The sequence below is a fragment of the Hyperolius riggenbachi genome, chromosome 1, assembly GCF_040937935.1.
Source record: "Hyperolius riggenbachi isolate aHypRig1 chromosome 1, aHypRig1.pri, whole genome shotgun sequence".
Lineage (NCBI taxonomy): Eukaryota > Metazoa > Chordata > Amphibia > Anura > Hyperoliidae > Hyperolius > Hyperolius riggenbachi.
The window spans coordinates 270,692,391-270,764,479 of record NC_090646.1 but is presented as its reverse complement, the minus strand read 5'-3'; positions in this window follow the sequence as shown (position 1 = coordinate 270,764,479).

Here is a 72,089-nt window from a genome sequence, read left to right as displayed (position 1 = left end):
CAAGATGGGTTTGGCACAGAAAGACAACAAACACATTTCCTGATACCCAGAAATCAGTTCTATCACTCACATGATTTATAATTTTCTGGCTATCAGGAATCAATAGAGAGACCCCTTTATCCGGCATGCGTAGAGCCAATTCATTAGACTAGACGTGTATAGTCTCATTTAATACAGAGTCGCATGCTGCTTATGAATATGGTCTCGGATTTGCGTTGCACCCATCTGGGGAGGAATTAAACAAATTATTAATAATTGGTACATTCCTTGCTCCAAGTCTGTGGGTGGTAACTTGCCTGCTAGGAGGTAACCCTGCCTCAAACACACCTACTTTCCAGGTAGTGACCGCCCCAAAACTCTGGTCAGTAAAAAGCGTTTGCAAGGAACTCCTCCCAGTTCTCCAAATTCCATCGACTAAGGAACGTCTATGCCGGCGCTAAGGAGAGCCAGCGCCTGCAGTATACAAAGGACTTTTAAACTGAATGCCTACTTTAAACTGGACTATTTTCTTCATCCTTCAAATGGACTGCTCAGCTAAGTAAGAACTTTCTGATTTTATTCCTTTTTATTTTTAAGCTCTGTGTTTTATATGTTAATAGGTGTATATAACTGTATGTAATGCATTTGTGTTATTAAACGTTTAAAAATCGTTTAGCGGTTATGACCTGTTGCTGAACATACACAATCGTACCTATTCTCCTGAACTCGCTACCCTGTGTTTAATAGAAGTGTACATTTATAACCCGTATGCGAGAACCCGGCCCAGACATAACGATCTGACCCAGATTCTTGCATACTGCTAAGGGTTAATATAGCGTTCTCCAAGTCCTAGTATAATTACAGTAGCGGGCTGTGTAACTCGCTTGGTGGCAGATCTTTGAATTGTATGTGTGTGGAGTGATTCGGTTGGTATCAGAACGCTCCCTTCGCGAGTCAGTCCATCAAATTGCGAATGCGGGTTACCCTTCGTGATGAACAAATGACCGTGTAAGAGGATTTCTGACGCTGATCGATTTACCCCATCCGCAGACCGGCCTAGCGGTCTGTGACATTTGTTTGGCAGCTTTTTGGGATTTGTGTATGTTCAGAACATCAACGGCAACGTTATTTGATTAACCTGCCAGAACAGATCAAAAATCTGTGGTCGATAACCGGTGCATTACCATTTATATAGACTAAACGTGTAGCACAGAGTTCCCCCCCAATCTCTTTTGCTATCCTATCTTTTATTTGGCAAAAATGGCTGCCGCAAGATACAAGAAAATGTCAGTGGCAGACCTAGAAAACTTGTGTGAGGAAAAAGGCATTGTGACTTATAGAAAAAAGAAATCGCAATTGATCGAGGACTTGTTGCGACTGAATACCCAGCCGGAGCAGATGCTGGGAGAGCACACTCCTGGTTCAGACGGTGCTGTAACTGGGGCAGAGGAAAGTGAGCGGTTGGAGCAAAGCAACCCACTTCCAGACCCAGAGGAAAACGGTACCGCATCTGAACCGGTCGCTGTAACTGCTGAGGAGCATGGTGGCCGGCAGGAGCCCGCCCATGCCAACCTGTTCTGTGTTCCTGATGCTGGAATGCAACCTGGATTACAAAGGCTGTTGGAGACAAATCCTGAGCTGTACATGCAGATTGTCAGAGAAAATGCTGACCGTGCAGAACGCCAGCGCCAGGCGGAAATGGAAGCCTCAGAACGCCAGGCGGAACGGGAAGCGGACCGTGCAGAGCGCCGGTGGCTTGCTGAGAAAGAGGCGGCAGAGAGAGAATCCGCCCGCCGACACGACTTTGAAATGGCCAAACTGCGAGCGCAAGGCCAAAATCCCTCGCAAAGTGCTCCGGAACCCCGGCCCACAGCAGGCCCGTTTGGGACTCCAAAATTTAAGTTCCCAGAAATGGAGAAGGGAACCGACCCGGACACTTATTTACACTCATTTGAAAAGACTTGCCGTCAGCATCATCTGCCCCAGGAGCAGTGGGCGAGATATCTAACACCCAACTTGCGGGACAAAGCGCTTGAGGCGTTTGTGGACTTACCCGCTGAGAAAGACAATGACTATGAGGCGATAAAAGCTGCAATTATCGCCAAATACCAGTTGACCCCAGAGGTCTATCGCAAAAAGTTTCGCTCCCTGCAGAAAGGCCCCACCGACTCTTACACCGACCTGGAGAGTCGCCTGCTGACTGTGTTCAGGCAGTGGTCACGGGGCCTCAAAAAAGACTCTCACCAAGGTCTGGAGGACCTCATCGTGCAGGAGCAGTTGCTGAACTGCTGCACTCCAGATGTCCGGCAGTTTGTCTTGGAGCGGAAGCCTGAATCCGCCAAAGCTGCCGCAGAACTTGCAGACACTTTTGTGGCCACCCGTGTGCCGGACAGCCGCAAACCTCCAGCCCAGAGCTGGAGAGGGGGGAGACCTATGCAACCCAGCTCTCCTCCCCCTGCTAACCGTGGGAATCGGGTCCCACAGCCACAGAGGCCGGATGCTGCGCCTGCTACTCATCCGCCTGATGCCACATATGTTCCGAAGTGTTACCACTGTGGACAGCGAGGACACCTCAAGTCTGCCTGCCCCGAGGTGAGGACGCCGTCTCCAGAGCCTAGCGCAGAAGTGGCTAGCGCATCCTCTACTGCACACGCCTACCTCGTCATGGGAGCAGCAAATCCTCGACTTTCCGGAAATCATCAAGTCGTGGAAGTTAACGACCAGATCGCTGTTGGTTTCCGTGACACAGGCGCAGAGCTTACCTTGGTTCGCTCTCATCTTGTAGCCAGGGAGAATTTCCTGCCTAATGAGCGTGTCACACTTTTGGGAGTTGGTGGCGCACACGCACGCATCGCCAAAGCTCGTGTTGTTCTCGATTGGGGAAGGGGCCGCCAGTCAAAAGTTGTGGGGGTGACAGATGACATCCCAGTGCCTGTGCTGTTGGGCACCGATCTTGGCACCCTACGATCCTTTTACGAACCTGTGATCAACACCCCGGATTGCCAGTCTGGACCCACTCAGGTACTGTACAAGCTTGGGGTGGGACAGAGGGAGGCAGCCAGGGTAATGGTACCTAGCCCTCCTAGGGAAGGAGGCCAGGAAGCGGTACCTGCTTCTAATGGACAGCTGTCTAGTCATGGTTTGTCTGACTCTAAACCTGTCACTGTTGTTCCAGATACCTGTGTACATGTGAAAAATGAACGTAACTGTGATGTTAATGTTGTACCAGATGTTGCTAATAGCGTTCATGCTGAATCTCACAGTGCTAAAAATGATGTATGTTTAAATGTGACAGTCTCTAATCTAAGAGGTAACAGTCTTGTTTTGCCTGGGTCATATCCGTCCAGGGCAGTGGAAGCAGGCCAGGTGTCAGAGCAGGCAGCTGGGGGCCTAGACCTCCCCTCCTGCTATGACAGCCAGAGTGCTCCACCATTGCCTGCTGTTAACAAACAGCTGGTGGAGACAGGCCATGCCTTCCCTGTCTCACCCTTGCATGTCTTCCCCTTGCAGAAGCAACCCAGTGCAAAACTGCCCAGAGGTCCACCCTCTATCCTTCCTGGAGAAGGGGCAAGCCTCGCCACCCAGGTGAAGGCTGATTCGTTTTTTAAAATGTACTCTAATGTCCACCTAGGTTGTGCTGACCAAAATGTTGTGCCAAGGTGTAGTCAGTTAGAGCAGGGGTATGCTACGCTGCTTCCAGATTCGCAGGCTGACACCCGAGAGTCAGGAAGTGACCCGGATGTCAGCCAACGACTCTCTCCCTTACAGGAAGCGCTATGCAAACCCAGCCAGGCCTTTAGAGGTAAGCCTGTTGGTGTGCCTCGCACCGTCCGCAAAGCGGACACTGGAACACACCGGACCATGAGGCCTTATGCTTCTGGTGAGTTGTCTAACGGGCAGTCAGATAAGAAGTCGAGAACCCGTTCAGTAGCTAAGCGCCGCGTAGAGCGGGTCATGCAGACCCACTCTGTGCGTCCGTCTGGTAGGGGAGAGATGTGACGGATATTGCGAAAGTCGTGCGCGTAAACGCCAACGATTTTTGCAATAGTCGTGCGCAGTCCCTGTCAGTCTTGGGTAAATGCACAATAGATGTCAATTTCCCTCTCTCTTACTGAGAACAGTAACCTTCCCCCCACATCCTGTTCAGGTCAGGAAAGAATTCACACGTGGCCAGACCACCTGGACAGCAGACATTTGGTCACATAGCTCATGTTCCACTAAACTAGCTCAAACTGGTTGAGACTCACATTTCCCTCCAAGCTCATAGCTTCACACAATGAGAACCTTTACTTTATTAATAATTCAAGATGGGTTTGGCACAGAAAGACAACAAACACATTTCCTGATACCCAGAAATCAGTTCTATCACTCACATGATTTATAATTTTCTGGCTATCAGGAATCAATAGAGAGACCCCTTTATCCGGCATGCGTAGAGCCAATTCATTAGACTAGACGTGTATAGTCTCATTTAATACAGAGTCGCATGCTGCTTATGAATATGGTCTCGGATTTGCGTTGCACCCATCTGGGGAGGAATTAAACAAATTATTAATAATTGGTACATTCCTTGCTCCAAGTCTGTGGGTGGTAACTTGCCTGCTAGGAGGTAACCCTGCCTCAAACACACCTACTTTCCAGGTAGTGACCGCCCCAAAACTCTGGTCAGTAAAAAGCGTTTGCAAGGAACTCCTCCCAGTTCTCCAAATTCCATCGACTAAGGAACGTCTATGCCGGCGCTAAGGAGAGCCAGCGCCTGCAGTATACAAAGGACTTTTAAACTGAATGCCTACTTTAAACTGGACTATTTTCTTCATCCTTCAAATGGACTGCTCAGCTAAGTAAGAACTTTCTGATTTTATTCCTTTTTATTTTTAAGCTCTGTGTTTTATATGTTAATAGGTGTATATAACTGTATGTAATGCATTTGTGTTATTAAACGTTTAAAAATCGTTTAGCGGTTATGACCTGTTGCTGAACATACACAATCGTACCTATTCTCCTGAACTCGCTACCCTCGCTAGAAGTGTACATTTATAACCCGTATGCGAGAACCCGGCCCAGACATAACGATCTGACCCAGATTCTTGCATACTGCTAAGGGTTAATATAGCGTTCTCCAAGTCCTAGTATAATTACAGTAGCGGGCTGTGTAACTCGCTTGGTGGCAGATCTTTGAATTGTATGTGTGTGGAGTGATTCGGTTGGTATCAGAACGCTCCCTTCGCGAGTCAGTCCATCAAATTGCGAATGCGGGTTACCCTTCGTGATGAACAAATGACCGTGTAAGAGGATTTCTGACGCTGATCGATTTACCCCATCCGCAGACCGGCCTAGCGGTCTGTGACAGGGCCCATTCACACTTGAAAAAGGCAAAACACTAGCGCTTAACGAGGGTGATTTTTTCGCGATTATCGTGGTAAAAGTACTGTACAAATTCAAGTTTGATGAGCAATCAGAATTAGCGCTTCTAAAGCATGCTAATTGCGTTCGCTCCCAAATCGCCGAAAAATGCTGCATGTAACGTGTTTGGGATTGTCACTAATTGTGAAATGCCTTATACTTAATATTGCGCTGGCACTTTAAAAAGCACTAGCGCTTCGGCGATTAGCCGGAATTACCCGCTAATCGCCTAGATGTGAACGAGCCCTTACAGCAAATTTCTTAGAGCTGTATCAGCTGCAATTCCCAGATATAAGATAATGAACAGAGGGATACCTCCAAGCAGGGTTCCTTCAACTCTCATACTGGTTCTTTATAGTCTCCAGCAGTGGGGGAGTGGTGCCTTCCCATGAGTACGACACATGGTTGATAACACAGAAACTGTTAAGACACCCCTGGCCCATGGTAATAAGGGGCAAAGTTTTATGGTGTGTTTATTAATGTTATGTATTCACAAAACACATTTCCCACAGCATTTCATAGAGTCTATAGTCTTGTCACTAATTTTGTCTCAAAGGAGTTCACAATATAATTCTTAACATGGTCACAGTGTAATGTCCGCATCATAGTCTAAGAACAATTTTGGGGAGAACCAATTGACTTATTTCAGTGGCGGACACAGCCAGCAGTGGGCCCCTGTGCAAAATTGTAATTGTGGGCCCCCTACGGCAAAATATGGGCGTGGCTACAACCTGCAGCGCGCGAAGCAAGCAATAGGTGTGGATAGAACCTGCGCCGCGGCAAAAAATGGGCGTGGCAATGACCGGATGGGGGCGGAGCTAACTGTAACTTAAAGCGAACCCGGGGTGGGGGTTTATTTCCTTTTAAACAATACTAGTTGCCTGGCGGTCCTGCTGATCTATTTGGCTGCAGTAATAAACTGAATTACACCAGCAACAAGCATGCAGCTAATCTTCTCAGTTCTGACAATATTGTCAGAAACCCCTGACCTGCTGCATGCTTGTTCAGGGTCTATGGTTGAAAGAATAAGAGGCAGAGGACCAGCACGGCAGCCAGGCAACTGGTATTGCTTAAAAGGAGAGAAATATGGCAGCCTCAAGATTATTCTCACCTCAGGTTCCCTTGAAAAGTGCAACGCAAAGACAGTGGGCCCAAGTTTTGGTGACCCTTTCCCCAGAAAATTCACATAATTGTGCAGGTTTTCTCAAGAAAATACACATCATGTCGGCAGATATGCCCAGAAAATACGTGCAATCATGTCGGCAGATATGCCCAGAAAATACGTGCAATCATTTCGGCAGATATGCCCAGAAAATACGTGCAATCATGTCGGCGGATATGCCCAGAAAATACGTGCAATCAAGTCAGCAGATATGCCCAGAAAATACGTGCAATCAAGTCGGCAGATATGCCCAGAAAATACGTGCAATCATGTCGGCAGATATGCCCAGAAAATACGTGCAATCATGTCGGCAGATATGCCCAGAAAATACGTGCAATCAAGTCGGCAGATATGCCCAGAAAATACGTGCAATCAAGTCGGCAGATATGCCCAGAAAATACGTGCAATCATGTCGGCAGATATGCCCAGAAAATATGTGCAATCATGTCGGCAGATATGCCCAGAAAATACGTGCAATCATGTCGGCAGATATGCCCAGAAAATACGTGCAATCATGTCGGCAGATATGCCCAGAAAATACGTGCAATCATGTCGGCAGATATGCCCAGAAAATACATGCAATCATGTGGCAGACCTGCCCAGAACATACACCTGCTAATATAAATAAAAAAACAAAAACATTTACTCACCTGCAGCAGCAGACCTCCTGTCCCAGCCTCCATCCGGCGCGCAGCTCCCATGGGTGGTTGGGTGGATAGGTAGCCTGGTGGGTGGGTGGGTGAGTGGGTGGGTGGGTTGGTAGGTAGCCTGGTGGGTAGGTAGCCTGGTGGGTGTTTGGTAACTAGCCCGGTAGGTAGGTAGGTAGCCTGGTGGGTGGGTAGGTAGGTAGCCTGGTGGGTGGGTGGTTAGGTAGGTAGGCAGCCTGGTGGGTGGGTAGCCGGGTGGGTGGGTAGGTAGCCTGGTGGGTGGGTTGGTAACTAGCCCGGTAGATAGCCGGGTGGGTGGTTAGGTAGGTAGCCGGGTGGGTAGGTAGGTAGGTAGCCGGGTGGGTAGGTAGCCGGGTGGGTGGTTAGGTAGGTAGCCGGGTGGGTAGGTAGGTAGGAAGCCTGGTGGGTGGGTAGGTAGCCGGGTGGGTAGGTGGTTAGGTAGCCGGGTGGGTAGGTAGGTAGGTAGCCGGGTGGGTAGGTAGCCTGGTGGGTAGGTAGGTAGCCGGGTGGGTAGGTGGTTAGGTAGCCGGGTGGGTAGGTAGCCTGGTGGGTGGGTAGGTAGCCGGGTGGGTGGTTAGGTAGTCCGGTGGGTGGTTAGGTAGGAAGCCTGGTGGGTGGGTAGGTAGCCGGGTGGGTAGGTAGGAAGCCTGGTGGGTGGGTAGGTAGCCGGTGGGTAGGTAGGTAGGAAGCCTGGTGGGTGGGTAGGTAGCCGGGTGGGTAGGTAGGAAGCCTGGTGGGTGGGTAGGTAGCCGGGTGGGTAGGTGGTTAGGTAGCCGGGTAGGTAGGTAGGTAGTCGGGTGGGTAGGTAGCCGGGTGGGTAGGTGGTTAGGTAGCCGGGTGGGTAGGTAGCCTGGTGGGTGGATAGGTAGCCGGGTGGGTGGTTAAGTAGTCGGGTGGGTGGTTAGGTAGGAAGCCTGGTGGGTGGGTAGGTAGCCGGGTGGGTAGGTAGGAAGCCTGGTGGGTAGGTAGCCGGGTGGTTAGCTGGTTAGGTAGCCGGGCGGGTAGGTGGTTAGGTAGCCGGGTAGGTAGGTAGGTAGGTAGCCGGGTGGGTAGGTAGGTAGCCAGGTGGGTAGGTAGGAAGCCTGGTGGGTGGGTAGGTAGCCGGGTGGGTAGGTGGTTAGGTAGCCGGGTGGGTAGGTAGGTAGGTAGCCGGGTGGGTAGGTAGCCTGGTGGGTGGGTAGGTAGCTGGGTGGGTAGGTGGTTAGGTAGCCGGGTGGGTAGGTAGCCTGGTGGGTGGGTAGGTAGCCGGGTGGGTGGGTAGGTAGGTAGCCGGGTGGGTAGGTAGGTAGGTAGCCGGGTGGGTAGGTAGCCGGGTGGGTGGTTAGGTAGGTAGCCGGGTGGGTAGGTAGGTAGGAAGCCTGGTGGGTGGGTAGGTAGCCGGGTGGGTAGGTAGGAAGCCTGGTGGGTGGGTAGGTAGCCGGGTGGGTAGGTAGGAAGCCTGGTGGGTGGGTAGGTAGCCGGGTGGGTAGGTGGTTAGGTAGCCGGGTGGGTAGGTAGGTAGGTAGCCGGGTGGGTAGGTAGCCTGGTGGGTGGGTAGGTAGCCGGGTGGGTAGGTGGTTAGGTAGCCGGGTGGGTAGGTAGCCTGGTGGGTGGGTAGGTAGCCGGGTGGGTAGGTGGTTAGGTAGCCGGGTGGGTAGGTAGGTAGGTAGCCGGGTGGGTAGGTAGCCTGGTGGGTGGGTAGGTAGCCGGGTGGGTAGGTGGTTAGGTAGCCGGGTGGGTAGGTGGCCTGGTGGGTGGGTGGGTAGCCGGGTGGGTGGTTAGGTAGTCGGGTGGGTGGTTAGGTAGGAAGCCTGGTGGGTGGGTAGGTAGCCGGGTGGGTAGGTAGGAAGCCTGGTGGGTGGGTAGGTGGTTAGGTAGCCGGGTGGGTAGGTAGGTAGGAAGCCTGGTGGGTGGTTAGGTGGTCGGGTGGGTGGGTAGGTAGGTAGGAAGCCTGGTGGGTGGGTAGGTAGCCGGGTGGGTAGGTAGGAAGCCTGGTGGGTTGGTAGGTAGCCGGGTGGGTAGGTGGTTAGGTAGCCGGGTGGGTAGGTGGTTAGGTAGCCGGGTGGGTAGGCAGGTAGCCCTTTGAGTAGCTATCCGGGTGGGGGGCCCGACTCCTATCCTCCCTCCCTCCCTCACCTCGGGGGGCCCTCCCGATATGCGCGGCGGGAGAGCGGCAAATACAGGAAGTCTTCAGGGCTCCAGGCAGACGCTAGAGGCTCAGCTGCTTGGTCTCCAATATGTCTCCAACTCTGTTGACATATTGGAGACCAAGCGGCTGAGCCTCTAGCGCATGCCTGGAGACCCGGAGACATCCTCTATTTGCCGCTTTCCCGCCGCGCATACCGGGAGGGGGGCCCCAGAGGTGAGGGAGGGAGGGAGGGAGGGAGGGAGGGAGGATAGGAGTCTGGGCCCCCCGGGGGGGAAAAAAAAAATATATATATAAAAAAAAAATACTTAATGGGCCCCTGAAGAAACGGAACTTCAGGGGCCCTCGTGCGGCGGCACGGCCTGCACGGCTGTATGTCCGCCAATGACTTATTTGTATGTTTTTGAGAAGTTTGAGGAAACCCAGACAAACATGAAGAGAACATACATACTTCATACATATAGTGTCCAGTCGCAGCTCCAGCTTCAAGTTTATGGGTGGGCACAAAGGGGGCGAGATGGCTGGCCTATTTGGGTGATCAAAATCGGTTTGTGTGATGAGCTTTAGATATTTTTTGCCTAACTCAGGTTACAAAATTAAGGCTAAATGGTTCAGCAATGATAGAAACCAAATGTTAACATCACAAACAGAACTCAGAGGCTTTTGAGTAGAGCAGATTGTCCAAATGATGGTGCTATTATGGAAAAAACGTTACCTACAGATGTACATGGCTAGTCTGCTGGCTTGTTTTAATCCTATCTTGCTAGCAAGCTGCTCCTGTGTGGACAGAACACAGACAAACCATTCCAGACCTCAACCTGTGTCTCACGACACTATAAGCTAGGGGAGGGGGAAAAGGAAGGAGGGAGAGAAACACTGTGGCCCATATGCAATTCACTTTTTCTCCTGAGTTTTCTCCGTACGGATCTCCGCCTCTCCCCGCCCCTGAGTGAGAGGGGCGGGGAGAGGCGGCGATCCGGGGCGATTGACATCAGTAGAGGCAGAGCTGCAGCTGAAAGAGAAGCCTCTTTCAGGAAGCGCTGGCCGGATTTTGGGGGTGTAAAGCCCTCGTTTTGCAGCGGGAATGCGGCGGTTTACATCTACTGAGAGTACTGAAGCCAACTAGAAGGTAAAAATAGCAATTTTTGTTCGCTTCAGTCTCTCTTTAACCTCCTTGGCATTCAGTTTTACCTGGATTTCTGTGCAAAAGTGATCCAATTAATTTCCATAACTTTTTTTCCTGTAAGTTACCAAAATGTGTCAAGCAAGGGTCTAGTATACATTTTGAGTTTAATAAAAGCTTGAAGCACAAAATCTAAACTAAATTTTAAAATGACTCCCCAACATCTCTGATCATTTATACTTCCAAGCTGCAGCAACTCATCCTGCACCAACATGAATGTAAAGGTGGCCATACATATAGTGGTGGTGGGCAGATTCAACTAAATGAACTGATTAGAGAGCGATCTGTCAGCTGCCCATACTCCGCAGGCTGATTCCCGATCGATTTCAACATTAAATCTCTCAGGAATCTGCCACATCCGTTGCCTCACAGCTGCCCCCCGGTGTATAAATGTACCCCCATGTGTGCATTTATATATTACCTGTCCTGTGTCGTCCAACGCGCGGGGCCCATCTGTCTTCTGAATCCCCTGTTGGTAGGTAGCCAGGTACAGGTGTCCCCCCCCCCAGTATAGGCTAGGTAGTTACAGGTATCCCCCCAGTATAGGCTAGGTAGGTGGAGGTGTCCCCCCAGTATAGGTTAGGTAGGTAAAGGTATCCCCCCAGTATAGGCTAGGTAGGTACAGGTATCCCCCCAGTATAGGCTAGGTAGGTACAGGTGTGTCCCCCAGTATAGGCTATGTAGGTACAGGTGTGCCCCCCAGTATAGGCTAGGTAGGTACAGCTGTCCCCCAGTATAGGCTAGGTACATAAAGGTGTGCCCCCCAGTATGGGCTAGGTAGGTACATGTGATCCCCCAGTATAGGTAGGTACTGGTGTCCCCCCAGAAATCCACAAGAAAAACCCCTGCGCTCCAATCCTGATTTTAGAAAGTTCCACCAATCTTTGCAGCCTTTATGATCCTAATGCACGGCTAAGCTCCAATACTCTGGGGTGTATGCAACTTCAAAACAAAAACAGGGAGCGCTCCATGGTGCATTATTATAAAAACCTTTTAATTCACAATTCAAGTTATACTCACAAAATGTATGTTCAACAATTCGCTTATCAGCGGTAAGCCTATCCGCTTAACTCCTCGGCGGCTGAAGCTCTCACGCTGTGGCCAGCAGCGCGGTCTCGATGGATACCGTAGCTCATCTCTCTCGGGTGGGTGTGGCTTACTCCAGGTGTGCTTGTAGCGTCATCACGCATTTCGGTGCTCTGCGCCTTCGTCAGATGACACTACCAGCTATAGCACACCCCTTATCTGGGTTTCTGCCGCCGTGGTCATGGTAACAGCTAAGTCGGCGGTTTGGGAGAGCCGACATGACACGGGAGGGGTTGTGGCTGGCTGTAACTAGGCAACCTACTGAGCGGCGTCTTTAGTATATAATCAGGACTGCTCTGCTGGCTCCACTAGCGCATGTGTTGTCATCATAAGTACTTTAAATAGCAAGCATTAATAAATATGAAATTTTCAATAAATACAGACATAAAACTGTAATATTAAAATGCATGATTGCAATGCACATAAAGGATGGGGAAATTAACACACAAATCTATGGGGTTTATCCCTTAATAAGAGTCATTTTATCCTGCCTCAACATTGGAAATACATATACACATATATCATTCTTCAATTTCCTCCATCATAATGTGAGTGGTCAAAAGGGTGACAGCGTTGTAAACGCTGGTGATTCTGTCACCTCTCAGCACCATAAGAACGTGTGCTATATAGTGAACTGTATATAAACAATTTATAAACAAACCTCAGTTATTGCCTAAAATAAAAAAAAACATGTTTATACTGTTAAAATGAGCATAAAAAAGGCAGTAAAATCAAATAAAATATAACAAGAAGATAAATAGCATCAAACCTTAAAACTCTTGTGCAATATTGGAGAGGTTAAAGACCAAAAGCAATCTATCCGTTTGAGCTGAACTGTTATATTCGTGATCCAGCTTATGGTCACATCTGACCCCACTGCAGCATAGGAAAACTTATATAGTTGATAATGCAGGGGAGGGGAGGAAAGAAATGGAAAAGTAGGCGGGTAAGGGGAGACAAAGGGAATGTGGGGGAAATGGGAGGAGAACGGGGGAGGGGGGGGGGGGGTTGGATAGTTATATGTCAGCAAATTTATTGGCGTGTCCCCCGGTAACTAGCCTGGTAGGTAGGTAGGTAGCCTGGTGGGTGGGTAGGTAGGTAGCCTGGTGGGTGGGTGGTTAGGTAGGTAGGCAGCCTGGTGGGTGGGTAGCCGGGTGGGTGGGTAGCCGGGTGGGTGGGTGGGTAGGTAGCCTGGTGGGTGGGTTGGTAACTAGCCCGGTAGATAGCCGGGTGGGTGGTTAGGTAGGTAGCCGGGTGGGTAGGTAGGTAGGTAGCCGGGTGGGTAGGTAGCCGGGTGGGTGGTTAGGTAGGTAGCCGGGTGGGTAGGTAGGTAGGAAGCCTGGTGGGTGGGTAGGTAGCCGGGTGGGTAGGTAGGTAGGAAGCCTGGTGGGTGGGTAGGTAGCCGGGTGGGTAGGTGGTTAGGTAGCCGGGTGGGTAGGTAGGTAGGTAGCCGGGTGGGTAGGTAGCCTGGTGGGTGGGTAGGTAGCCGGGTGGGTAGGTGGTTAGGTAGCCGGGTGGGTAGGTAGCCTGGTGGGTGGGTAGGTAGCCGGGTGGGTGGTTAGGTAGTCCGGTGGGTGGTTAGGTAGGAAGCCTGGTGGGTGGGTAGGTAGCCGGGTGGGTAGGTAGGAAGCCTGGTGGGTGGGTAGGTAGCCGGTGGGTAGGTAGGTAGGAAGCCTGGTGGGTGGGTAGGTAGCCGGGTGGGTAGGTAGGAAGCCTGGTGGGTGGGTAGGTAGCCGGGTGGGTAGGTGGTTAGGTAGCCGGGTGGGTAGGTAGGTAGTCGGGTGGGTAGGTAGCCGGGTGGGTAGGTGGTTAGGTAGCCGGGTGGGTAGGTAGCCTGGTGGGTGGGTAGGTAGCCGGGTGGGTGGTTAAGTAGTCGGGTGGGTGGTTAGGTAGAAAGCCTGGTGGGTGGGTAGGTAGCCGGGTGGGTAGGTAGGAAGCCTGGTGGGTGGGTAGGTAGCCGGGTGGGTAGCTGGTTAGGTAGCCGGGTGGGTAGGTGGTTAGGTAGCCGGGTGGGTAGGTAGGTAGGTAGCCGGGTGGGTAGGTAGGTAGCCAGGTGGGTAGGTAGGAAGCCTGGTGGGTGGGTAGGTAGCCGGGTGGGTAGGTGGTTAGGTAGCCGGGTGGGTAGGTAGGTAGGTAGCCGGCTGGGTAGGTAGCCTGGTGGGTGGGTAGGTAGCTGGGTGGGTAGGTGGTTAGGTAGCCGGGTGGGTAGGTAGCCTGGTGGGTGGGTAGGTAGCCGGGTGGGTGGTTAGGTAGGTAGCCGGGTGGGTAGGTAGGTAGGTAGCCGGGTGGGTAGGTAGCCGGGTGGGTGGTTAGGTAGGTAGCCGGGTGGGTAGGTAGGTAGGAAGCCTGGTGGGTGGGTAGGTAGCCGGGTGGGTAGGTAGGAAGCCTGGTGGGTGGGTAGGTAGCCGGGTGGGTAGGTAGGAAGCCTGGTGGGTGGGTAGGTAGCCGGGTGGGTAGGTGGTTAGGTAGCCGGGTGGGTAGGTAGGTAGGTAGCCGGGTGGGTAGGTAGCCTGGTGGGTGGGTAGGTAGCCGGGTGGGTAGGTGGTTAGGTAGCCGGGTGGGTAGGTGGCCTGGTGGGTGGGTGGGTAGCCGGGTGGGTGGTTAGGTAGTCGGGTGGGTGGTTAGGTAGGAAGCCTGGTGGGTGGGTAGGTAGCCGGGTGGGTAGGTAGGAAGCCTGGTGGGTGGGTAGGTGGTTAGGTAGCCGGGTGGGTAGGTAGGTAGGAAGCCTGGTGGGTGGTTAGGTAGTCGGGTGGGTGGGTAGGTAGGTAGGAAGCCTGGTGGGTGGGTAGGTAGCCGGGTGGGTAGGTAGGAAGCCTGGTGGGTTGGTAGGTAGCCGGGTGGGTAGGTGGTTAGGTAGCCGGGTGGGTAGGTGGTTAGGTAGCCGGGTGGGTAGGCAGGTAGCCCTTTGAGTAGCTATCCGGGTGGGGGGCCCGACTCCTATCCTCCCTCCCTCCCTCACCTCGGGGGGCCCTCCCGATATGCGCGGCGGGAGAGCGGCAAATACAGGAAGTCTTCAGGACTCCAGGCAGACGCTAGAGGCTCAGCTGCTTGGTCTCCAATATGTCTCCAACTCTGTTGACATATTGGAGACCAAGCGGCTGAGCCTCTAGCGCATGCCTGGAGACCCGGAGACATCCTCTATTTGCCGCTTTCCCGCCGCGCATACCGGGAGGGGGGCCCCCCGAGGTGAGGGAGGGAGGGAGGATAGGAGTCTGGGCCCCCCGGGGGAAAAAATAAATAAATATATATATAAAAAAAAAATACTTAATGGCCACCTGAAGAAACGGAACTTCAGGGGCCCTCGTGCGGCGGCACGGCCTGCACGGCCGTATGTCCGCCACTGACTTATTTGTATGTTTTTGAGAAGTTTGAGGAAACCCAGACAAACATGAAGAGAACATACATACTTCATAAATATAGTGTCCAGTCGCAGCTCCAGCTTCAAGTTTATGGGTGGGCACAAAGGGGGCGAGATGGCTGGCCTATTTGGGTGATCAAAATCGGTTTGTGTGATGAGCTTTAGATATTTTTTGCCTAACTCAGGTTACAAAATTAAGGCTAAATGGTTCAGCAATGATAGAAACCAAATGTTAACATCACAAACAGAACTCAGAGGCTTTTGAGTAGAGCAGATTGTCCAAATGATGGTGCTATTATGGAAAAAACGTTACCTACAGATGTACATGGCTAGTCTGCTGGCTTGTTTTAATCCTTTCTTGCTAGCAAGCTGCTCCTGTGTGGACAGAATACAGACAAACCATTCCAGACCTCAACCTGTGTCTCACGACACTATAAGCTAGGGGAGGGGGAAAAGGAAGGAGGGAGAGAAACACTGTGGCCCATATGCAATTCACTTTTTCTCCTGAGTTTTCTCCGTACGGATCTCCGCCTCTCCCCGCCCCTGAGTGAGAGGGGCGGGGAGAGGCGGCGATCCGGGGCGATTGACATCAGTAGAGGCAGAGCTGCAGCTGAAAGAGAAGCCTCTTTCAGGAAGCGCTGGCCGGATTTTGGGGGTGTAAAGCCCTCGTTTTGCAGCGGGAATGCGGCGGTTTACATCTACTGAGAGTACTGAAGCCAACTAGAAGGTAAAAATAGCAATTTTTGTTCGCTTCAGTCTCTCTTTAACCTCCTTGGCATTCAGTTTTACCTGGATTTCTGTGCAAAAAGTGATCCAATTAATTTCCATAACCTTTTTTCCTGTAAGTTACCAAAATGTGTCAAGCAAGGGTCTAGTATACATTTTGAGTTTAATAAAAGCTTGAAGCACAAAATCTAAACTAAATTTTAAAATGACTCCCCAACATCTCTGATCATTTATACTTCCAAGCTGCAGCAACTCATCCTGCACCAACATGAATGTAAAGGTGGCCATACATATAGTGATGGTGGGCAGATTCAACTAAATGAACTGATTAGAGAGCGATCTGTCAGCTGCCCATACTCCGCAGGCTGATTCCCGATCGATTTCAACATTAAATCTCTCAGGAATGTGCCACATCCGTTGCCTCACAGCTGCCCCCCGGTGTATAAATGTACCCCCATGTGTGCATTTATATATTACCTGTCCTGTGTCGTCCAACGCGCGGGGCCCATCTGTCTTCTGAATCCCCTGTTGGTAGGTAGCCAGGTACAGGTGTCCCCCCCTCAGTATAGGCTAGGTAGTTACAGGTATCCCCCCAGTATAGGCTAGGTAGGTGGAGGTGTCCCCCCAGTATAGGTTAGGTAGGTAAAGGTATCCCCCCAGTATAGGCTAGGTAGGTACAGGTATCCCCCCAGTATAGGCTAGGTAGGTACAGGTGTGTCCCCCAGTATAGGCTATGTAGGTACAGGTGTGCCCCCCAGTATAGGCTAGGTAGGTACAGCTGTCCCCCAGTATAGGCTAGGTACATAAAGGTGTGCCCCCCAGTATGGGCTAGGTAGGTACATGTGACCCCCCAGTATAGGTAGGTACTGGTGTCCCCCCAGAAATCCACAAGAAAAACCCCTGCGCTCCAATCCTGATTTTAGAAAGTTCCACCAATCTTTGCAGCCTTTATGATCCTAATGCACGGCTAAGCTCCAATACTCTGGGGTGTATGCAACTTCAAAACAAAAACAGGGAGCGCTCCATGGTGCATTATCATAAAAACCTTTTAATTCACAATTCAAGTTATACTCACAAAATGTATGTTCAACAATTCGCTTATCAGCGGTAAGCCTATCCGCTTAACTCCTCGGCGGCTGAAGCTCTCAAGCTGTGGCCAGCAGCGCGGTCTCGATGGATACCGTAGCTCATCTCTTTCAGGTGGGTGTGGCTTACTCCAGGTGTGCTTGTAGCGTCATTACGCATTTCGGTGCTCTGCGCCTTCGTCAGATGACACTACCAGCTATAGCACACCCCTTATCTGGGTTTCTGCCGCCGTGGTCATGGTAACAGCTAAGTCGGCGGTTTGGGAGAGCCGACATGACACGGGAGGGGTTGTGGCTGGCTGTAACTAGGCAACCTACTGAGCGGCGTCTTTAGTATATAATCAGGACTGCTCTGCTGGCTCCACTAGCGCATGTGTTGTCATCATAAGTACTTTAAATAGCAAGCATTAATAAATATGAAATTTTCAATAAATACAGACATAAAACTGTAATATTAAAATGCATGATTGCAATGCACATAAAGGATGGGGAAATTAACACACAAATCTATGGGGTTTATCCCTTAATAAGAGTCATTTTATCCTGCCTTAACATTGGAAATACATATACACATATATCATTCTTCAATTTCCTCCATCATAATGTGAGTGGTCAAAAGGGTGACAGCGTTGTAAACGCTGGTGATTCTGTCACCTCTCAGCACCATAAGAACGTGTGCTATATAGTGAACTGTATATAAACAATTTATAAACAAACCTCAGTTATTGCCTAAAATAAAAAAAAACATGTTTATACTGTTAAAATGAGCATAAAAAAGGCAGTAAAATCAAATAAAATATAACAAGAAGATAAATAGCATCAAACCTTAAAACTCTTGTGCAATATTGGAGAGGTTAAAGACCAAAAGCAATCTATCCGTTTGAGCTGAACTGTTATATTCGTGATCCAGCTTATGGTCACATCTGACCCCACTGCAGCATAGGAAAACTTATATAGTTGATAATGCAGGGGAGGGGAGGAAAGAAATGGAAAAGTAGGCGGGTAAGGGGAGACAAAGGGAATGTGGGGGAAATGGGAGGAGAACGGGGGAGGGGGGGGGGGTTGGATAGTTATATGTCAGCAAATTTATTGGCGTGTCCCCCGGTAACTAGCCTGGTAGGTAGGTAGGTAGCCTGGTGGGTGGGTAGGTAGGTAGCCTGGTGGGTGGGTGGTTAGGTAGGTAGGCAGCCTGGTGGGTGGGTAGCCGGGTGGGTGGGTGGGTAGCCGGGTGGGTGGGTGGGTAGGTAGCCTGGTGGGTGGGTTGGTAACTAGCCCGGTAGATAGCCGGGTGGGTGGTTAGGTAGGTAGCCGGGTGGGTAGGTAGGTAGGTAGCCGGGTGGGTAGGTAGCCGGGTGGGTGGTTAGGTAGGTAGCCGGGTGGGTAGGTAGGTAGGAAGCCTGGTGGGTGGGTAGGTAGCCGGGTGGGTAGGTAGAAAGCCTGGTGGGTGGGTAGGTAGCCGGGTGGGTAGGTGGTTAGGTAGCCGGGTGGGTAGGTAGGTAGGTAGCCGGGTGGGTAGGTAGCCTGGTGGGTGGGTAGGTAGCCGGGTGGGTAGGTGGTTAGGTAGCCGGGTGGGTAGGTAGCCTGGTGGGTGGGTAGGTAGCCGGGTGGGTGGTTAGGTAGTCCGGTGGGTGGTTAGGTAGGAAGCCTGGTGGGAGGGTAGGTAGCCGGGTGGGTAGGTAGGAAGCCTGGTGGGTGGGTAGGTAGCCGGTGGGTAGGTAGGTAGGAAGCCTGGTGGGTGGGTAGGTAGCCGGGTGGGTAGGTAGGAAGCCTGGTGGGTGGGTAGGTAGCCGGGTGGGTAGGTGGTTAGGTAGCCGGGTGGGTAGGTAGGTAGGTAGTCAGGTGGGTAGGTAGCCGGGTGGGTAGGTGGTTAGGTAGCCGGGTGGGTAGGTAGCCTGGTGGGTGGGTAGGTAGCCGGGTGGGTGGTTAAGTAGTCGGGTGGGTGGTTAGGTAGGAAGCCTGGTGGGTGGGTAGGTAGCCGGGTGGGTAGGTAGGAAGCCTGGTGGGTGGGTAGGTAGCCGGGTGGGTAGCTGGTTAGGTAGCCGGGTGGGTAGGTGGTTAGGTAGCCGGGTGGGTAGGTAGGTAGGTAGCCGGGTGGGTAGGTAGGTAGCCAGGTGGGTAGGTAGGAAGCCTGGTGGGTGGGTAGGTAGCCGGGTGGGTAGGTGGTTAGGTAGCCGGGTGGGTAGGTAGGTAGGTAGCCGGCTGGGTAGGTAGCCTGGTGGGTGGGTAGGTAGCTGGGTGGGTAGGTGGTTAGGTAGCCGGGTGGGTAGGTAGCCTGGTGGGTGGGTAGGTAGCCGGGTGGGTGGTTAGGTAGGTAGCCGGGTGGGTAGGTAGGTAGGTAGCCGGGTGGGTAGGTAGCCGGGTGGGTGGTTAGGTAGGTAGCCGGGTGGGTAGGTAGGTAGGAAGCCTGGTGGGTGGGTAGGTAGCCGGGTGGGTAGGTAGGAAGCCTGGTGGGTGGGTAGGTAGCCGGGTGGGTAGGTAGGAAGCCTGGTGGGTGGGTAGGTAGCCGGGTGGGTAGGTGGTTAGGTAGCCAGGTGGGTAGGTAGGTAGGTAGCCGGGTGGGTAGGTAGCCTGGTGGGTGGGTAGGTAGCCGGGTGGGTAGGTGGTTAGGTAGCCGGGTGGGTAGGTGGCCTGGTGGGTGGGTGGGTAGCCGGGTGGGTGGTTAGGTAGTCGGGTGGGTGGTTAGGTAGGAAGCCTGGTGGGTGGGTAGGTAGCCGGGTGGGTAGGTAGGAAGCCTGGTGGGTGGGTAGGTGGTTAGGTAGCCGGGTGGGTAGGTAGGTAGGAAGCCTGGTGGGTGGTTAGGTAGTCGGGTGGGTGGGTAGGTAGGTAGGAAGCCTGGTGGGTGGGTAGGTAGCCGGGTGGGTAGGTAGGAAGCCTGGTGGGTTGGTAGGTAGCCGGGTGGGTAGGTGGTTAGGTAGCCGGGTGGGTAGGTGGTTAGGTAGCCGGGTGGGTAGGCAGGTAGCCCTTTGAGTAGCTATCCGGGTGGGGGGCCCGACTCCTATCCTCCCTCCCTCCCTCACCTCGGGGGGCCCTCCCGATATGCGCGGCGGGAGAGCGGCAAATACAGGAAGTCTTCAGGACTCCAGGCAGACGCTAGAGGCTCAGCTGCTTGGTCTCCAATATGTCTCCAACTCTGTTGACATATTGGAGACCAAGCGGCTGAGCCTCTAGCGCATGCCTGGAGACCCGGAGACATCCTCTATTTGCCGCTTTCCCGCCGCGCATACCGGGAGGGGGGCCCCCCGAGGTGAGGGAGGGAGGGAGGATAGGAGTCTGGGCCCCCCGGGGGAAAAAATAAATAAATATATATATAAAAAAAAAATACTTAATGGCCACCTGAAGAAACGGAACTTCAGGGGCCCTCGTGCGGCGGCACGGCCTGCACGGCCGTATGTCCGCCACTGACTTATTTGTATGTTTTTGAGAAGTTTGAGGAAACCCAGACAAACATGAAGAGAACATACATACTTCATAAATATAGTGTCCAGTCGCAGCTCCAGCTTCAAGTTTATGGGTGGGCACAAAGGGGGCGAGATGGCTGGCCTATTTGGGTGATCAAAATCGGTTTGTGTGATGAGCTTTAGATATTTTTTGCCTAACTCAGGTTACAAAATTAAGGCTAAATGGTTCAGCAATGATAGAAACCAAATGTTAACATCACAAACAGAACTCAGAGGCTTTTGAGTAGAGCAGATTGTCCAAATGATGGTGCTATTATGGAAAAAACGTTACCTACAGATGTACATGGCTAGTCTGCTGGCTTGTTTTAATCCTTTCTTGCTAGCAAGCTGCTCCTGTGTGGACAGAATACAGACAAACCATTCCAGACCTCAACCTGTGTCTCACGACACTATAAGCTAGGGGAGGGGGAAAAGGAAGGAGGGAGAGAAACACTGTGGCCCATATGCAATTCACTTTTTCTCCTGAGTTTTCTCCGTACGGATCTCCTCCTCTCCCCGCCCCTGAGTGAGAGGGGCGGGGAGAGGCGGCGATCCGGGGCGATTGACATCAGTAGAGGCAGAGCTGCAGCTGAAAGAGAAGCCTCTTTCAGGAAGCGCTGGCTGGATTTTGGGGGTGTAAAGCCCTCGTTTTGCAGCGGGAATGCGGCGGTTTACATCTACTGAGAGTACTGAAGCCAACTAGAAGGTAAAAATAGCAATTTTTGTTCGCTTCAGTCTCTCTTTAACCTCCTTGGCATTCAGTTTTACCTGGATTTCTGTGCAAAAAGTGATCCAATTAATTTCCATAACCTTTCTTCCTGTAAGTTACCAAAATGTGTCAAGCAAGGGTCTAGTATACATTTTGAGTTTAATAAAAGCTTGAAGCACAAAATCTAAACTAAATTTTAAAATGACTCCCCAACATCTCTGATCATTTATACTTCCAAGCTGCAGCAACTCATCCTGCACCAACATGAATGTAAAGGTGGCCATACATATAGTGATGGTGGGCAGATTCAACTAAATGAACTGATTAGAGAGCGATCTGTCAGCTGCCCATACTCCGCAGGCTGATTCCCGATCGATTTCAACATTAAATCTCTCAGGAATGTGCCACATCCGTTGCCTCACAGCTGCCCCCCGGTGTATAAATGTACCCCCATGTGTGCATTTATATATTACCTGTCCTGTGTCGTCCAACGCGCGGGGCCCATCTGTCTTCTGAATCCCCTGTTGGTAGGTAGCCAGGTACAGGTGTCCCCCCCCCCCCAGTATAGGCTAGGTAGTTACAGGAATCCCCCCAGTATAGGCTAGGTAGGTGGAGGTGTCCCCCCAGTATAGGTTAGGTAGGTAAAGGTATCCCCCCAGTATAGGCTAGGTAGGTACAGGTATCCCCCCAGTATAGGCTAGGTAGGTACAGGTGTGTCCCCCAGTATAGGCTATGTAGGTACAGGTGTGCCCCCCAGTATAGGCTAGGTAGGTACAGCTGTCCCCCAGTATAGGCTAGGTACATAAAGGTGTGCCCCCCAGTATGGGCTAGGTAGGTACATGTGACCCCCCAGTATAGGTAGGTACTGGTGTCCCCCCAGAAATCCACAAGAAAAACCCCTGCGCTCCAATCCTGATTTTAGAAAGTTCCACCAATCTTTGCAGCCTTTATGATCCTAATGCACGGCTAAGCTCCAATACTCTGGGGTGTATGCAACTTCAAAACAAAAACAGGGAGCGCTCCATGGTGCATTATCATAAAAACCTTTTAATTCACAATTTAAGTTATACTCACAAAATGTATGTTCAACAATTCGCTTATCAGCGGTAAGCCTATCCGCTTAACTCCTCGGCGGCTGAAGCTCTCATGCTGTGGCCAGCAGCGCGGTCTCGATGGATACCGTAGCTCATCTCTCTCAGGTGGGTGTGGCTTACTCCAGGTGTGCTTGTAGCGTCATTACGCATTTCGGTGCTCTGCGCCTTCGTCAGATGACACTACCAGCTATAGCACACCCCTTATCTGGGTTTCTGCCGCCGTGGTCATGGTAACAGCTAAGTCGGCGGTTTGGGAGAGCCGACATGACACGGGAGGGGTTGTGGCTGGCTGTAACTAGGCAACCTACTGAGCGGCGTCTTTAGTATATAATCAGGACTGCTCTGCTGGCTCCACTAGCGCATGTGTTGTCATCATGAGTACTTTAAATAGCAAGCATTAATAAATATGAAATTTTCAATAAATACAGACATAAAACTGTAATATTAAAATGCATGATTGCAATGCACATAAAGGATGGGGAAATTAACACACAAATCTATGGGGTTTATCCCTTAATAAGAGTCATTTTATCCTGCCTCAACATTGGAAATACATATACACATATATCATTCTTCAATTTCCTCCATCATAATGTGAGTGGTCAAAAGGGTGACAGCGTTGTAAACGCTGGTGATTCTGTCACCTCTCAGCACCATAAGAACGTGTGCTATATAGTGAACTGTATATAAACAATTTATAAACAAACCTCAGTTATTGCCTAAAATAAAAAAAAACATGTTTATACTGTTAAAATGAGCATAAAAAAGGCAGTAAAATCAAATAAAATGAAACAAGACGATAAATAGCATCAAACCTTAAAACTCTTGTGCAATATTGGAGAGGTTAAAGACCAAAAGCAATCTATCCGTTTGAGCTGAACTGTTATATTCGTGATCCAGCTTATGGTCACATCTGACCCCACTGCAGCATAGGAAAACTTATATAGTTGATAATGCAGGGGAGGGGAGGAAAGAAATGGAAAAGTAGGCGGGTAAGAGGAGACAAAGGGAATGTGGGGGAAATGGGAGGAGAACGGGGGAGGGGGGGGGGGGTTGGATAGTTATATGTCAGCAAATTTATTGGCGTGTCCCCCCAGTATAGGCTAGGTAGGTACAGGTATTCCCCCATAGTATAGACTAAGTAGGTACTGCCTAGTATAGATTAGCTAGGCATAGGAATCCCCCATTATAAGTAAAATAGTTGTGGGCAGCTTAGGTATACAGTATGTAGCAATGAGCAGGGAAGCTAGTATTTGTTCCCCCAGCCCCTGATCCCTTGTATTCTCCCCCGATCCCACTATTCTTCCGCGATCAAGACGCTATATACATACCCAGCCTTCCAGCGCTGGCTGCAGACTCCCCACACAGCTGCGGTATTCTCTGGTATGGGCAGGATCGGGACTGAGCAGCGTCATGACAGAATCTAGCGTTATGACGCTGATGTCGTCATGACGCTGCTCAGTCCCGATCCTGCCCATACCAGAGAATACCGCAGCTGTGTGGGGGAGTCTGCAACTACCTCTGGAACAAGGCTGGGTACGTATATAACCTCTGGATATACCTAAACCGCCCACAACTATTTAATTTATAATGGAGCACTCCTATGCAGCAGCAACACTGTGTCGGGCATGCCGCTTTTAGCAAAAATTTCTAACCGCTCAACAGGTTAAGCCGCAAGCAAGCAAGAAAACACTCAAAATACATTTGATAGCACTTTTTTACCAACTGTGGGGTACTTTTTAATTGAAAAATGTTGAAAAGTTAGTTTAACTACTCTAAGACCGCTCCACGCCAATGGGCGCGGCCGCGGCGGCATCCCCAGGACCGCCTAACACCAATTGGCATCAAGTCCTGGGGCTGCAGTTTGCAGGAGATCGCGCGCAGGCTGCGCGCGTATCTCCTGCTCAGGCTCCGCCCCGCCTTCAGTCTCAGGAGACTGTTAGACGGCGAAATCGCCGTCTAATTACATGTACAGCGCTGCGATCAGCAGCAGCGCTGTACTGGGGACAGCCGTGTGACACTGCTGTCCCCCTGGGGGACAAGAGAGCGATCGGCTCTCATAGAGTGAAGCCTATGAGAGCCAATTGCCGTGATTGGCAGCCTGCAGGGGGGGAGGGAGGGAAGGATAAAGAATATAAAAAAAATAAAAATAGGTAAATTTAATTAAAAAAAGAAACAAATATCACTAGATCACTAGTGTGCTGTGTTGTTCGGCCCTGCAGCTTGGCCTTAAAGCTGCAGTGGCCATTTTAGTAAACATTGGCCTGGTCTTTAGGGGGGTTTACCACTGTGGCCCTCAAGTGGTTAAAGAGAAGATGAAATTATCTCTGAGGAGATAATGCAGGTGAAAAAGTCAATTGCATATGGGCCTATGCGTGTAATTCCTTATCTTAGTAGCAAAACATTGCTTGAGACTAGAGCTTGTATTCGTATCCTGAATTAAAACTTCTCGTCTGTAAAACACAAACCCGAGTTTATTGGCTAATTTAAAAGAAAAACAGCAAGCTCTTAGCTTGTAAGCCTTCCACAGTATCTATTCCTGTTGACTGACAATGTTAGAACATACAATACAAGGAGGTAGTGAGAATTTTTTTTCAAATATAAATGTCATCCAGATACATTAAAGCGGAATTTAACCCTGCATTTCAACTTTGCTCTAAAACATTATTTACAGTATATTATATGCAACCAGCATTTTTTTTTTACTAGACCAGCATTGGAAGGGTTACACAGAGCTTTAAAGTTCCTGGAGAGAACTGCAGACGCATCCGAAGGTTACATAGATACATTTTGTTTACATAAATGTATCTAAGTGTGTAATGTGACTCACTCTCTCTGACTGAGAAGGAGCTGGAGGACAGTCAAAGAGTGTGTAACATTTCTCACTTGTTACATTCTATTTAGTTAAATGTATCTATCTGAACTTCTGTATATCTCTCCACGGAACTTTAAACCTCTGTGTTTAACCCTTCCAATGCTGGTCTAGTAAAAAAAAAATGCTGGTTGCATATAATATGCTGTAAATATTGTTTTAGAGCAAAGTTGAAATGCAGGATCAGAGCCGGGACAAGGTCCTTTAGCACCCAAGGCTGAGACAGCAAAGTGCGCCCCTCCATCCCTCCCACCCCAGCCGTCACACACTCATTGCTATTAGAGTAAGAGGCATCAGAGGGCCCCCAACCTCCCCAACACCTTAATCTCTAGTTATCTGGCTTGCAGTCACTGTCATGTATCCCCTTTTTTTTTATTTATTTCTGCTTTAAACACAATAGGAAATGATAGCTGAGTGAGTTGTGCGCCCCCTCCTACACTGCGCCCGTAGGCTGGATCCTCTCCAGCCTCGGCCCGGCCCTGTGCAGGATTATATTCCGCTTTAATTACAAGCACTCTTGGAAGGATTGTGAGGTATTTATGCCAAATAGAGAAGACCCTTGGATTATTTAACGCCTACATAGACTTTTTTACAGACCATATCCTGTTCACTGTATGCTACTGGAGCCTGGAAACAGTTAACATTATGGAACTGTGCAGGAGGGGGGTTCAGTGCTCCAGCGTGTCGTGTCTCGGAGTAGTACCACCCATGATAGTGTCCTAGCCCAGATTTGAACCTGGGGCCATAGCAAGGCGCGAGTGGTATCCACTGTGCCATCCACTTAAATAGGAGCAATTAGATGAGCACCCCTGTCCTGGCTAAAGTATACCGGGATCTCTAGAGACTCATTATATATTTGCGCGTTTGTGGAAGAATTTTATTATCTGTTACTTGCTGGAAATCTTCTTGATTATGCTCTATTAATATTATTATTTATCGCATTTATAAAGCACCAACATATTACACTATGCTGGACAATAAATAGTGATACTTACAATGTTAACATGGGATGTCAAACAGAGAGGTAGCACAAGGTTACACAACATAGCACGATGATATACACACAAACAAGGTTTACATGATCATTCAATGTTACACTGACTGAGTTAGTCCATGGGAAGGGTGTCATTGGTGGGGTCACAAGATTAAGAAAGACAGAGTGGGGGTGGAGGGGAGACCCTACCAAAGGCTTATAAGCTAAAGGTGGGAAGCACCAACTTAATCCACTACTTTAAAGCAAACTGAGCATCTCTAATTTTTTTCTTTGCTCTGGGACCAACTTGATCCACCACTTTAAAGCAGACTAAGCATCTCTAATTACATTTTTTTTAATGAACTTCCCCATAAAGGAGGATTGTTATAGTATGCCATTGAGAGGGCAGGGTCAAAAACACTACTTACCTACAAGGGGGCTTCTCCTGGCCTCTCATCCATACGGTGTTTGCCATCTCCTCTGCACAGTGCCACATTGTCTGTTTCCCTGGGTCGGTGGGCATGCACGGACTACATCTTCCAGCATGCATTGCGGTGGGCTTGCACCTGCCAACCCCAAGATAAAGAAAATGTGGCATGCTGAGTGGCTTGTAGGGGGCATTCAACCTGAGGCAGCGGGCTGTAGCTGCTACATAGCATTTAAGGATCTTCAATAAAAGTCTGAATTTTACTTGGAAGTGGTGCGGACCTTTATCTTCTACTGAGCTATTCTAACCCTGTTGGTACAAGGGGTGGGTCATCGCATGCCTGCTGAGGATTACCGAGGTGCTGTTCCAATTCTCTAATATGTTTACCCAGACTCTCACCGGTGGCTTTAAGTGGTACAGTTGCCTTCCGATGGCATAAAATGTTCTGCCTGCTTTTTCTTTCAGGGCCTCTACTGCTTGCTTAAAGAGACACTGAAGCGAAAAAAAAATTATGATATTATGATTTGTATGTGTAGTACAGCTAAGAAATAAAACATTAAGATCAGATACATCAGTCTAATTGTTTCCAGTACAGGAAGAGTTAAGAAACTCCAGTTGTTATCTCTATGCAAACAAGCCATTAACTCTCCGACTAAGGGTACGTACAGACATACGAAAACGATCGTTCGTTCTGAACGACGAACGATGTTAAAGGAGGTATCGGCCGATGATCGTTTGAAGAAAGGCTACTTTGAACATCGTTCGTGTACAAACGATCTTGGAACGAGCGTTGCGTGCGCAACATGATGTATAAACTGATTTCAAACACAAGTGTCAAAAAGAACTGTTTGAGCATGTGCAAAGCTTTGAGAACGAACGATCAACGACCGATCGTTGTACAGACATTACTTTTTGAACGATGGTCGTTGGAAAAGATCTGGCAGAATGGATCGTTCTTTACCAACGACATATCTCGTTGGTCGGTCGTTTTTACGAATGATCGTCGGGCAATGCCATCGGTAACGATCGTTTTAAACGACTATAGTCGCATGTCTGTACGCACCCTAAGTCTTAGTCGTGGAGAGGGCTGTTATCTAACTTTTATTATCTCAACTGTAAGTGAACTGCTTACTTTCTCTCTGCCAGAGGAGAGGTCATTACTTCACAGACTGCTCTGAAAGAGTGTTGTGTAATCTGCACATAATATAGAATGATGCAATGTTAGAAAAAACACTATATACCTGAAAATAAAGTATGAGAATATTTTCTTTGCTGCTAATCTTCTAGTAATTATTCATAGTACACAACCAATTCACTATATCATATATTTTTTTTCGCTTCAGTGTCTCTTTAAAGCTCAGATTTGTTAGGGTTAAACTTGGTGCTTGATGCACGCATACATTTTGTTGTGGAAAGTATTTTCATAGTTGTATCCTTTAGAGGCAGGTGGTAGATGGCTTTCTCTAGGTGGTGTGAGCCCTGGAGTGAGCTGTCATCACCTGTCCTCCCCCCTCTCTGGAGTGTTGCGTGTAAGCCAGCCCTGAGCTCCAAAGCTTGGGGTGACCCATGCTTCACTCCTTTCCCATGTGGTGCTCCCAAATTATGCTCATGTAGCAGAATGCAATGGACGTTAAGGTAAGTGCCTGTTTTTAATATTGGGAGGTGGGTGCGGATGGCGCTGGCCACGCTTGGGGGGGGGGGGTCGCCTGCGCCCCCAGCCTCCCCCTCTGGGGTGCCGCTGTGGTCCCCAAGCAGTGAGAGTGTATGGGGGCATTGGGAAGCCTCCCCGTGGCGTTCCTGGATAGTGCTAATGTAGCATGAACTAATTCCCGCAGGGCAACCGATTTGCGGTATTGGTTTTTGACCCTGCATAATTTGGCATGCGAAAGCAAATGCATATTTGTATGAGCAATGCCTCATGATAAGCCAATTAGGCCAAATTTGCAAAGCCAGATTTGTAAGGGTTAAACTTGGTGCTTGATGCACGCATACATTTTATTGTGGAAAGTATTTTAAAGCTCTGATTGGTTGATCGCCAGCCTCAGGTAGGTGTAACTGTTGGTGGTCACCAGTATGGAGCCATTTAATGTAAATGAGGAGATGGAGGTTTTATTTTCGATTCCTCTGGAACACCATCACTTTTGCTTTCTTTGGGTTGATGGGTAGTGCCCATGGTAAGGTGCCCATACATTTACTCGATTTCCCGCCGATACACAGCAGATTTGATCACTGTGATCGAATCTGCTGTGAAATCGATGCACAAGCGCTGACCGATCGACCGATTTCCGTCCGAAATCAATCGCTCTCGTTGATTTGTCCATGTGGAAAATTTCGCTCAATCGCCGGCGGGTCAGGAGTGCGTCAATAGCGGCGTTCGAATGTCTGATGACCGACGCTAACGGCAATACATTACCTGTACCGTCTGCGCGTGTCCCCGCTGTCTCCGCATTCCCTTCTCCGCACTGGGCTCCATCTGGCTTCACTTACTTCCTGTCGGGGGAAGTTTAAACATTAGAGCACCCTCTACTGTTTAAACTTCCCCCGACAGGAAGTAAAGTGAAGCTGGAGCCCAGAGCGGAGTAGAGACAGCGGAGACCAGGGGACTCGCGTCGACCGGATCAGGTAATGTATGCAGGGGGTGGCGGCAGCGGCAGCTCCACATAGTGAAATCGATTCAAAATCTGTTTGCAGTGTAGGCAGCCAATAGATCCCTCTTTGATCAGATTAGATCACAGAGGGGTCTATCTGCTGGTCGATCTGGGGGCAATCGACCAGTGTATGGCTGCCTTGAAGGGAACCTTAACTGAGAGGGATATGGATGTTTCCTTTTAAACAATACCAGTTGCCTGGCATCCTGCTGATCTCTTTGTTGCAGTAGTAACTGGCTCTCACACCTGAAACAAGCATGCAGCTAATCCAATCTGACTTCAGTCAGAGCACCGGCTCTGCATGCTTGTTGAGGAGCTGTGGCTAAAAGTATTAGAGACACAGGATCAGCAGGAGAGTCAGGCAACTGGTATTATTTTAAAAATGAAAAATTAATATCCTTCTCAGTTTAGGTTCCCTTTAATACAGAAACTCACCATTACTGGCAGGCTAGCCAGTAGGCTTTTCTTTGTTGGTGAGAGCAGCAGGAGGTCATCTGCATACAGCAGGAACTTCATCTCGCGGTCATGCAGGATGAGGTCGGGTGCTGGGGAGAATTCCAGGGCTACAGCCAGTTGATTAATGTATATGTTAAAGAGCGTTGGGCTCAGACTGCAGCACTTGAGTTCAAGAAAAGTGGGTGTGGCACTCCTAACAACCAGGAGGATTCCGTGGGTCGAGTTGCATTGGGTCAAAAAACCCCCGCACAGTAGGTCACTTGCACTTTCAAACACATACAGCCACTGACGTGTGCCTCGCAGATAATGGTAGGAAGGAAGCAATATATGTACTCACTGTAATCAAGAGACAGATTCGGGCACCATCCGTCATTCAGCCATTTATTTGTGGACAGTTTGTGCAATACAAAGAGTCAGAATGAATATCACCTGATCCTCATGGCGAAACCGTGCGGGGTAAGATGGAGGTGGGTGCTTTGGGTTGTAGAAGGGTCGGCGACGGCCGTTTCGCGTCCACCAGGACGCTTGGTCACGCTGCGTTCCACAAAATGGCCGCCGAGGCGCTTCCGGTATAAGACGGGGACAAGCCCCGCCCCTTCCGGCTGCGCGTCGGCGCCCGTGCTTGAAGGTGATTGGTCGACCAAAGAGGGAGCCCGGATCCCAGTTCGCATGTGTAGCCCGGTGACGCGAAAAAGGTGCGACCTACAGGTCGCACGGCTGACCAAAAACGTATAATTGTATTCAAAGTCGGCCGGCAAGACGTAGCGAAAACGCGCCACGTCGCCCTTTAAACGCACAATAGAGGCGAAGTGACCTCAAAGTGTGCCCAGCAGGTACACACCACCAGGCTCAAAAAAATACATGTAAACACAAGGTCCAGGCGCCATCTCCTGGCCGATAAAATTAGTGCACCACATATGCTACCTACGTGCAGAAATGTTATAGTGACTAAAACCAATATAGTCAGGGCGTTCTGAGTTTGCAAGAGACGTTACAATCATATCCATTGCTGGAAGCATCCATCTCCATGTGGCCTAAACTCACAAATGTCGTGCTATAGGCCACGGAGGTGAAATGTAGGACATATACCACAATTTCGCCACCAGGAATGGGGGGAGGGGGAGGAAGAAAGGGGGGAGCATGGAACACAGAGCATGGAAACGATTCAAGTACAAATCATAGAGCATTACATATTATACCAAAGGGTAAACATTGGTGTAATGATCGCTGCTGCAGCAGCTATTACTGGAAGTAGTAGTGCTGCAGCTCAGGCAGTTCTGATCTATTTCCATGCAAGCTGCATAGCTTTGTCTGTCTTTCCCTGCTGTCAGCTTGTGACTGATTATCATTCACCTGTGTGGGAATCTGCATGTCTGCTCCCATTGGATGACCTCAGTATAAAGATCTGCTTCCTGCAGGGTTTCCTTGGGTTTTCATAGCTTCAGCTTAAGCCTGCCTTGCTGTCGCTTTAGCCCCCGATCGTGTTTCTTGTTATAAAGATACTTTGCTGGTCTTTGCATCATATATTGGTTCATTGCCAATATATATGCATACCAGCACGTTTATTATTTTCCTTGTATTTGTGTTACGTTGATACATCAGTGTTGCTGATATATACGTACACGAACTGTTTATTTCCTGTGTTCAGTTAGTCAGTTTTCCAGTACGTTTTGGTAGGTTGCGCGTACCGTGACCACCCGTGCTGAGGTAGTTACCCTGCTCCTGGTTCTGTTTGTGGATTGCGTTCATCTCTGCGAAGAGATAACGAATCCTTCTGAATCCTGTTCTGTTACTGTTTGTGGATTGCGTTCATCTCTGCGAAGAGATAACGAATCCTTCTGAATCCTGTTCTGTTACCGTTTGTGGATTGCGTTCATCTCTGCGAAGAGATAGCGAATCCTTCTGAGTCCTGTTCCCTGTGTTACTCCATTCCTAGTCAGCGTTCCTGCTTATGTCATATATCGGTTCATTGCCGATATATACATATGTTAGTCAGACGTTACAAATAGTTTCATTGATAGCTGTAATTGTAATACGCTAGGAAAACATACTTATTGTATATTTATCTGTGTTACGTTCATCTATCTTAATCCTGCTATTTTCTGACTGTCCTGTCCTGTCTTTGTGAGGCACGCCATCGCCGCATCGCATTGGCTGCCTCATTCCAGTCTGTCTGGTTTTGGACGCTTGCTGTCGCTAAGTAGCCGCTAGCTAGCAAGCGTTCATTCTGTCTACCTGTCCTGATCTCCTCAGTTCTGGTTTATGCGCTCAGCGCTACTTTGCGCTGAGACGTTATAACGAAAGCATTGTTTGTGGCTGTCAGATCTGCACCGGCTCTGTGCGCCACAATCTCTGCTAAGGCTATCATTCATAAAGCATTCCCGCATGCGGAAATGCTTAAAACAGCTGACTTTACCGACCACTTAGCGAGTTCAGCATTCATAAAGCCTCTTTCCGCATGAAAAAATGACACTACCAAGCGTTACATTATGAAAACCCCATTACCAATCCCCATTGTGGGGGGGATTCCCAGAAAGTATGACACTGTTAATTATGGTTCCTGTTCCTTTAAGAAATTTGAAGAACTTAGCTCTGAAACAGAAAATGAGTTTTTCTCTGAATGTGCCAGGTTCCTGACCAATCCTGATCTCCAAGCGACTCCTGTTTCAACCTGGGCACTCCAACTAAGTTATATTTTGTTTAAAGGGGAATTATTCCAGTGGGCATTTGATGTTCTCAATCATTCCGATTTGAAAGATAGACCGCTGGAATTTCTAGCGTTTGTGATCCATAACTGGTTGCGCATAGATCCATTGCCTTTTCCTCTTAATGAACTCCTGGCAGCAGGCCAATCAGCTACTCCTTCAATTGCTTGCAAAAATGTTCAGCAAGCAGAAAGTGTTACTGATAATTTTCCTGCAGCCTTGAATAAATCACCAAGAACAGCAGGGAAAACAGCAGGGTCTAAGGCCAAACGCAAACGTTCTAAGAAACGTGTCCGATCTGCAGAGTCGTTATCCTTAGCGACTGAGACCTATAATGAGATTCTGCCATTAACAGATAATGAAATGCAATTGTCTTTCAGGGGAGTTAAATGGACTTATGAAACTACTAATGAACTTTCCTCCCTGGCTAGGGAAAATAAAGATTTTTGTTTAAAAGAATTATCTGAGTATGATTATGAGGAGATATTACAGAGTATTGAACAAATCAACTTATTTGTAAAGCAAGGAAAGTTTGCATACACTACAGTTCAGCACTTGCTACAGGTATTGGAGATTCTTAGGAATAAGGAATCTGCCAATCACCTGCTAATTAACCCAATATATGTCCCTGCTACAATCATATCTGCAAACCATGATCTGCCTGTTAAGTATGCTTGGAATCCTCCATTTGAGAAAGGAGAGATGGAAGCTCTGGTCAATGAATGGAAGAATGATTCAAGTTCATTTTGTCAATTTTACAGTGCAAAAAGTGAATTGGTATTGAATGCATGCATTAAGTCTGCCTATAACCTAATAAAAACTGGTGTGTGTGAGTATGACTTTGTGGCTCCATTGATTGATGTGTGGGAACTGATTTTGGATGATTTTTATGTGACTCCGAATTCGCAAATTTGGCGTTCTGACCCGCCTGCTTCAGCACCTTTGGCTGATTCAGCAGGTGATTCGGAGCTCTTTTTGTGTGAAATTGAAGTTCCTGCAATTCCACCCTGTACCATGGATAACTCAGTGTTACTTCCCAGTAAAACAGAAGCCACTGATACATTCTTAACCTTGCCCTGCGCAAATTTCTCAGCAGAGAATCCAGAGGTCCTGCTGACTTCTGAGTCCAGCCTAGCCAGTACTCATGACTCTTTGTTTAGTGAAACAGACACCAGAAAAATCTTGCCTGTCTCTGCAAACACTTCTGCAGAAATTACCTGTGTTAATAAAGTTCAACTCCTGTCTGATCCAGCAGATGCCAATAGATGCACTACATCAGTTTCCGAGTCCCAGCAATCCTGTCTAGTAAACTCAGAACCCCAGCATCTGAATTTTCCAATTTTACAAATGAATGGTGATTCAGATGCGCAAACATTGTGTCTTGATCTTCCTGTTTCTACACCTCGCTCTAGTTTCGTGAATAGCTCAGAGCATCTGCTATGTGAACCTGAAATCGCAGAATTATTACCTTGTTCAGAAAATTTTCCAATAAATTTGCCCTGTACCATGAATTGTGCAGTAGATCTCTCCAATGAAACTCAGGTCACAGAATCATTATGCTGTCCAGCAGGTGCTTCCATGGTTTTGCCCTGCAATATGGACTGTTCAGTGATCCTGTCCAGTGAAGCTGTGGTCGCAGAGTCTTATGCTTCACCCAGTACTTTGGATACTTTAAACCCTCTAGCAGAGGAGGCTGAAGCACTGCTTACCTCAGTTGGTGTTGCAGTAATATTCACTTGTCTAGCAGCTGTTTTGGAATTACAGTCTGCTCTAATAAAACTTGATGAATTTCTGCCCAGCAAAGCAGAAGCCATTGAAATATTGTCCTCGTCAGCAAGTGTGTCAGATACCTTGTCCTGTACACAGTCTGATTTAACCAATGTTGTTGAGTCCTTCTCCAGTGTTGTAACAGCCGAGGAACTCCAGCCCTGTCCTCTGAATGTTTCAGAAGTCTTGCCCTGTAACATGGATAATTCTGATTCTCTGGTCAAAATAATAGAAATCTCAGAATTTCAGTCCGGTCTGATGAGTGTTCCTGAAACCCAGCCCTGTATCCTGAAAGATTCTGGTTCTCTGGCCGCTGTGGCAGAGGTTCCAGAGTCCCCTTCCTGTCCAGGGAATTCCTCAGTTTTGCCTAGTCCAGTGGGGGCTGCTGCAATACTGACTTGTTCTGCAGCGCCTCATGAGCTCCAATCCAGTGTATTAAATGAGTCTCTGTCCAGTCCAGAGGTAGTTGTGGAATCCCTGTCTGGTTCAGTGCATACATCAGAAGATTTGTCCTGTCTTGTTAGTGCCCCTGAATCTGATTTGTTACTGACTTTGCTGGAATCAGCGACATCTAAGTCTGATCCAGCATTCTCGTGTAAAAGTCCAGTAGTTGCGAAGTTTAGTCATGATGATTTTTTTTTGGCCAGTCCTGGTTTTGGTCCTGTCTTGGCTGACCCTGAGGCTCACAGTTCCTTGACATGCCCAGAGGTTTCTCTTGTGCCGGTGTGCCCAGATGTTCTTTGTGTGCCAGAATGCCCAAGTATGTCTAAGGTGTTAGCGTGCTCTGATGCTTCCTTAGTGGGAACACGTTCTGATATTGCCAGTCTGCCTGCATGCCCAGAGATGGTTCTGGTCCCTGAAAGCCCTGATATTGATGTTTGTCCTTGTGGCCCTGACTCGGGAATTGCCCTAGGTTCCATAGGGGTTCTTGATGGTCCTCCATGTGAGCCTAAGGGGCATTCTGACCTATGGGGATCTCTTTGGAGCTTCAAGGTGTTCTGGGAGGTCTCTGAGAAAACTTGTCCTGGTGCCTTGGACTGGTTCAACAGTGGGTTTTGTGTTGGTAAAGACAGTACCGGTGGGCATTGCAAAGGCTTTGGCGTTTCTGAACGGTTCCTGGAAGGCGGTGGGTATCGCTCAGGGAGTTTCGGAGGGCTTTCTTCTGGAAATCATGATTCTGATGGGTGTCACACTGGGGCTTGTAGTACTGATGGGCATGGTTCTGTAGGTTCTAGTTCTGATGGGTCCAGTCTTGTGGGGACTGATTCTGGAATTCGGTCTTGCCGGGCTGTCCCGGTCATCATGAATTATCAGTCAGACTGTTTTGTTGGGAATTTCAGTTTTGAAAAGCGTCTGGAATCCGCTTTTAAAGGCGGGGGTACTGTAATGATCGCTGCTGCAGCAGCTATTACTGGAAGTAGTAGTGCTGCAGCTCAGGCAGTTCTGATCTATTTCCATGCAAGCTGCATAGCTTTGTCTGTCTTTCCCTGCTGTCAGCTTGTGACTGATTATCATTCACCTGTGTGGGAATCTGCATGTCTGCTCCCATTGGATGACCTCAGTATAAAGATCTGCTTCCTGCAGGGTTTCCTTGGGTTTTCATAGCTTCAGCTTAAGCCTGCCTTGCTGTCGCTTTAGCCCCCGATCGTGTTTCTTGTTATAAAGATACTTTGCTGGTCTTTGCATCATATATTGGTTCATTGCCAATATATATGCATACCAGCACGTTTATTATTTTCCTTGTATTTGTGTTACGTTGATACATCAGTGTTGCTGATATATACGTACACGAACTGTTTATTTCCTGTGTTCAGTTAGTCAGTTTTCCAGTACGTTTTGGTAGGTTGCGCGTACCGTGACCACCCGTGCTGAGGTAGTTACCCTGCTCCTGGTTCTGTTTGTGGATTGCGTTCATCTCTGCGAAGAGATAACGAATCCTTCTGAATCCTGTTCTGTTACTGTTTGTGGATTGCGTTCATCTCTGCGAAGAGATAACGAATCCTTCTAAACCCTGTTCTGTTACCGTTTGTGGATTGCGTTCATCTCTGCGAAGAGATAGCGAATCCTTCTGAGTCCTGTTCCCTGTGTTACTCCATTCCTAGTCAGCGTTCCTGCTTATGTCATATATCGGTTCATTGCCGATATATACATATGTTAGTCAGACGTTACAAATAGTTTCATTGATAGCTGTAATTGTAATACGCTAGGAAAACATACTTATTGTATATTTATCTGTGTTACGTTCATCTATCTTAATCCTGCTATTTTCTGACTGTCCTGTCCTGTCTTTGTGAGGCACGCCATCGCCGCATCGCATTGGCTGCCTCATTCCAGTCTGTCCAGTCAGTTTTGGACGCTTGCTGTCGCTAAGTAGCCGCTAGCTAGCAAGCGTTCATTCTGTCTACCTGTCCTGATCTCCTCAGTTCTGGTTTATGCGCTCAGCGCTACTTTGCGCTGAGACGTTATAACGAAAGCATTGTTTGTGGCTGTCAGATCTGCACCGGCTCTGTGCGCCACAATCTCCTATTGGAGTCAGTCCTCCCCTCCACTATACTAGGGATAGCCTGTTTCCTTGTGCTAGTGTGTGTACCTTCTCCACGCCAGCTCATGCGTTGCATGCTGACTGTGGAGAATACACCACCAAGCCTTACAATTGGAAGATCTACTAGACAAGTTCTACTCAAAAGGGGCATATCAGGGGTCTAGCATGCAGGAGAGTTCAATTTTGTCATTTAAACCAAGGGGGCCCATAGCATTAGTTTGTAATATTAACCAGGTCTCCCTCCTCAGCAACATTTTCTCCCTGTCACCCCCCCGTCTCTGGGGCTCGACCCTATCCAGTACTGCAAATTTTAAACCTCTACCACTCCCCCCCGTGTTTTTCATTCATATGTGTTACGAGCCTTGTCCCACTCTTTCCGGATTTAACTGAACTCAAATGCTCTCCCATCCTAACTTTCAATGGGCGTGTAGTTTGGCCTATATAATAACGGCCACATGGGCAGAACATCACATACACAACAAAATCCGTGGTACAGGAAAAGAAAGATCTAGCCTGGAACACCTCCTTTCCCACCTGCACACTCCTTTGGAGTAGCATGTGGGGGCAATGGACACAACGTCCACATCTAAAGTTTCCCTCAGGGATAGTTCTGTTCAGCCAGTTGGTTTTCCTCGGGGAAATAAACTCACTCCGAGTGAGCATATTCCTCAAGGTGGGTGCTCGTCTGAAGGCCACTCGTGGTGGTCCCCCCACTTTCCTCGACAAGTCGGTGTCTTTCATAATAACGTTCCAGTGTCTAAAAATGGTCTTTCTAATTTTCTCTGCCATGGGGGTGTAATCGAAGGTGAAGGTCATTCTTTTTCTATCTGATTCCTTTCCTTTTTTGGGGGTTAGCAGATCTATTCTTTCCTGTTTCTTAGCACGCTCCCTGGCTTCCCCTAATTGTACAGGATCATAGCCTCTTTTAATAAATCTCTCAGTCATTTCATCTGCCTGACAGTCGAAATCTGATTCTCTCTTGTTATTTCTCCTTAGTCTCAAGTACTGTCCGTATGGGATTGCCCTAATGACATGTTTCGGGTGAAAACTATTAGCATGCAGGATTGCATTTGTGGCTGTAGATTTTCTATAGCCCTTGCTATGAATCTCATCATCTTGAATCATTAACTTCAGGTCTAAAAAAGTCACCTCTGTATGACTCAGTTCTGCCGTAAATTCCATATTGATTTCGTTGGTATTTAAATACCCCATAAACAAGTCAAACTCATAATCAGAGCCCGACCACACCACCAGGACGTCGTCCACATACCTCGACCATTGTCTGACGCATCCCCGAAACGGATTACTCTCGGAGATTACGGCAGACTCCTCCCACGCTCCCAGAAAGAGGTTTGCGAAAGAGCATGCCACCAGGGTCCCCATGGCGGTGCCGGCGGTCTGTTGATACCAACGCCCATCGAATAGGAACGCGTTGTGCTTCAGCACGAATTCCAAACATTCACATAAAAATTCGATGTAACCATCATCCTTATTGGTGCGTTTCAAAAATCGTTTGACCGCCAGCACCCCCAAATCCTGAGGGATACGGCTGTACAGGCTGACCACATCAATGGTGGCCAGTCTGTCCCCTGGGACCCACGTGGCACGCTCCAACATCTGCAACACCTCTAGTGTGTCCCTTAAATACGAGGGCACCCCTCTCAATAGGGGGCGCAGGAGATGGTCGAGGTATCTGGACAGTCTCTCCGTGAGAGACCCACAGCCCGACACTATGGGGCGTCCCGGCGGCGCGGCCAAAGACTTTTGGGATGTGGTACCAGACGGGGCGTCTTGGAAAGGGGGGCAGTAGGTCCACGGCCAGTTTCCTGGACAAAAAGCCCCTCTCTACCCCCCCCCCCCCTCCAATAGATGCTTCAGTTTGATTTGGAACTCTGGGGTCGGGTCAGCCGCGAGCGGGCAATAGGTGGTTTCGTCATTTAATTGCCTTTCGGCTTCTTGTTTGTACTGGTCAGCAGACATTATGACCAAGTTCCCACCCTTGTCCGCCCCGCGGATGACGAGACCATCATTCCCCTTTAACCATTCCAAAGCCGATCTCTCATCTTTGCTCATGTTGGGCACCGCATCTACATAAATTTCAGCTTTCATGTCCTGCATAACCCTATCGAAAAAATGGTCTATGCTAGAGCCAGGGCTAACTGGAAGGGGGTGTACCGACCTACAAGCTCTAAATGATTGTACATCCCCCAGTCTCAATTTCTCTGCATCATCAAGTATTCCCGCCCACCCCACATCTTTGCCCTCAGTCCAAAGTTCATCTATGATCCGGGCTAATTCCTCATCAGTTGGGTCGTCCCGTGCCCATAGGTCAGAGACCATGGCATCAGTACTTGACCCTACCGTCATTTGAGGTAAATCCTGGGGAGTAAAAATAGAAATAGAAACACCCTCAGTTGGCCTACCGTCGGTTCTGGGGTTTCCCACCAACCTCACGGTTTCAGGGCCGTCCGTCATAGGGTGGGCAGGAGTTGTATTCATCTTCCATAATTCTTGATCATTCGTGTCTTCAAACTTTTGGCAAATCACCAACTTTCGTGTAGCTTTAAACAAATCGATCGTAAAAGCTGTCAGGTCAAATTTTCTAGTCGGGCAATAGTTCAGGCCCTTTTTCAAGAGGCTATTGCAGGCTTCAGGTATGTCCACACCAGATATATTGATGACCTGCAGTCCTTCTTCCCCATCCACTTGGTTTTTTCTTTGGTTTCTTATTAGGGCCCCCTTTTGGTTTATTCTTAGGATCGTTATCACTATCAGATCCCGAGTCTGTTGTCCAGTAGCCCTTCCCTTTTGGTGATTTAAATGATACTACAGGTCCCCAATTGAATATCTTGCCCTTGTCGAAATCTTCCCTGTCCCTGAAGAACTTCTTAAGTTTTCTAGCACGACATTTGTGAGTTTAGGCCACATGGAGATGGATGCTTCCAGCAATGGATATGATTGTAACGTCTCTTGCAAACTCAGAACGCCCTGACTATATTGGTTTTAGTCACTATAACATTTCTGCACGTAGGTAGCATATGTGGTGCACTAATTTTATCGGCCAGGAGATGGCGCCTGGACCTTGTGTTTACATGTATTTTTTAAGCCTGGTGGTGTGTACCTGCTGGGCACACTTTGAGGTCACTTCGCCTCTATTGTGCGTTTAAAGGGCGACGTGGCGCGTTTTCGCTACGTCTTGCCGGCCGACTTTGAATACAATTATATGTTTTTGGTCAGCCGTGCGACCTGTAGGTCGCACCTTTTTCGCGTCACCGGGCTACACATGCGAACTGGGATCCGGGCTCCCTCTTTGGTCGACCAATCACCTTCAAGCACGGGCGCCGACGCGCAGCCGGAAGGGGCGGGGCTTGTCCCCGTCTTATACCGGAAGCGCCTCGGCGGCCATTTTGTGGAACGCAGCGTGACCAAGCGTCCTGGTGGACGCGAAACGGCCGTCGCCGACCCTTCTACAACCCAAAGCACCCACCTCCATCTTACCCCGCACGGTTTCGCCATGAGGATCAGGTGATATTCATTCTGACTCTTTGTATTGCACAAACTGTCCACAAATAAATGGCTGAATGACGGATGGTGCCCGAATCTGTCTCTTGATTACAGTCAGACTGCAGCACTGCCTGACTCCTCGGTCCTGCTGGAAGAATGCACTTCTCTTCCCATTCATCTTCACACTACATTGGTTCGTGGTATATGAACTCTCAGTGAAATCATAGGTGCTCCCTCCTATTCCGCTCTCTAGGAGTTTTAGGAAAAGGCCTGGCTGCCACTCTGAGGGAATATTGTACTGCTGAAAAGAAAACTATTCTGAAAGAATTATAAGGGCTGCCATTGCTGATCTCCTTTTAAAAAACATACGGTAACTCTAGTTGCCTGATGATTCTCTTGTTTCAATACTTTCTGAATTTGATGTGACATCACCCTGGGAATACCACAGCCCGCCTGCAGCTCTTACGGATATCTGATCACTATATAGGTAAGACCAGGGCTCTGCTCATCTATCTTAAATAGTAACTGTTAGGCATAAAATCCATAATCCATAATCAATTCAATATTTCCATGTATTTAATAACTAAAAAGGCTGGTAATTAGGCAATCCAAATGTTCATAACTAATCTTACTTTTTTCCCTAGAAGGATATCGTTCCCCATGTCCCCTGGATCTTATTCGTACATCAGCCACAGAAGAGAAGTTGCAGTGCATGCTTTTTTTCCTCTGCCCCTCTCTGGCCGCATCCATGGGCATCCCCCTCCTCCCCCCAGGCTCCCACAAGATGAAGCTAATCCTGATGTCATTTTCTCCCTTACTCCCCTATAGCATGCCTGCATCCCTTCTTGGTATCCCCTCTCCTCCCTAAAGAATTACAGAGCGCAGTGGGGAGGAATAAAGGCAGCACACATAGATTCACCTACTCATGGTTCTAGGCGCTGGAGTTCCCGTCTATACTCTGCACTACTGCCGGCAGTAGTGCAAAGAGTATAGACGGGAACTCCAGCGCCTGGAACCATGATGAGGTAAGTCTGTGTGTGCTGCCTTTATTCCTCCCCGCTGTGCTCTGTTATAGTGCGGAAAGGAGGGGAGATGCCGCAGGGAGAAGGTGGGATAGGGGAGTGAGGGAGGAATGTGTTTTTTTTCCCCCCTGACATTGTATGGCTATCAGTTGTTCTTTAACCACTTCAGCTCGCAGATGTTTTCAACTTTCAATTTTCCTGTCAGCACTCCTCCCATTCATTCGCCAATAACTTTAACACTACTCATTACACATAAATGATCTATATCTTGTTTTTTCTGCCACAAATAAAGCTTTTTGTGAGCGATACTTGTTTTCAGTAATTACTTTATTTTCTATGCTTTTTAAAGGCAAATACACACAACAAAATAAAAAAATACACTATTTCTACAATTCCACCCCCTATAGTTTTAAAATAAGCAATGTTACTATAAATAAAACACACCAATTTTATTTCCCCATTAGTCCCGGCCATCACCCGCGCACTCTGCAGGTACTGCTGTTTGCAAACTGGACGAGAATTCTGAACGAGAATTCTCGTCCAGTTTCCCTTTAGCTGCACCTATCTGGACAAAAATACTCATCCAGATAGGCTTAAGTGGTTGAAGTGGAACTGAAGTATCCCTAAAAAAAAAAAAGAGTTTCACTTACCTGAGGCTTCTGCCAACCCCCTGCAGCTGACATGTGCCCACGTCGTTTTAAAATAATCCTCCGTTCCCCCGCCGCAGCACTGCCAAGGTTTCTTCTGCCCTCATTTTTTAATTAACACCCCTGCATCTAAAAATACAAATGTAATGAAATGTAAAGAACACTAAAGACAAAAAAGTTAAAGTAAATCTGAGATCAAAGGGAAAAACATTATACATACCAATGGCTTCCTCCAGCCCCCTTTCAGGCTCATCGGCCCTTCTCCGTCTTCCCGGGCCACTTCGATCCGCCACAAATTCCTCTGGTAAGTCAGCAAGTTGGGGGAACTGCACATGCGCACCTAGGCCGTGCATGCTTGTGCCCCCTCGTGCTCCTGTCGCCATGAGCCTTCTAAGTCTGCTCAGTACTACTGCACAGGACACTCCTGGTGACGGGAGCGCGACAGGGGAGCGCCCGTGGCTGGACTGCACATGTGTCAACTGGCCCCAACTGGCTGAATTAGCGGGCTGCCTAGCAGATGATGTAGGCGGCCCGAGAGACCGATGAGCCTGAAGGGGATTGGAGGAAGCCCTAGGTATGTATCATTTTTTTCTCTTGATCTCAGGTATCATTTAAACTAGTTTATTCTAACATTGCTGGGCTAGCTAATAGTTTTATGGCAGTACATTGAAATTGAATTATGGAAATTGTTGTAAGCATGAGATATCAACCCTTAATGCTCGCAATTACTGTAATCAAATCAGGCCCCAGAATGCTAGTGAGCCGGTGCACTGGGATAAGTGTCCCACCACCCAGTGTACACCTTGGTATCATCCACCCTCAAAGAAAAAAAAATCATGTACGGAGTAATTATGAGTTCCAAAAAGCCAGTCCACTATGAGATGTCTTTCATCTCAGCCATAGCAAGACCTGTGAGCTTTATTTCCACAATAACTGCACAGAGATATCACCTTAATTTCCCACTCAAACCAGATTTATGAATCTACAGACTCTGTGTCCATCAAAAGGAATTCCCCCTGCAGACCAAATGTTGGAGCGCACAATCACAAGCATTAGGACAAATGCTGGGCTCACACATTTCAATAGTGATGTTTGATGATGATTTTGGTTGCAAAACTCAACTAACAATTTAGGAACAATGATTTAAATGTGATCGGTTTTGATAAATGCAGATCTAATTGAATAGAATAGATGTTGAATGCAAATACAGCAAAATGACAAAATGTGTTTGATTCGGTTAGATATGAAAAGCTCTTTGGCATGGAGGGGTTAAAAGATAAAGAAATGTTTTCTACAGTTCACTCTAATTGATTTCTCATCTCTAAGAGCTAATTATGCTGGTAGGAAATGTGCTGCTGTAACACTGAAAATCTTTTGTTAGGTTTTGATTTTTTATTATTGACTGGGTAAAGAGCTAGTTGGCGGTAATGCAATCTGACTTTAGGTGACCAGCTTTAAAGCTCTAGCTATTTTTATCACAAGAAGCTATTTTTTTCCCTTTAAACTAAGCACTAGACAGAAAATCTGCAGTGAAACTTAGCAACCAAGCTGTTTCCAAGTGCTTGTTTCCTGAGTATTTGCTATTTGCGAACTCATTTTGCTCTTTGGTACTTGCATTTGTTTTTGTGTAAGTTGGTGCTCTCAGCAATTAATGCTGTCCTTCTCTGCATGCCTTTTATTACATGCAGAAACATACAACAACAACAAATAACATTTGTAAAGCGCTTTTCTCCCGTAGGACTCAAAACGCATAAGCATGGCTCAGACCATTGTGATACAGAGGAAGAATTGTATAAGTCCGGAAATGCCAGGCTACACAGGTGGCTTTTCAGTCTGGATTTGAATAGCTCCAGGGATGGTGCTGTCTTTACTGGGTGTGGCAGGGAGTTCCAAAGAGTAGGGGCAGCATGACAGAAGGCTCTATCTCCAGATTTTGTGAGGTGCACTCTGGGAGTGACCAAGTTTATAGAACTTGCTGATCTGAGGTTGTGAGAGCTGCTCCAGAAACTTACAGGCTCATACGCGGTTCACTTTTCTCTTGAGTTTTCTCATGGCATTTTCACACTTTGTCAATAAAATGCCCTTTTAACCATCTACAAAAAGACAATACTGAAATTAATATTTATAGTACCTTTTCACCTAATTTTTGGTACTTTTTTTTTAATTGTAAAGTGCTGAGAAGTTATTTTAAAAAGAAGATGAAAAATAATCTCCTAGGAGAAAACTCAGGAGAAAAAGTGGATTGCATATAGGAAATTAAGTTTTTCTCCTGAATTTTCTCCTAGAAGATATTTTTTTATCGTCTCTTTAAAATGAGTTGTCAGCACTTCCCATTGAAAAAGCAACAAAAAGAAGGTGAAGAGGTACTTTCAAAATTATTTGGACTGTTTCCTTGCTTGCTGGTGGTTTAACCACTTGCCGACCAATGGATTTTTTTACTGATCGGTGCTGCGGGGGCTCTACAGCCCGCAGCACCGATCAGGAGTGCAGCAGGGCGATCAGACTATCCCCCTTTTTTCCCCACTAGGGGGATGTCCTGCTGGGGGGGTCTGATCGCCGCCGGCCATCTGCGTTTTGCGGGGGGGGGGGCTCCTCAAAGCCCCCCTCCGCAGCCATTTCCGCCCTCTTCCTCCTTACCTCCCTCCCTCCCTCTCTCCGTAATGCGCAGGACGGAGTTCCGTCCTGCGCATTGAAGGATAGGCTTCAGCCTATCATATGCCGGCGATCCCCGGCCAATCAGAGGCCGGGGATCGCCAATCTGCCTTACGGCGCTGCTGCGCAGCAGCGCCGTATGATGTAAACAGCGGGGATTTCTTCCCCGCCTGTTTACATTTTGCCGGAGAGCTGCGATCGGCGGCTCTCCGGCTGTTCACGGAGACACCCTCCGTGAACTGACATGGAAAGGCCGCTCAATCGAGCGGCCGTTTCCATGGTAACCCGCAGACGACCAGTTTACGCCAATCGGCGTTAGCTGGTCGTCAAGAGGTTAAAGGCATTTAATTGACAAGTGGTGAAATTTCACCTAGGAGAAAAGTCAAGAGAAAAGTGAATTGCATATGGCCCACAGCATCTACAAATCAGGGAGCCCAAAGCAAATGTTTCATTGGAACCTGGGCCTTTCAGCACAATATCCCATTCTAGCATGGATGAGTGGACAAGGCAACATACAAATTACCCACTATAAATGCCACACATGGGGTGTTTACTAAACCCACCATAATCCTCATAAGGACAAAATATATCTTTTTTAGAGCTAATAGTCAATCGAATCAGCTGAGCAACATAATTGTGTGTATGGTTATCTTTACTGCTCCCTGTTCATGGAAGGAGCCTACAACCTTGTCATTTCCTGCAGTGATGACAGTTTATATACTAAATATTTCCTTGGTCTTTTTGAGGCTGGATACTTCAAACACTAGAATGTGTTACTACTAGTGTTGGGCGAACATCTAGATGTTCGGGTTCGGGCCGAACAGGCCGAACATGGCCGCGATGTTCGGGTGTTCGACCCGAACTCCGAACATAATGGAAGTCAATGGGGACCCGAACTTTTGTGCTTTGTAAAGCCTCCTTACATGCTACATACCCCAAATTTACAGGGTATGTGCACCTTGGGAGTGGGTACAAGAGGAAAAAAATTTAGCAAAAAGAGCTTATAGTTTTTGAGAAAATCGATTTTAAAGTTTCAAAGGGAAAACTGTCTTTTAAATGCGGGAAATGTCTGTTTTCTTTGCACAGGTAACATGCTTTTTGTCGGCATGCAGTCCTAAATGTAATACATATAAGAGGTTACAGGAAAAGGGACCGGTAACGCTAACCCAGCAGCAGCACACGTGATGGAACAGGAGGAGGGCGGCGCAGGAGGAGAAGGCCACTCTTTGAGACACAACAACCCAGGCCTTGCATGAGGACAAGAAGCGTGCGGATAGCAATTTGCATTTTGTCGCCATGCAGTCATAAATGTAATACAGATGAGAGGTTCAATAAACAGGGACCGGAAACGCTAACCCATCACAGATGTTCATTGTTCATGTTACTTGGTTGGGGTCCGGGAGTGTTGCGTAGTCGTTTCCAATCCAGGATTGATTCATTTTAATTTGAGTCAGACGGTCTGCATTTTCTGTGGAGAGGCGGATACGCCGCCGATCTGTGACGATGCCTCCGGCAGCACTGAAACAGCGTTCCGACATATCGCTGGCTGCCGGGCAAGCCAGCACCTCTATTGCGTACATTGCCAGTTTGTGCCAGGTGTCTAGCTTCGATACCCAATAGTTGAAGGGTGCAGATGGATTGTTCAACACAGCTACGCCATCTGACATGTAGTCCTTGACCATCTTCTCCAGGCGATCGGTGTTGGAGGTGGATCTGCACGCTTGCTGTTCTGTGTGCTGCTGCATGGGTGTCAGAAAATTTTCCCACTCCAAGGACACTGCCGATACCATTCCCTTTTGGGCACTAGCTGCGGCTTGTGTTGTTTGCTGTCCTCCTGGTCGTCCTGGGTTTGCGGAAGTCAGTCTGTCGGCGTACAACTGGCTAGAGGGGGGGGATGTCAATCTCCTCTCTAAAGTCTCCACAAGGGCCTGACTTCCGCAAACCCAGGACGACCAGGAGGGCAGCAAACAACACAAGCCGCAGCTAGTGCCCAAAAGGGAATGGTATCGGCAGTGTCCTTGGAGTGGGAAAATTTTCTGACACCCATGCAGCAGCACACAGAACAGCAAGCGTGCAGATCCACCTCCAACACCGATCGCCTGGAGAAGATGGTCAAGGACTACATGTCAGATGGCGTAGCTGTGTTGAACAATCCATCTGCACCCTTCAACTATTGGGTATCGAAGCTAGACACCTGGCGCAAACTGGCAATGTACGCAATAGAGGTGCTGGCTTGCCCGGCAGCCAGCGATATGTCGGAACGCTGTTTCAGTGCTGCCGGAGGCATCGTCACAGATCGGCGGCGTATCCGCCTCTCCACAGAAAATGCAGACCGTCTGACTCAAATTAAAATGAATCAATCCTGGATTGGAAACGACTACGCAACACTCCCGGACCCCAACCAAGTAACATGAATAATGAACATCTGTGATGGGTTAGCGTTTCCGGTCCCTGTTTATTGAACCTCTCATCTGTATTACATTTATGACTGCATGGCGACAAAATGCAAATTGCTATCCGCACGCTTCTTGTCCTCATGCAAGGCCTGGGTTGTTGTGTCTCAAAGCGTGGCCTTCTCCTCCTGCGCCACCCTCCTCCTGTTCCATCACGTGTGCTGCTGCTGGGTTAGCGTTACCGGTCCCTTTTCCTGGAACCTCTTATATGTATTACATTTAGGACTGCATGCCGACAAAAAGCATGTTACCTGTGCAAAGAAAACAGACATTTCCCGCATTTAAAAGACAGTTTTCCCTTTGAAACTTTAAAATCGATTTTCTCAAAAACTATAAGCTCTTTTTGCTAAAAAAATTTTTCCTCTTGTACCCACTCCCAAGGTGCACATACCCTGTAAATTTGGGGTATGTAGCATATAAGGAGGCTTTACAAAGCACGAAAGTTTGGGTCCCCATTGACTTCCATTATGTTCGGAGTTCGGCCATGTTCGGCCCGAACCCGAACATCTAGATGTTCGCCCAACACTACACGTGACCCGTTCGGCCAATCACAGCAATAGCCGAACGTTCGGGTAACGTTCGGCCATGCGCTCTTAGTTCGGCCATATGGCCGAACAGTTTGGCCGAACACCATCAGGTGTTCGGCCGAACCCGAACATCACCCGAACAGGGTGATGTTCTGCAGAACCCGAACAGTGGCGAACACTGTTCGCCCAACACTAGTTACTACATATTAAATTCCAGTCAGACTTTTCTATGTCATCCTTGGCTCTGTAACTCCAGACAGCATTCAAAATTTCAATGGGGCTTCATATTTATACCACATGGAGGGATTACCTCATGTTTGTACTACAGGAATTGCCCCTTCAGTGTCATCCTGGTTTCAGGATTGCTGTACATATACAGTGGTGTGAAAAACTATTTGCCCCCTTCCTGATTTCTTATTCTTTTGCATGTTTGTCACACTTAAATGTTTCTGCTCATCAAAAAACGTTAACTATTAGTCAAAGATAACATAATTGAACACAAAATGCAGTTTTAAATGATGATTTTTATTATTTAGTGAGAAAAAAAAAAAACTCAAAACCTACATGGCCCTGTGTGAAAAAGAAATTGCCCCCTGAACCTAATAACTGGTTGGGCCACCCTTAGCAGCAATATCTGCAATCAAGCGTTTGCGATAACTTGCAACTAGTCTTTTACAGCGCTCTGAAGTAATTTTGGCCCACTCATCTTTGCAGAATTGTTGTAATTTAGCTTTATTTGAGATTTTTCTAGCATAAACCGCCTTTTTAAGGTCATGCCACAACATCTCAATAGGATTCAGGTTAGGACTTTGACTAGGCCACTCCAAAGTCTTCATTTTGTTTTTCTTCAGCCATTCAGAGGTGGATTTGCTGGTGTGTTTTGGGTCATTGTCCTGCTGCAGCACCCAAGATCGCTTCAGCTTGAGTTGACGAACAGATGGCCGGACATTCTCCTACAGGATTTTTTGGTAGACAGTAGAATTCATGGTTCCATCTATCACAGCAAGCCTTCCAGATCCTGAAGCAGCAAAACAACTCCAGACCATCACACTACTACCACCATATTTTACTGTTGGTATGATGTTCTTTTGCTGAAATGCTGTGTTACTTCAACGCCAGATGTAACGGGACACGCACCTTCCAAAAAGTTCAACTTTTGTCTCGTCGGTCCACAAGGTATTTTCCCAAAAGTCTTGGCAATCATTGAGATGTTTTTTTTAGCAAAATTGAGACGAGCCTTAATGTTCTTTTTGCTTAAAAGTGGTTTGCGCCTTGGATATCTGCCATGCAGACCGTTTTTGCCCAGTCTCTTTCTTATGGTGGAGTCGTGAACACTGACCTTAATTGAGGCAAGTGAGGCCTGCGGTTCTTTAGATGTTGTCCTGGGGTCTTTTGTGGCCTCTCGGATGAGTGTTCTCTGCGCTCTTGGGGTAATTTTGGTCGGCAGGTCACTCCTGGGAAGGTTCATCACTGTTCCATGTTTTGCCATTTGTGGATAATGGCTCTCACTGTGGTTCGCTGGAGTCCCAAAGCTTTAGAAATGGCTTTAAAACCTTTACCAGACTGATAGATCTCAATTACTTTTGTTCTCATTTGTTCCTGAATTTCTTTGGATCTTGGCATGATGTCTAGCTTTTGAGGTGCTTTTGGTCTACTTCTCTGTGTCAGATAGCTCCTATTTAAGTGATTTCTTGGCCTGGGGGTGACTACATTGACATTGACTACATTGACTACATTGAACTCAGGTGTGATAAACCACAGTTAAGTTATTTTTTAACAAGGGGGGCAATCACTTTTTCACACAGGGCCATGTAGATTTTGAGGTTTTCTTCTCACTAAATAATAAAAACCGTCATTCAAAACTGCATTTTGGGTTCAATTATGTTATCTTTGACTAATAGGTAACGGTTTTTGATGAGCAGAAACATTTAAGTGTGACAAACATGCAAAAGAATAAGAAATCAGGAAGGGGGCAAATAGTTTTTCACACCACTGTACATCAACTATCTCTATGCTTTATGAATGCCACACCATAATTGGGCCTGTGAGATCAATAATGGGATGGTTTCGGTCATTTAATAGGCTATAACATTTCTGCCCCAACAGCCCTAAAACCCAACCTTTGGGTGGTTTCCTGGCACAACACCACCAAACAAAATAGTTATATCTGTCCTCCCAAAATACAGGCTATGTCCAACTGCATCAAGCACTAAAATGTCATACAGTGACAGCTAAATATCTATTTTGTAGAGAAAAAGAAAAGCAATGTCTAACCAAGTATTGACTAATCCTGACAAAAAACTCAACCATTGACATCAGAGATGACCGACTACTAACAAGGTGCAAACATCTTTACCAAGCTCAACTTGCATGGAGCCTACAATTAATTTGCACCCTCTTTAAATCTCAGCCAGTTTATGACACATTTCTTTGTCTTTTTTAAATTGGGCAATTAACATCAAACAAAGTATGGCAGCATTTGGCTTTATAGGTTTATTATGCAGTTGCTTAACTGTTGCATTAGAGGATTGTATTGGTAGAGAGCGAAACGACTTTGCTCCTTGACTACAAAAGCCTTCCAGCATATGCTGTTTTATCATTCTCTTTGTGCTGTGTTTATGGTTAATGCATACTAACATTTGCTTTGTCTTCCCAACTTTTCAAGATTAATCAGATTTCCAAGGGTATATATTGGTCTGCAGAATTTCTCAAACTCTTTCAGTGAGTCTCTATGATAGGAAGACATAATTCTCTGTGAATATTAACTAGAAATACCCTCTGCAGCAAATGTTTGTTGCAAGGGCAATGCTATTTAATATTTAGCATTCATGAGGACTTTTGTCAGAGGTCTCTATTCTAACAAAATATGAAAATAAATTATCTAAACCTTTTTTGTATTTTCAACACTTTCTGCACTGTAATTATCTTTGCAATTAATTACTGCCAACACCTGGATGTCTATCTGCTGCTCTTTCATCTGATAGCATCAAATACATTAACCACTTCAGCATCAGAGCAATTTTATCCGCCCATTCATTTCTCATTAACTTACATAGATGAATATCTAATATCTTGGAGGTGAAGTGGTAATGACGAAAACCTGATTGAATCTTAGATTAAAAGGTTACTCCACTTTAGTACAAAAATTAATATCATTGCTAAACAAGTTATTTTAAAACTAATCGTTTGTAAATATCTTCCGATTTCTGTCTTTAGCTGGCTGCCATAACATTTTTCGGAAACATGTTGGAACCATGGCAACCCTCTACGATTTGATATTGAAGACATCCACAAATCTATCTTCTCTGTCTGTCTTATTACATAGATATATAGTTAGTTTGGTGGAAAAAATAAAACACTTTCCTGAACCCGCACATATCCCAGTTGATCCAGAGGAAGGTGTAAACCTTACAAGGCTTGGGCCAATAATCCTTAAAGAGACTCCGTAACAAAAATTGCATCCTGTTTTTTATCATCCTACAAGTTCCAAAAGCTATTCTAATGTGTTCTGGCTTACTGCAGCACGTTCTACTATCACCATCTCTGTAATAAATTAACTTATCTCTCTCTTGTCAGACTTGTCAGCCTGTGTCTGGAAGGCTGCCAAGTTCTTCAGTGTTGTGGTTCTGTGATGCATCTCCCCGCTCCAGGCCCCTCTCTGCACACTGCCTGTGTATTATTTAGATAAGGACAGCTTCTGTCTTCTCTCTTATCTTTTACAAGCTGGATAAATCCTTCTCTGAGCTGGCTGGGCTTTCACATACTGAGGAATTACATACAGGCAGAGCTGTCTGCACTCTGCAGGAAGAAACAGACTGACACTTCAGTGGAAGATAGCTGCAGGGGGAAAGAAACACACAAATGATCTCTTGAAATTCAAAAGGAAGGGTGTATACAGCCTGCTTGTGTATGAATGTATTTTCTATGTGTGGACAAACTGTACATCAACCTACTTCCTGTTTTGGTGGCCATTTTGTTTGTTTATAAACAAACTTTTTAAAACTGTTTTTAACCACTTTTAATGCGGCGAGGAGCGGCGAAATTGTGACAGAGGGTAATAGGAGACGTCCCCTAACGCATTGGTATGTTTACTTTTGTGCGATTTTTAACAATACAGATTCTCTTTAAAAGGGGAAAGCTCCTTCCCGACTCCCGATGGCACTCAGATAAATCCTGGTTCAATACTCCCGGGAATGACCTAGTAATTATAGCCGTGGATGCCCTTCAATGCTATAGTCGGATTTGACATTGTGATGGTTTAGAGGCTGTGGAATAATTCCTTCCCGTTACAGGAGAATAGGGAAGAGAATCGGTTAATCCTGTCTGGCCTGGAGCTGGTACTGACCTGCAATGCCTATATTGTAATACGGGCGCTTTTACACGTTATGTTGCGTGTGACGTGGATGGAATGCGGAAGTATCCGGATTGATTGGAGTGCGTTCCAGCCTATTCCTTTTGCAGCCGTTGTGCTATTCTTCCAGTGACTGTACACTGGTGTCCTCCCACCTTCCAGTTCCATGGGCCCTCACCTCTCTCTGGTGGTAAGTGGGCCATTGTTAGTCCTGTTACGTGTTTTTTGATGGACTTTCTTGAGTTAATTGGAAGGTGGGTGGTTACAGGATGGGATTGCCCTCACTCAGGTATATAAGCAGACAGGAAGCTCGGGTTGATATACAGTCTTGAAAAAACCCTCTGGGCGAAACAATCGTCGACCTTCCTCCTCACCTTCAATCTCCTGTCAAGTGCCTGATAAGTATCATGTTTTTTTTTCATACTTCACTGTTGATTGCTTAGAGCATTTTTTAAGAAGACTTATTAAAGAGATGAAGTTTAATTGACCTGTGCTCCTCGAGTTTCTATGCCTTTTTGCAATACAATGCTAGGAAAGCATTCAAGTCCTCTTTAAATGGAGATATAGAGTTTTCCATAACTTTGCCCTGAGCTAAGATATTCCACATTTTAACCACTCTTACTGTAAAGACCCCTTTCTAAATAAATGGCAAAAACGTTTTTCCTCCATACGCAGATCATGTCCCCTTGTCCGTTGTACAACCCTAGGGACAAAAAGCGCCTCTGCCAAGCTTTTGCATTGCCCTCTGATGTAATAATATATGTTAATTAGGTCACCTTTTTTCCACATTAACCACTTGAAGACCGCAGTGTTATAAACCCCCCTAAAGACCAGGCCTTTTTATTGTTAACTGGCCACTGCAGCTTTAAGGCCAAGCTGCAGGGCCGCACATCACAGCACACAAGTGATTTCCCCCCCCCCCCTTTTCTCCCCACCAACAGAGCTCTCTGGTGGGGTCTGATCACCCCAAGTTGTTTTTTTTTATTTTTTTTTTATATAAATATTTATTTTATTTATTTTTAATAAATTTTGCTTTTTTTTTTTTACTTGGGCTCCCCTGCTCCCTCCCTCCCACCGCCAGCCAAGCAGGGTGATCAGCTGTCATAGGCTTCAGCCTATAACAGCCGATTACTCCCCAGTCTCAGGAGGGGACAGCCGTGTCACGTCCGATCGCAGCGCTGTACATGTAAATAGACGGCGATCACGCAGTCTAATGCTGCATACACACTTGAGATAAAAGTCTCTGGAAAAGGCAAGATCACAGACCAATTATACCCCATTCCATGTAGTATGAGAGCCATACTCTACACAGTCTATTCTATGGAGCTGAACTCCCCATCAGAAAAAAATCTTTGCAAGATGCTGCACACACAGATGCTGTACAGACACAAAAGATCAGTATCTGCAAAAGATCTCTTCCTGCAATAGATCCATTCCTTCAAAATGCATGCATAGTCTATGAGATCTGCAGATCATCATACACACCTTGTTTAGCAGGCAATCATCTGCATATCATCTGCAGATCAGATCCACCAGGATGGATTTTCAGATCTGCAGATGATTGCCAGATATGCAGATGATTGCCTGTTAAACAAGGTGTGTATGAGGATCTGCAGATCTCATAGACTATGCATGCATTTTGCAGGAATGGATCTATTGCAGGAAGAGATCTTTTGCAGATAATGATCTTTTGAATGTGTAAGGGCATCTTTGTGTGCAGCATCTTGCAAAGATTTTATCTGATGGGGAGTGCAGCTCCATAGAATAGACTGTGTAGAGTATGGCTCTCATACTACATGGAATGGGGTAAAATTGGTCTGTGATCTTGCCTTTTCCAGAGACTTTTATCTCAAGTGTGTATGCAGCATAACAGTCTCCCGAGCGGCGATTGCCGTTTAGAGACTGAAGAGGGGGCGGAGCTCCACCCCCACCTCCCCCCCTCCCAAGCAGGAGATGCGCACGCAGCCTCACACATAAATCCTCTATTTCCATCAGAATTTAGGAGTCAAGGTTTACGTTAGTAACAAGATGGAGCAGCATACCTAATAGGTGGGTATTCATCTGGGCTCGGACGGGAAATGTTGGAGATCCCATAGAGATAGGGTAACGTTGATACATATATTCTGGGAATGTCAGAATATTAGATCATTCTGGTACAAAGTAAAAAATATATAGAAAAACTGCTGACGGGTATTGATCTGTCAGAGGACCCAAGCTTTTACCTCTTAAATCCTAATTCCTGGAGTATTTAGAACTATAAAAAAAAATTAAATTTATTACGCGTTGCACCACCAACACGTAAAAATGTATGTGTGAATGTTTCTGTACCAGCGGGAATGTGTAAAAATGTATGCAATGTGGCCTGCCGACGTCGGCAAAAACTAAACTAGCTGGGGTCGGGGGACTGGAGCAGCAGTGAGTGACTACGAGGGCACAGGGTGGCTGCATGGGGCTGGTAGAAGCCTCAGGTAAGTGAAACTCATTTTTTTTGCCCGATTATAATAAGTTAAAACATTTGATAAATGCAGCCAGAGTACAGTACTTATCGGTAGACATTGGAAATCTACACAAGAAACAACAATGCAAGTGGTTCAGGGAGATTGATTTTATATTCTTGCATAGGAAGCAGCTGATACAATATAGTAGGGGAGGAGAAAATCAGTTAGCACTTACTTGGGGGGGGTGAGGGGGGTTGGGCGGGTGGAGTTAATTCACTGAACCTGGAGATTATAGGACCATCTTAGGTAAAGGGTAATACTAGAATCAGACCAGGGCTGGAGGAAGCCCCTAGGTATGTAAAAATAATTATTTTTCGGTTTCTTGTTTAATTATACATTTACTTACCTCACCATCAGTTCCTCTCAGAAGCTCCCCATTTTCTTCTTCCAGTGATTCCTTCCAGTTCTGACAACATTTTGTCAGAACTGAAATATACCAGTTACTGTCAGTTATATATCAGCAGCTGTCAGTTACAACTGAATGTACAAGGTAATGTCCATGTTTCCCTATATCTCAAGTGGGTGATATTACAGTTTAACAGTGTGCTGACCAGGAACATGTTATGGGGTAGTGGCCATTTTCAAAATGGAGGACGGAGAATTCCATTGATCACAGTGGACAAACGGGATGCAGGAGAGGAGAAAGTGATTGATTAGTAGACTACATGGGAGGTAAGTATGACCTGTTTATGTTTATTTTGACTTTTCATTTTCAGTGCAGGTTCTCTTTAATGTGACCTTCATTGTCATGAGAAACTGTGACAAGCTCATAAGCATGTCACCCACAAAATACTTAGTTTGTCATATAATCCTAGTATTTGGAGTTATTCTGTAGTGTGTGAGAAAATATATTTTGATCTTCCTACCTTCCACGAACTATAATTTTGCATTATGTAAGCTCATCTCAAACTTAGCAGACCAGGGTAAAATGGAGACTGGTTTCTGCATTATCTTTCATTTATACATATTAGATTTGTAAATGTTATTTTAATAAAATGCTTGTAAGATTAAAGCTTTAATGTATAAAAAGAGTTTGCTACAAAAATATGCAGTCTCTCACTTAATATTTTGTTCACTTATAGCACAAACTGCCAAATGTGTTTACACAGTGCCCTCTTCAGGAGAAACAGAAAAAACTACATTGGGAAACAGACTGCAAACATAAATAAGATATCTGTAGCTGTTTTAGTGCAATTGTACCTGGGGAAAAAAAAAACATTAAGAACTGATAATACTCATTTTGCAATTGCTATAGGATTAGCCTTCTGGAGACATCAGATCATCTGAATTAGCAATGCAGGGAGATAACTTAAAGGGGCTTTATAGTGAACTGACCTCTACTGTGTAAGTAACTTGAATTCCGATGTCTTGCTCACAGTTTTTGTTAGTCCTCTTTTACACAGGCAACTGACAGGCTGTGAATTCACCGCCTATTAAAACAATATGCTTTTGTCACCATGTCCATACCCTTTACATAATACAATTATGAATTAACTTTCCCCTTTAACCTTTTCCTCTAACGTTTACCATTAAAGTGGACTTGAACTCTTGCTCAGGACAGAAGTAAAACTGAGAGAAATGCACCCTGTAAGTATTTAGAGAGTTTAGCCTGTTTAATCCCCCCAACTAATTTGTGTCTAATCACAAATTGTACGTTAATCTCTCCCCTGTGTCACATGACTGCCTATGGCAGATAAGCCCATTTGAAAGCACAGGCTGTTAACAACATGTCGGCTTCCATGAATCAGGAAGTAGAAACGGTACAGATTTATTTTAGGATTTGTATCAGCTGTAACAAAGAATTTTCTTTTTTGTTTAAAGGGACCCTGAGCTGTGTAATAAAATAGAAAATGAGACTTACCTGGGGCTTCCCCCAGCCCACCGTAGCCCGCCAGGTCCCCAGCATCCTCCAGAAACAGCTGATCTGCATATGCTTGTTCAGGGTCTATGGCTAAAAGTATTCAAGGCAGAGGATGGTAGCCTCCATATCCCTCTTGCTTCAGTTGTCTTTTAACCACTTGAGGACCCACCCTTTACCCCCCCTTAAGGACCAGCGCTGTTTTAGCTGATCTGTGCTGGGTGGGCTCTACAGCCCCCAGCACAGATCAGGGTGCAGGCAGAGCGACCAGATCGCCCCCCTTTTTTCCCCACTAGGGGGATGATGTGCTGGGGGGGTCTGATCGCTCCTGCCTGCCTGGGTATTGCGGGGAGGGGGCACCTCAAAGCCCCCTCCGCGGCGAAATTCCCCCCCTCCCTCCCTTCCCCGGAGATCGGAGGCTGCACAGGAACAGATCTGTCCTGTGCAGCCTCTAACAGGCTCCTGCCTGTCATGTGACAGCGATCCCTGGCCGCTGATTGGCCGGGGATCGCTGATCTGGTACAACGCTGCTACTGTTAGCAGCGTTGTACGGATGTAAACAAAGCGGATTATTTCCGCTTGTGTTTACATTTAGCCTGCGAGCCGCGATCGGCGGCCCGCAGGCTATTCACGGAGCCCCCCGCCGTGAATTGACAGTTAATTAGCTTGCAGCCGGCGACACAGAACTGCGTCGCTGGTCCTGCAGCTGCCACTTTGCCGACGCGCGGTATGAGTGCGCGGTCGGCAAGTGGTTAATCCTGGGTATTGTGAAATGAGTATGCATTTTACTTTCACTTTATGAATGACCACAGGCATCTCGCTGATGCTGGTGATCATTTGTTACTTTGATTTGATTTGAGAACATATTTTCCCATTCACCAATCACAGTACTTCCTGGGGGTTCGCGGCTTGGCTTCTGATTGGAGGAAGCTAGAGCGCCAACAAACATAACAAACATTATGGGGATAGTGTCGGGCCGGCGGATGCGGCGTCACAAGGCTGATTCCTGATCATTTTCAGCATGAAATTGATCAGGAATCAGCCTGCGGTGTATGTGCAGCCAACAGATCTCTCTCTAATCAGTTTCGATTAGAGAGAGGTTTGTCTCTTGGTCGAATCTGCCAATCATCGCTAGATGTATGGCTACCTTTATTGTGATGTGAGTTCTTGTTAATTTAGTAACAAAAGAGAGGTAATTACCTTTTGAACTATTCAGCACAATCTTGTTATTAGCAGCCCCCCCCCCCCCCCCCTTTCCAAGCTATTTCCACTATAGCAGACCTTTCCAGGAGGTAATAATTGTTACAAGTCAAAAACAAGGCAAATAGATTATAACTCCATATACTGTACCAGGAAACTTTTCTTTATATTCCTGGTTTTTACAAATCTACTTTTGAATTGAAAATGATTGCCTTATGTGGTTTTAATGGACCTCATATGTATATTTTACATGGGGGGGCTGAACTGTGTGCTTGTTGGGCAGTTCAGTTTCTGATCCACCAGTCACCAAGTGCCTTCTAAGTACAATTTAATGGAGTCCAATGGCAGCATTTGGGTTAACCATAAAGGTCACTAGTGTTACGTGTGATACTGGGAAACGTCTGAACATACTGAATTGTATGTCTCTATGGTTTTACTTGAATGATGCATTAGGTCTCTCGCTTGCAAAATCTTTTGAATTGCTCATATTTTGAGCAACCAAATACTTCTTCCATGATGATGGCTTTAAAGGGAAGGTTCAAGCAAAATAAAAAAAAATGAGTTTCACTTACCTGGGGCTTCTACCAGCCCCATGCAGCCATCCTGTGCCCTCGTAGTCACTCACTGCTGCTCCAGTCCCCCGCTGGCAGCTTGCCGACCTCGGAGGTCAGCTGGACGCATTGCGTACATTTTTACGCTTTCCCGCTAGTGCAGGAACATTAACACATACATTTTTACGCGTTACTGGTTCAATGCGTACATTTGTGTATGGTAACATATACCATATAGCAGCATAGAGGGTGCTAATGTGTCTGGGAACGCGAAGAATCACTCGCGTCCACAGCCTGTCAGCTCCTGTCACCGAAACAGGAAGTGGCTGCCGGCGGGGCCAGGAGGATCGGAGGGAGACGGCGAGGGCACCGGACAGCTGCAGGAGGCTATTGGAAGCCCTAGGTGAGTAAAACTCATTTTTTTGTTTGACTTAAGTGTCCCTTTAAGTAATGACAAAGCTTTATTTTATATATTTATATGTGAGTGAGCAAAGTGTCTAGTGAGACACAGGAGGAAACATGGGGGGGAGACCAGAAGACACATGGGGGAGACATGAGGACACATGGGAGAGACAGGAGGACACATGGGGGTGACATAAGGGAGACATGAGGGTACATGGGGAAGACATCAGACACATCGGGCAGACATAAGGACAGAGGAGACATGGGGACGACATAGGACACATGGGGGACACAGGAGGACACCATTTGGGGGAGGACATGTACAAGACGAAATATGGACTAACTAGGTTTAGTTCATATTTTTTTTCCCCTGGTTTTTGCCGTCTAAACCTAGGTGCGTCTTATATTCCGGTATGAAATTACAGTAGCAATCAGGATAAGATGTGATGGACCAGATCTTGTTTGATGTGCAAGATTGGAATCTACCTGTACCATCCAGCAGAACAGAATAGCACTGACATCTAGTGGACTTGTAAGTGAAAACGCCACATTTTTTTCTCCTTTTCACTTAGCATGTAGCGTCAGTCATTCTCACACAGTTTGATGAAAATCAATGTCAGAAGGTCTCAAGATAGTCTAAAAATAATTTTGCTTTTATGCTTATTAATTTGTTGGCATGGTGCATACATATACTATTGATAATTAATAATATATAATTAGTAAATTGTATCTATACGTACATCACAGGCTACTCTCTGTGTGGTGCACAATTTTGGTGGTCTTATGGCCCGTACTCACGGGCTGCAGAAGTGGCCTGTCGCCAGCACACGTGAACGTGTGGGCGACAGGCCGGCGACAGCTCCTCGCCAGGTCCCTCCGCGTACACACGCGGAAGAGGGACCAGCGGCGAGACGGAAGCTGTCGCCGACGTTCCTCCTCCCCCCGCCGGAAGCTCCATTTACCACAGTGGAGGTTGCTGTCGCTAGTCCGCGTACTCACGCGGACTAGCGACAGTTGCGGGGGAGGTGCGGCGGCGACTGTCGCCATGCGATTGAAACTTTCAATCGCATGGCGACATGAGCGACGGGCGACAGTTCGGGGTGCGCGCGCGTGCGACGGCCCATACTCACGGGCGACCTGTCGCCGCAACACGCGCGCGCCGCGTGTTGAGGCGACAAAAGTCCCTCGTGAGTATGGGCCATTAGTAAAAAAAAATTTTATTTGGAAGATAAGATTGTCATTCAGGAAAACAGGCCAGTGTTTGTTTTACATTTGTCTACACTGTGCATTTTGTCCATTAAAATGTATAATAAAATGTAATTGGTTTCATCCGAGGGGCTTTTTTCTATAGCTGGCATAAAATACTCAGTTTGTGACAATTTGTTAGTTTGAATCCACTCCTAATGATAAGGAAAAAGAAAAACACATTTAGGCCTCGTTCACATCAGGGCCTGTGCGATCAGCAAGGTATTGATTTTTCCATGTAACTAAATGTAGCTGGTTCACATCTATGTGCTGCGCTGAGCAGCGTTACAAAAACGTAGTGTTGCATGCATTTCTGTGCGCTGAGCTGTAAAGCGCACAGCAATGCAAGTGAATGGGTCCGCTTTTTTAGCGCATAGAAGAGCGTACAAGCACATAGAAGCGCATGCGTTTTTTACCCCTAATTGGAGAAAAAAATACATTTACATACAAAAACAAAGTTTTATTGACAACTGCTGCTGCTACAGTAAGCAAAACGTGCTTTAAAGAAGCGCAGCGCAATGCACAGAACCGCGCACTAAAGCGCGCGCATTTTTTACCACGCGCTTTAACACGTTTTTCAGCGCAGCAGATGTGAACGAGGCCTTAGCGGTTCCCAATAAATACTTAAAAAGTTAAAGGGGAACTGAAGTGAGAGTGATATGGTGGCTGCAATATTTATCTCCTTTTAAACAATACCAGTTGCCCGGCTGTCCTGCTGATCTATTTAGCTACTATAGTGTCCGAATCACACCAGAAACAAGCATGCAGCTAATCTTGTCAAATTTTACAATAATGTCAGAAACACCCGATCTGCTGCATGCTTGTTCAGGGGCTATGGCTGAAAGTATTAGAGGCAGATGATCAGCAGGATAGCCAGGCAACTGGTATTTCTTAAAAGTAAGTAAATATGGCAGCCTCCACATCTCTCTCACTTCAGTTGCCCTTTAAATAGTAGCATAAAAATGGAAGGCAAGTTTTCGGCCTCCCTCCCATTGAGGGCTGGCGCACACCAGAGCGGATCTGGAGCGTTTTTAAAAACGCTAGCGGTTTGAAAACTGCTTGGGTAATGTATTTCAATGGGCTGGTGCATACCAGAGCGGTACGTTTTTTCCACAAACACAAACTCGGGGGCTGACTCAAAATATAGGAAAGTGGAAAACCGCTCTGAAAAACGCTAGATCAGAGCAGTTTTCCAGGCGTTTTTGTTACAGAAGCTGTTCATTAACAGCTTTACTGTAACAATATATGAAATCTGTTACACAAAAACGCTCCAAAAACACTAGGCATGTTTAGAAAATCTCTCTAAACATGCCTAGAATCGCTCTGAAAATCTGCTTCAAAAACCTCTAGCGTTCTGCAGATCTGCTAGAGGTTTTTGGTGTGCACTGGCCCAAAGTCTTTACTGACTTCCTCAGATCAATAACATTGCCTTTCAGTCCGTAGGTTTTAAAAGCACTAGCTGAAAAGCACTGTTCATGACATGAGGGAGTCAGGTAAAACTGAAGTAACACATTGGCTCCTATCCAATTCACTTTTTCTCCTAAAGTTTTCTCCTACAGTATGTGACATTTTCACATAAATAAAATACTTTTTATGCCACTATCAAGCAAGAAAATACTCAGAATAGTTTTGACAATATTTTTTCACTGAATAAGGGTTTGTTTACACTACAAGAGCTTTTTAAGTGCTAGTGATTTTGAAAAGCTCTTGCATCACATCACTACAGTGAGAGCACACACATAGGATTACATTAGCAAGAGCTTTTAAAATCACAAAGCGCTTAGAAAAGCTCTTGTAGTGTGAACAAGCCCTGTATGGTAATTTTGGTGGATGCCTGGTGTAACGTCATAGTGAGGTAGGCCAAGACTTACCGTATATAATCTGGTATAAGCCGACCAGAGTATAAAACAACCCCCCTATGTACAACATGCTGTATAGCACTTGACGATGTTGCATTTTTTGACCTGAAGAAAAGTGTACCTCTGTTTCTGTATTTCTGCAAAGTAATCTTGAAAGATTAAGAATTACACACTGTCATACTGCAGTTCAGGAACTTTATGAGCAGCTATCAACACTTTGATCTTATCACGATAGTTCAATAGCTTGGCAGTTATAGGACGCGGAGGTGCACCAGGAATAGAAGGACCACCTGTGACTCTGTGAGCTTATCCAATACAAAACGCATGCGACATGTGTAAATCAGGCAAAGAGTCTTTCAGCCATTTTTCCAGAAATACTTCAAGCTGGGTACCCTTTGACTTCTCAGGGATACCAATATAATGTGAATGCCTCAAACTTTCCTCAGCTGCTCCCCACTCTCTTCTCACATGCCCGGTTTCTGTCCCTCAGATTAGCAAGATCCTGTTTCACAGTTGGTATAGTGTCCAGCCGAGCAATAAGTGACACATGCAGCCCTCTAATGGCCTCCATGTGTTCAGCTCTGGTGGGCTCAGTTTCCTCCATGTCACTACCCACAGCCTGTGCCTGCTCCCTGGGTTGATCCTCCCACCTCCTGCCTGCAGATTTGTCTTGCTTGGGTCTCTGGGGCAGGGATTTGCCAGCCTTACCAGCCTTGGTACCGCCATCCACCTCCTCCAGATTCTCCTTCGCTGTCTCTTCCACCTTAGCTGCATGGCCACAGTCAGCGCCATCTTAGGTGCAGCTAGGTGTGAACCGCGCTAGATTTTCAGCCAGGCCATCCTTCTTGGCTGGGCCATACTTCGTCATGATTCCGGCCAATAACGAATCCTCCGTGGCCAGGGACCCTCGGGCAGTGAACCAAAGTAGAGCTGCCTATAGTGATGGGATGTGACAGGATCATGCTTGGACCAGAGAGAGAAGAGGAAAGCACAACCTCACTTCATGCGTGCTAGCCACGCCACGCCACGCATGCCTTGGGTTCACTAGAAGTGTTTTTTTTTTCAATTTTGCTAGTATTTACAGAGTGTCTCCTAGTGATTTATACTAATGAAAACTTCAAGGCGTTTAATAAGTGATTTGTTACTAAAAATCCTTCTGAAGTAATCTCACAATTCAGTACAGTACAGTGCTTTTCTAGAAATACAATACAGATAATACAAGGTTGGTTGGTAAAATCATTTGGATCTGAGCAAATATGCCTGATTCTCTTAACCTTTTGGGGACCGCTGATGGTAAATCATACGTCGCACTTGTGGCTGTCTAAGTCTGATGCGGTGTAGGATCTACGCCACCGGCAGTTTTCACTCCCGAATCGATCGTGCGTACCCGCGAGGGGAGATTAAGTTGTCATATGACAGCTGACATCTCCCTTCAGTGATCAGGAGCCATCAAGATTGGCTCCTGATAATGTGATCACTACGATCGCCGGCGGATCGTAGTGATCACTTATAGAGCAGTGGTGGTGGGAGGGGGGGGGGGGGGGAAAGCATCCACTCATCTTCCCGACATTCCCCTGGTGATTGTTTTTCCCCTCCGCTCTGGCCGCAATCTCTGCTCGCTCTGTCGTAAGTGTCAGGTCCCGGCTTGATGACATCATCAAGCCGCGACCCTGAACTTAATGGCAGGGCGAGCGACGATGCTGGCAAGAGCATAGGTGGCTAGAGCTGCTCATTGCTGGAAACTGGGAGGTGAGTAAAGGCTGCAGGCATTTCGGGTGACACTGGCCTACACTGCGGATACCATGCCCAGCTAGCTATACTGGAGATCCGGCTGCCTGACCCTCCCAAACGCACCCCCCCCCAGCATGTAAAATGGCCTTGTCCTTGAGGGGGTTAGGCAGCCGGTCCCCAAAGGGTTAAACTGCCCATACAGCACATTTTTAAACCAGTGTCTATAGTGTGAGCTCCTACAGTCCAGTTAACTTACTGTTTTGTTGTTAAGGTTTTTTTTTGTATATGTCTTATCGGCACCAAAAAAAATAAAAATAAAAAATAAATGTAAGAAATTTATAGTGGCCTCATGTACAGTATATTACCTGTGGGCATGAGGACTAAAGGCCTGGCAGGAATATGGACTTGATACCTCGTGCGACATTGCAGGGCCAACAATCTACAGATGTATTGCTAGCCTGTAGGCTAATGACATGTTCTGCTGCTATGTGGAGGGGTGAAGGGCCAACAGAGCGGAGTGGGAGTGACGTCACACTGCAGGCAGGGTGAGTAAGAACAACAATGCTCTTGGCAGGAGTTTAGCTAAATCAGTCCTCCAGGCTAATCACTGGCAGAGGCATCAGGGGCCGCTGTACACGCACTAGATTATCAGCAAAGGCTTATTTCATCTAGTTTGTGCCATTTACATTCAAATATTGCATATATTTCACAACTAGATCATGAAGGCCACACCACACCATATGCATAAAATATCACCCATAAACTGGCAATGGAGGACAAGTTTCATGATTTATAGGTTCCTTTAACCAACCCAGTTATAGACTGTGGTTCATTTGAGTATCCTCCAGTACTTACTGATACATTTAATAATCCACAACATATCCCTAGACTGTAATCTTTTCTCTGTTGATCACTGCCCTGACCCAGTTTAATTTTGTTTTACTTTTCCCCCAGACCTGTTCATACTCTAAAGTGTTTTACTACAATACTAAAACTTATGTTAACTCTTTATGATCCCACCCCATTAAATAAAGGCGATGAAAGTACAACAAGTCAACATCAAAACAAACGATATCAGTGTCAGACCTAGCTACAATGAAAAATCACATACTTCTTACACTTCTTACTACAGAATGACTCAGTCCTGCAGTCCAGATTTGTGACCCACTGAAAAGATCGGGCACATTATCAAACAAAAAGAATATTCTAAACTGTGGAATCACTGAAAACACATTAAAATTGGATATTTTACTTTCAAATTATAGGGAAAAGTGTGTTGCTAAAAGAAGCACAGCAGCAGAAGTAAACACGTTCCAAGTTTCCAACATTTTGGAAAAATGTTGCTGTTACTATTTTTAGTTAACTATAGGGTTTACATACTTTTCCATTCTCCTTCTGTTTTTATTACATTTTACACAGCATTATTATTATTATTACTAGCCTACCTAAGCCCGTTTAAAAACAGGCTTTAGGTAGTGATAACGCCGCCACCGCCGCTGCAGGTTAGTGCACATGCGTACACCCGCCACTCCTGTGCGCGCATGCACCCGTCTGCTTGCGCACCCGTCTGCCCGCCCAGCTCACTGCCCCGTCCTCCAGTCACAACTGATGTCCGGGTCCGTGCTGCGCACATGCGCAGTAGCAAAAAGCACGGACCCAGCTACACAGGGACAGTGTAACGCAGGGACACAGAAGTTTTATTACAGAGGATTATTATTATTTAGTACCGACATCTTCCACAGAACTTTACAGAGTATATATAGTATTGTCACTTACTCTCCCTCAGAGGAGTTTACAATCTTATGCTAAGTACACAGAATGCAATTTTCTGACAGATTTACAGTCAGATCGACTATTTCCAACATGTCCGATCTGATTTCCAATCGATTTTCCAAAAGATTTTCCATAGAAGTGAACGGAAAATCTATTCGAAAATTGATTGCATAGTGTGTACCTAGCATTAGGGTCAATTTAGAGGTAAGCATATTAACTTATCTGTATGTTTTTGGAATGTGGGAGGAAACCGGATTGCCCCGAGGAAACCCACGCAGACACGGGGAGAACATACAAACTCTGTGCAGATAGTGCCCTGGCTGGGATTAGAACTGGGGACCCAGCGCTGAAAGGTAAGAGAGTGCTATTCACTACCCGCACATCAAAACTGTTTGGAAGTGGGGTCATACAAATGAGTGTATGCCATGAAAAATGTCCCATAAAATTAAGGAAAATGTCTTACTGGACTGATATGTTGGAGTTCTGCCTATAGATGCAAATTATTAAATCTTTCATAAAATATCTACAATAGTAATAATAATTTCCAGTGGTTGAAATACGGAACGGATGGTGCACGTCACCAGCTAGCATTCTTATAATAAACGTACATCCTGTAGCAATGAGTATGAGCAGAGATATGGGTTTATAATTATAAATCTTGTGACCATTCTGAGCATTAATAATGATCTCTGATAGCCATGCTAGACTGAAATTAGCTGAAAGTATTGATTTTTAAACCAAAACGGTTTTAAAACACGGTTGCAGAAATATTTTGTTATAGAGAACCATACTAATAAATGTAAAATTATATATAATTACTAGTGACCTTAGCCCATTTAAAAACGGGCTAGGTCTGTCTCCGTGCGCATGCGCGCTCCCGCCCTTCGTGCGAGCGAGCACCCGCTGCACGCCCCCGCGAGCACCCGCCTGCCTGGCTGCATCCCTCTTGTCCTCCCTGTGTGAGGCTAGGTCCGTGCTGCGCACATGCGCAGCAGCAAAAAGCACGGACCAAGCTACACTGAGACAGCAGGGACAGTTGCCTATTATTATAGAGGATAGTTGTAATCAATCAGAAAAAAAATCAATACAAATTTATAGTTGTAAAAACTCATAAAAACCTATAAAACTTCATGCACATGGAACTGCTCTTGAACTTCCGAGGCCAAAAAGAAAAAAAATCAATCTGTAACTTTATAATTTCAGAATCCATGGAGGACGCCATCCGCGCCCTCCACTCTGTTCTGCCTGCAATCAATTCTTTTTAATGCCCTCAGGTCGGGTCCCGACCCCACCGCACAGGTCGCTTCTTGCTTCCACACAAAAGATGGCCGCCGAGCTGAGCCTCGGCTGCGCTGTACGCATGGCCGCGAGTGTGATTGCGCAGCCCTCCTCCAGCCGCGTACTGGGTCCCGGCATTCTCCTGAGCGTACGTCGGGCGCGCTCACATCACGTGATGTGAGCGCACCCGACGTACGCTCAGGAGGATGTGGGAACCAGTACGCGGCAGGAGGAGGCCTAAGGGCTGCGTAGTCGCACTCGCGGTCATGCGTACTGCGCAGCCGCGGCTCAGCTCGGCGGCCATCTTTTGTGTGGAAGCAAGAAGCGACCCGTGCGGTGGGGTCGAGACCCGACCTGGGGGCACTAAAAAGAATTGATTGCCGGCGGAACGGAGCGGAGGGCGCGGATGGCGTCCTCCATGGATTCTGAAATGAAGTTACAGATTGATTTTTGGCTTTTTGGCCTCGGAAGTCCTTTAAGCATTAGAAGTAAATTAATTCAAACTATAATAATTCAACTATATAACAATAATATAAAACATGAATAATTAATAGAGGAATAATATAGACAATGAATAATTCATAGTGCTGGAGGGAATCTTAATTTTCAGAGCAGGAAGCTTCAATGCATTCAATTGTTGGAAAAACTCTATTACATTTTAGTCAAAATATTCTTTCTGAGGGATTACTGGAGCATAACCTTCCACTGATATGTTTTATATCTGAATATTAGAGTATCTGCATTAGGCATATAAAATAGCCGTATGAACAATTGGGTGATATATATATATATTATATATATATTATATATGAAGGTTGAGTGCCTCTTGACGAAGCATACTCACCACATGCTGTTAAAGGCGCCAACAGTACAAGTTTTCACTTAAAGAGGAGCTGTCAGCCATACTAGAAAAAAAACACCATATTTATCCGTAGATAGCCGTTTGCTCTACTGTCAACATTTTGATGTAATTTTTCTATAGTGAAAAAAGAGAACATCCTTTTTATGATTTTCCATTTTCACTCTGTGCATCTTGAAGACAATCCTGACATAAATTTCCTCCCTTAGGGCCCATTTACATTTGTGCGTTTTCAGAGCGATTTCAGCTTTGCTGCAAATCGCTAGCGATTTGAAAAACGTGTGCACAATGAAAGTGTATGGAAGTGTTCTCATCTAAGCATTTAGCGTTTTGCTGAAACACAAACGCGTTGCATGCGTTTTCTGAGCGATTCTGGAGCGATTAGGGATTCAATAAGAGTATTTGAAATGAACTAGAAATCGCAAAACGCTAATCGCTGCAAAAATATATTCTATACAGTGAAAAATCACTAGGAAAAAACGCCAGAAAAACACTCAGCGTTTTGCATTAGCGTTTAGCAATTTCTAGTGTGAATGGGCCCTTACTCTGTCTGTGTATCATTGCCTGCCCTCCTCTCAGTCTTTAGACACTCCCATCCAGCTCTGCAGAAGAAAGTGCATTGTCTCAGCATGAGAAAATTGGCCAATCAGAGAGGAACAGAGGTGTGGGAGGAGAAAACAGGAGGGAATTAGGCTGCATCAGTTATGACTGAGGAGAAATTAAAGAAGAAAAAAAGAAAGCCCAGCATGCCTTGCAACTTCCTTTGTGCAGCAGATAAACCAAATAAGAGCCAGCGAAACTGGGGAATGATGTTTTACGGAGAAGAAAAGTAAAAGTATTTTATAACTTTTGGATTGCCTGGTTATCATCCTTACTGAATAAAAATAAAGAATTGATTTTTTATTTTATGCCTGACAGTTACACTTTAAAATTATAACTGCAAGTGCTCTGTGATGTAGTTCCAATGTATCCAAATTTCAACACGTATTTTTGCTCCTGGAATGGAACCTATTTATAAGTAGGGGACCACCTGTACTACCTTTATTTATTAACCAGGTACGTTACCATTTCTTTTTTTTTGGTCCAGAAGAGGTCACTTTGCTCTGTTCCATGAACACAAAAACACACATTTATTATAATGTAATAATGCATGGGTTTAAAGGGACCCTGAGTAGTAGATAAGAATGAAATCGGTACTTACCAGGGGCTTCCTCCAGCCCACCGTAGGCTGCGAGGTCCCCCAGCGTCCTCCTGGCTCCTCCTCCTCTCTGCTGGCGACTTCATTAACAGCGACAACCTGGCCAAATGTTGGCCCAACACTTCCTGAACGGTGACGCTCCGCGTCATCGCGCCACCCACTACGCGTCATCAGGGCGGCCAATTTCATTTTTATCTACTGATCAGGGTCCCTTCAAGAAATATTCTTTATAATCATATTATATTTTAGGTATAGGGTAACCTTTTGCAGGAAATGATACCCCGGAGTGGAGTCTTGTAGCTTTTCCCTTGGATACACTTTTCAAACCCATGGCTGTAATGCGTTCCACAACTCAGTTCAGCAAAAGTCAAAATTCCAGTTTTCACAGATGATTGAAAATCCAGAGTATTGTGATCACATTGAAAAAAAAAATCTTTATTTGTCATTGCACTTTTTAAATAATTCATTGCCAACAAAGCCTAGTATGTTATTTGTAACACCCCTTTGGTTCGATTGGCATTCTATACACCAAATACACGTACTCCAATACGCAGACATGCAACTGATCAATGGATAGTAATAGTTTAGTGATCCCTTGGAATTAATTACTAGAGTGAATGGACTGGAGTGAAGTAAAGTTTTACCCCATACAACTGAATGCATTGAAGAGCAATTAAAATTAACATTGCCTCTAGCACTATGAATGATTAATTAATTTTATCCCTCCATTAATTATTCATGTTTGTAAATTATAATTATACAGATGAATTATTATACGCTGCATTCATTTACTTCTAATGACTAAGAAAGGGCCCATGAGCATGAAGTTTTATGGATTTTCATGAACTTTTACAACTATAAATTTGTTACATAGTTATTTGGGTTGAAAAATGATTGTATTATTATAAATTTATTAGCATGGGTTTGGATAACAAAAAAAATTTAATTAAAAATTAAAAAGTTTAAAGTTGAATAGGTTTAGCTCATTTCAGCCCAGTACAGCTAGCTATCAAAGATCAATATTAACTCTCAGGATGGTCCTATGATACAGGGCATTCGGAAAGTATTCACAGCGCATCACTTTTTCTACATTTTGTATAATTACAACCTTATTCCAAAATGGATTGAATTCATTTTTTCCCTGGAGTTTACTTGAGATTTTTGCAAATGTATTACAAATCAAAAAATGAGAACTTACATGTACAAAAGTATTTATAGCCTTTGCTTTAAAGCTCAAATGGTATGGTCTGTAGACCTCTGAAACGATTGTTTCGGTGCACAAATCTGGGGAAGGTTCGATTTTTTTTTTGCTGCTTTGAAGGTCTCAATGAGCAGTGGCCTCCATCTTCCATAAGCAGAAGAAATTCAAAACCACCAGGACTCGTCCTAGAACTGGCCAGCCATCTAAACTGAGCAATCAAGGACTGCAGGGGTCCTCTGTGGAGAGAGGAGAACCTGCTAATGAGACAAAGATTGAACACTTTGGTGTGAATGGCAGGCGTCACATTTGGAGGAAACCAGGAACTGTCCACTGTCAGGAACCACCTCCAAGGCACGCCTGCAGAGACAGTTCCTGAATGGGTTTCGACCAAACTCCAGAGGTGGAGCAGCCTTATGTAAGCTAAAACAAGGCTGTCACCCTCAACCACACTCTGCAAGCCACCACTAGCAGTCATCCGTGACGATACTGCTAGATACACTATACGCACAGATTTCTGTACTGAAGGAGATATGTCCCTGTCTATGACACTTATATGCACTATTATCAAGCTGCATGCTGCTCGGCTGGCGTTTACGTATCTTAGGTTAGCCGCAGGCTTTAGTCCAGACTACAGAATGCCACACACGCAATGCAATCTCACACTGTAGCATTTAACATTCAGAGAAAACAATCTGGAACTGAACTCAGTACACTGCAGTCTCTCTCTAGGAGATGCCCGTTTTCTGATTAGCACATAGAAGGCTAGCTTATTTAACCATTTTTGCCGCCCGGATGTGAAGCTCACGTCTGGGTGGCTGCTCTGCTGCGGTGCCGCGCGAGATCGCGGGCCGGCCCCCGTGGTGTCCCCGGTAGCCCTGGGATTAGTGAAAGGGAACATGGTTCCCAATCACCGATCCGTGTCCCCCGTAAAAAAACCAAAGCGCTCTTACAAGAGGCTTCAGTTTTTCTGCGCGTCAAAATTTCTGCATCCCCCTTGTGCTTCCACTGAAGGTGGCCATCTTGTGGCCAAATAGTAAATATTTTTTACATTACAATTTACACATAGAACACTATTAAAAATTAACAGTTTATTTCCCACACCAAAATATTACCCAAATAAAGTTAATGGAAAAAAAAAATTACAATAAAAAAAAATAAAAATACAAATAGTTACCTAAGGGACTGAACTTTTTAAATATGCATTTGAAGGGGGTATACTACAAACATTTTTTAAATTACAAGCTTGTAAATAGTAATGACGCAAAACGGAAACAATGCACCTTAATTTCCAAATAAAATATTGGCGCCATACATTGTGATAGGGACAAAATTTAAATGGTATAATAACCGAGACAAACGGGCAAATAAAATACATAGGTTTTAATTATGGTAGCGTTGATTATTTTAAAGCTATAATGACCGAAAACTGAGAAATAATGATTTCTTTCCATTTTTTCTTATTAATCCTGTTAAAATGCATTTATAAAAAAATAATTCTTAAAGAGAACCCGAGGTGTGTTTAAAGAATGTTATCTGCATACAGAGGCTGGATCTGCCTATACAGCCCAGCCTCTGTTGCTATCTCAAATCCCACTAAGGTTCCCATGCACTCTGCAATCCCTCATAAATCACAGCCATGGTGTGAGGCTGTCTTTACATCTGTAGTGTCAGTCTCATCTGCTCCCCCGCCTCCTGCATAGCTCCGGTCCCTGCCCCCGTCCCTTCCCTCCAATCAGCAAGGAGGGAAGGGATGCAGGTGGGGACCAGAGTTCTGCAGGAGGCGGGGAGAGCAGCAGACTGACACTATAGAGATAAACACAGCCAGCTCTGACAAGCTGTTTGTCAGCAGCACGGCTGTGATTTATGAGGGATTGCAGAGTGCAGGGGGACCTTAGGGGGGTTTGGGATAGCAACAGAGGCTGGGCTGTATAGGCAGATCCAGCCTCTGTATGCAGATAATATTCTTCAAACCCACCTCGGGTTCTCTTTAACAAAATGTACCACCCAAAGAAAGCCTAATTAGTGGTGGAAAAAACAAGATATAGATCAATAAATTGTGATAAGTAGTGATAAAGTTATTAGCGAATGAATGGGAGGTGAAAATTGCTCTGATGCATAAGGTGAAAAATCTAGGTGAAAAATACACTTTCCGAATCTTGAAGCCGACTCTTATATGACAGAATGCACCCTGGGGTTGCCTAAACTTAATCCAATTTCCTGCTTGGTATATTCAGGCCCCCAATTTTACATGTATTGGGGGCTTGCATCGTAGTGGCTGGATAAGGGCTTTGACACAGGTGACCTGGGTTCGAATTTCGTCTCTTTCTGTTCAGTAAGCCTGTGTTTATTCAGTAGGAGACCTTGGGCAAGACTCCCTAACACTGCTACTGTCTATAGAGCGCGTCCTAGTGGCTGCAGCTCTGGTGCTTTGAGTCTGCCAGGAGTAAATCAAAATATAAATGCTCTGTGTCTTGTTTAAACACAGCAGTTTCCTGTGAAATTCCTTTTAAGTTATGGAATGACATCCTACAAGCACACATCAGACAATTTCCTACATTATCTGCTAGCTCCCACAAACCAGGCTATTCAGGTGTTTTGCATATGACAATAGCTGCCTAATGGCCAGCTTCATTTCTAGGGGCTGTTGGATGGCGGCTAGCTAAGTGTTATTCAAACATCCTAACTGCAGTTTACAAAGGAAATGGAATGTATTTATTTATTGTATTTATAAAGCGCCAATATATTACGCAGCGCTGAATGCATGTATACTGCTTACATACCATATTATTTTACACAAACAGCAGACAGAACATAGACAAAATGGAGGCTCCCACAATATCAGTTAGCAAATGGCTACCATGTCCTGTACAACATC